Raw genomic sequence first — 68276 nt, forward strand, 5'->3', positions numbered from 1 at the left:
GCGCCGCGGGCTGGTCCTCCAGGGCGCGGGCCCGCTGTCCACCCTCCTTGCCAGGCCTGTAGGTTTCGTTGAGAGGACTTCCCAGGTGGGTGCGGGGTCTCCAGCAAAGAACCCGCAGCGGATGCGGTTGCCGTTCCCGGGATTCGAGGGCCGTGGGGGCCGGCTGCACGCCGTGGGCCGGGGGCACCCCGGTGAGTCCACGCTGGGAAGTCTCGGGCCCCAAACCCGAGGGAGGCCGCAGGCTGGGGGCGGGAGGAGAGGAGAGGCAGCATTTCCTTTCCACTTCTCAAATTTTTTTTAGGAGGTACAGGAGATGGAACCTGGGACCTCGTACGTGGGAAGCAGGCGCTCAAACGCGGAGCTGACATCCGCACCTCCCCCCCATTTTTGGGGAAAAAAATTTGTTAGCCATATGCCCCCAAAATTCCAGGAGACGCCCCTGTGTCTGCTTTGGGGAAGGTTGTAGACTTTGTGCCATTTTGTGCCACATTTTAAAATACAAATATGTTGTTTTCTTCAATTTAAAAAAAACATTTTGTGTAATCTATGTATTTAAGAAAATAGACAATTAAAAAAATCAGTTAAAAAAAAAATGAGAGTAAGCAGCGGTGGGGGGGTGGGAGGGGCGAAGGTCGGCCAGGCCAGCCCCGCCCCGCCCCGGGGTCCAGGGTGGCCCCGGGAAGCCCCAGGCCCCCGCCCCACAGGCGGCCTCCGGGGCTCTCCACTAACGTCCACGCTCGGAGCGGCCCCGCACGGCGAGCCGGCCAGCGTGCGGCGTGTCGCCATCTCACTGTCCTCGCCGGCGCGGGGCGGGCCTGGCTCCCCACCCCGGGCGAGGCCCGCGCGGTCCGGGGGGGCAGGAGCTCCTGGCCTCGCCTCGGCTGCCGGCGCCGCCTGCACGCGGGTCAGGCCGCGTGGCTGTGGCCGTGGCCCCGCCTGCCGGTCTGCTCTCCACGCGCGCTTCCCACGGGGAGACGTGGGCCAAGTTTCCGTCCTGCGCCCAAGCTTGGGTTCCTGCACTTCTTTCGGGGTGCCCTCGTCCAGGGGTTCCCACGTCAGCTGCCGGCAGGCACGGCGGGGGCATCGCGGGCTGGGTGGGTCGAGGCGCTCGATGTCGACGCCGCAGCTGCCCCTCCCCGGTGGTGACTGCTGCAGGTGTCCCCAGTGCTGGGGACGAGAGCCGGGCCACGGACCTGGCCACGGCCCACCCCACACCACAGCTGCGCCTCGCCTCGCCTCCCCCAAGAAACCCCCTTCCTAGACTGAGCGGCCCCGGGGGCAGCCCCTCCGCTGGCTTTTTAATTCTGTGATTCGCTCGTCTGTGCTTGGTGGGGCTCACGGAACCCTCTGGAATTAACTGCACCCCCGCGGAGGTCAGCCCTTCACCTGTGAGCTGTGGGGGCACCTACGGGTGGCTGCGGGGCGGGCGACGACCCTCTCGCCTGGCCCTGCCTGCTGGTGATGGGGGCCACGAAGATGGGCCAGGGACCCCGGGGCGCGTGGCATCGACTGAGCGCCTTCCACGCCCACGGCAGAACCTACGCCCACGCGGTCGGCGCCCCGGGGCTGGGCCCCATGAGGCCACGGGCCCCGGGGCTCGCCTGGGCCTGGGAGCCCCTTCCCCGACCCCTGCCTGGCGGGGCCGAGAATCCTCTGCGAGTGCAGAGCCCGATGGGACCCCCAACAGCCACGTGACCTCGCCTGGGCTCCCACCCGAGCAGCGGGGTGGCCCGGGCCCAGAGCCACGCCCCCACCCTCCCGACCACGCAGGGCCCGGGCCCTGGCGACCCTGCCCCAGGGGTGCCGTCACACCTGTCGCTGCCACCAGTGTGATTCTGAGCTGCTCGGCTCGCGGGGGCCTGGGGCTCAGGGCAGGGCGGGCAGCACAGAGCCAGCGCCAAGGTCACAACGTCTGTTTATTCCCCACACGGTACACTCTGTCCTCGGGCGCTCGCTGGACCCGGGGCGGCCCTGCTCCCGCCCGTCCCATCGCACTCGTCTCCCAGGACGCACGCGGGCGATCGTCTGCCTCACAGCCCCGAGGGCCTCCTGGACCACGTTCCTCGCAGGGGCCGCACGGCTGGTGGCTCAGGGGGAAGCGGGGGCTGCCGGGGTGCCCGAGGCGCCCGGGCGCGTGGGTGGGCTGCCCCAGCCCGTGCTTCCGCCTCGGGGCTGGGGGCCCCTGGCACGTCCCGGGGGCATGGGGGCTGCTGTCCCTGCCGAGGGCGGGCGGTGGAGCAGGGCCGGCTCGGGCGTGGGGTGCCCACCGGGGGTTCCGGGCGGAGGACGGGGGCGCCCTGTGTCTCCCAGGGCTCAGCTGAGGTCTCCGGGCTGGGCCCGCCGTGGGGGGCCCGTGTGGCGCAGCGGCTTCTGGGTTCTGCAGCTCACGGAGTCGTCATGCAGAGCCCGAGGGGCGTGGGCAAGGCGGGTGCCCCACTGGGGCTGGCAGTGAACTCGGGGGCGGGCCCGGGGGGCGACTGGGAGAGCGGATCCGGACCCAGACAGGAAAGTCCCGGAGGACGGGCGGGGAGGGGGCGGGCGGGGGCTGCCGCAGGTCCCCGCCTCCCGGGAGCCGGGAGGTGGCCCAGCAGGAAGGTTCCAGAGACCCCCAGCGTGGGAGACGCTGGTGGGCGGGGGAGGCAGGGGCTGGCTTGCTCGGGCGGCTTGCTGGCTTTTTTTGGGAGGTTTGGGGTGGGGAGGGGCAGGGGGCTCCATCTTAACATGCAAATCCAAGTGGCCTTGGACTTCCGCCCCCCTCATTCTCTCTTGGGCGGTCCAACCCGAGGAAACCGCAAAAGACGAGGAGGCTTCCGGTCTGCGGAGGGAGGACGCGGGCGCGGTCGTTGCTGGGACAGCTGGGGAGAGAGGACACGCGCCGTGAGGGCCGGGGCGCCGCCTGCGGGCCGCCGTTCAAACGCCCGGCCACCCCTGGCCCCCCACCCCCGGGCTCCCCGGCCGTGTTCCCAGCACGGTGGGCACACCCCGGGGCCCGCCGGTCAGCGCTGCCGTCCCCGCCGCGGTGCCGGTGGAGGGACACCCGCCCCGGCCAAGCCTGAGGAGTGAGGGGCTGTGGGGCTCCGTGCCCCCCACGGACGCCCGGAACGACTGGCCGAACCAGCAGGAACATCCTTCCCCAGGCTCCAGGAAACGGTTCAAGGGCCGTGGGCACGGGCGAGTGCCCGGACAGGAAAAGGGCCGCCTGGAAGTGGAGGCGTCTCCCGGCGCCCTGGCTGGCCCCTCCTCCTCGCTGGCTCGCGCTCCCACAGGGGATCCCTGGTCCCGGTTCTGGAGGGGCACAGTGGCCCTCATGGGCACACTGGAGCCTGTGTGTCCGGCCCCCTCTGGCTGGTGGTGGCCTGAGGGACTCGCCGCCCCAGAACTTGCCCTGCGTGGAGAAGGCGGCTCGCCGAGCCTCCCAGAGGACGCCGTGGGTGAGCGGACAGGTCGTGCCACCCGGGGAAGGGGGTGGCGGGCTGTGAAACCCCTGCACAGTGGCCGGGACCACAAGGAAACGGCCTCCTAAGGAAGGGGGTGGGATTTGTACCCGTGCAAGCGGGGGACTTCCGAGGGCCTCGGTGCGGGCCGAGACAAGGGAGGCCCCTCGGCGTTGGCCTGGAGCCGTTCTCTGAACTCATTGTAGGAGGAGCCCCCAGGAGCACGCGCGCCCAGCTCAACCCGCAGAGACTGAGAGGGTGTGGTCTTTTCTAACCTTTCTTTTTTAAAAATTAGTTCCTGGGATTCAAGGAAAACTCAGAGCACCAGCTGGAAACAAACTTAAGGAACAAGAACGTATTAAAATAACAAAATGTGCAGGTTTGAAAAAAGTTCACACAGCATATGAAGGAAGAGGAGGCTGTGGCCCAGGCCAAGGAGGAGATGAGCTGCACAGCAGCAGTGAGGAAGATCAGACCCGGGAGATGCCAGACAACGGCTTAAAAAATATGACCCTATACATGCCCAGGGAGCTCGAGGAAAACCTGGGCGAAGAATTCAAGGACAGCAGGAAAACAACAGAGGAACACAAAGAGGGTACCGAGCGATGGGGGTTAAGACAAGGAACCAAACAGCTGGCGACCAGTGATGGAAACTGAAAATCCCCCCGAGGGGTGCAACAGCAGACTGGAGCTAGTAGAAGAGAGAATCCGTAAACCTGAAGATGAGACCATCTTAATCACCCAGCCTGGGGAGCGGGACGAGGGAAGAATGAAGCGAACCGAGCCTGAAAGGCATGTGGGCACCGTCCAGCGTGACGATGTGCCCCTTGTGGGAGCCCCAGGAGAGGAGGCAGGAGGCTACTCAGAGGAAGAGCGGCTGAACATGTCCTAAATGAAAGACACGAACATGCACATCCAAGACGCAGAGCGAACGCCCAACGGGATCAACCCAGACAGACCTGTGCTGCAGCTTATTACGATCAGACCGTTGAGCACCAAAATTCCAACAGCTGCAAGAGAGAAGCCACGTGTCCCATACACAAGAGCCTCGGGAAGGTTAAGTGCTGATTTCTCTTCAGAAACCACGGGGGGAAAAGACGGGGGAAGATGTATTTAAAGCGTTAAAAGCAATAATTTGCCAACCAAGAACTCTATACCCGGCAAAACTGTCTTTCAAAAATGAGGGAGAGGTGAAGGCGGTCCCAGACGAGCAGAAGCTGGGGGCTCGCCAGCGGAAGCCGCGTCCTGCGGAGCTGCCCGGGGCAGTTCTGTGGGCTGAAAGCGAAGGGGGCCGGGCGGCAGAGCGAGGCCCGAGAGGAAAGGAAGATGGCCGGTGAGGGCAAGGAGGTGAAAGGTGTCAAGGCCAGTGCAGTTGTGTTTTAGGTTTGTTAACTCCAGTTTTGAATCCTTAAGGATATGAAAGGCAAATGCCCAAAACTTAATAAGAAACTGGTGCTTTTGGACTCATGCCGTATACATATGCAATGTGACAAGAACCACGCAAAGGTGGGGGACGGAAGGGACACGGCGTGTGTAAACTATCCAAGTCAGGCTGGTATCAGAGCAAAGGAGGTTGTTACAGATTCAGGCTAAGCCCCGTGGTAACTACAAAGCAACTACTGCAGAACAGGAAAGCGCGTACGTGGCACTTAGGGTGCCAGGGGTGGGAAGAAGTGGGAATGGGGAGTCACTGCGAAATGGGTGCAGGGTCCCCGAGGAGATGAGAGTTCTAGTGATGGATGGTGGCGAACGCACCGCCACGTCGTGAAGGGGACGAGTCCAGGGACCGGCATGCCTGGGAGGGGCTGAGATGGGGAAGTTTGCACCGCGTACTGTTCCTTCCACAAAAGGAAGGCGCGAAGGAAGAGACGGTGACGATTCCATGTATCGTGTGACCCCAAATGGGGTCCAGCAGAGGAGAGAAGGCTCAAAGGGACACGGCTGGGGCATTTGGGAAGCTGAAATAGAGACGGTGCGCTTGAGGGTGGCGTGAGGTTTCCCGAGTAACTGCGCTGACGGTGGCCAAGGCAACGTGCGCCTCGTTCTTGGGCAACGCACACGGCCACACAGGGCATTCGAGAGTGTGACGTGGGCGACCTACGCCGACAGCTCAGCAAATAGGCATAAGGATGGGGAGAACGGTCCGGCAAACGGGGCAAAATGTGAACCGTGGTGCCTCCGGGCGGGGCACGTCGGGGCTCTCACGGGTTTCGCGTTATTTTGGTAACTGCCTCGTCAGTATGAGGTTTCTTGGGAACGAGCAGTGCCGCTTGCCGTCTGCTTGGTTTGTTCTGTAGAGGGGCTCCTGGCCCCCCGCCTGGGGCTCACCGGTGCCGGTCACTCCTGCTGGTCATCGTTGCTGGCGCTGGGCGTCCGGCTCCGCATCTGACTCCTGAGCTGCTCGATGAACTCTGGGTTCTGCTGCTGCATCTGCTGCGCGAACTGCTGGCCCCTGCGCAGGGGGCGGGGCGGAGCGGGCTCAGCCGGGGGGCGTGAGGGGCCGGCCGCCTCCCCACCTCGCCCAGCAAGAGCTCCCTGGGCCCCGCGCGTCGCCCCTCGAGGCTGCGGCCCGGACCCCTCCTCACCGGGGGCGGGGCGCACGTCCCTGCACCTCCCGCCCCGCCCTCGGCAGGCGCGCCGACTCACGCCTGGATGAGGCTGGCCAGGTCGTTCTGGGAGGAGCTGGAGCCAGGCGTCCCCAGGGGGTTGTGGCTGCCCGAGATCATTCCGGACATGCTGAGGGGAGAGGCCGCCGCGTGGCCGCTCAGCTCCAGCCCGCCCCGGCGGCCCCGTGGAGGCGGCCGGCCCGGGAGGGCAGGGTCCCGGGCGCCCCCCGCTTCCAGGCCCGCCCCAGCCTGCCCTTCCCCGACCCGCGCCCCGTGAGTCTCATCAGCTTTCCAGGAACGTCCTGTTCTGGCTTAGAGATGGGGTCTCGCCCAGGGGACACTGGGGACGGCGGAGGTGGTCACCACGGGGAGGGGGGCCTGGGGACGCTGCTGACACCCCGCGCGCCGGGTCGGCCCCCACCCTGGCCCGTGGGGAGGTGGGAAGGGGACGGGCCCCCCACTTACAGCTGCTGGACCTGGGGGTTGTTCATGAGGTTCGATGCCTGAGGGAGAGAAGAGACCGTCAGAGAAGAGAAAGCGGCCTGTACAGCCGTCCTGGGCGCGATCGTTTCAGAACACAAACCAAGAGGAGAAAAGGAAGAGAGCGTCTCCCGCCGGGCGGCTTCTCGTGAGGTTGTTTCCATTCTCGGCCCTGTGGTCCAAGGACGCCCTGCCCCAGAACCGTCCCCCCCCCCCCCCCCCGCGCCCTGCTGTCCGAGGGGGCGCCCCGGGCCAGGCTATCGGCCGAACACCGGAGGCGGGCGTGGCCGTGACCGACGTCGTGAGAGACCTGGGCTGGGGGGTCCTCCCGCCTCCGGGCCATTCCGTGGGGAAAGGCAGGAGGGGCCTGTCCTTGGGCTCACCCGCCGGTCTCGCCCCTGGCGCTTCTGTCCCGGGGTACACGGGGTGGGCTGGGAGCGTTTTACTTGCCGTGCAAACCAGTTGTGGGGGGTGAGGCTGGCTACTGGTGCTGAGTGGGGCGCCCAGGAAGCGCTCCCCACCCCTCAGGGCATGGGCCGGCCCACCCCAGAGAAGGACACGGCCCCGGGTATGAGCAGGGCCAAGGTGGGAAGCCCCGTGTTGAGTGTGGGCCCGCTCCCGCTCCCACGGTACCCCAAAGTCAACTTCCGGTGGTAGGGACGATGTAACAGGGCGACCCCCGGCTTCGGGGGTTCTCGGTTTGTGCGTGTGAACGTGTGCGGCCTCCTGGGATGCCGGCAGGCCAGATGATTACGGGATGCAGGGTCTCTGGGGGACAGTGGGAGCCCCGAGCCCAGGGGCTCTCGAGCAGGGTGACGCCCCTCTCCAGGGACGCGTGGGAGCGGTGACATCTGTGCTCGTCCTGCTCCGCTGGCTGGGGCTGGGTGCTCCCGGCGTCACATGGGCGCCCAGGAAGGCCCCCGCCCCGCAGGGCCGGGTATGGGGGGAGCCAGGACGTGGGGGGCTGCTGGGGCGGGCGGGGGCTTACCATGCTCATGAAGCTGGGGTTGTTCAGCAGGCCGGCGATGTCGAAGCTGCCCATGCCTCCCGTCTGCGGGCCCAAGACGGCAGGTCAGCCCCCGCCGCGCCCCCCGCCTGCCCCCCCCGGCCCCGTCCGGCCCCCGCCATGCCCCCGCCCGGCCCCCGCCGCACTCACGGGGCTCGGGGCCTCCCGCAACTTCAGCTCGGCGATCTTGAGGTTCGACTTGTACGTCTCGTTGTCGGGGTCCAGCTCCAGCGCCTTCCTGTAGTAGGCCACGGCCTCCGTGTGTTTGTTCAAACTGGACAGCGCCAGCCTGCAGTCGGGGACACGCCGAGCGGGGCTCCTGAGACGCGGGGGCCAGCCTGGGGGTCTGCTCGCCCCGGCCCGGGGACCCCGGTGACGACCGGGGCAGCTGGGGGTTCCCATGAGTCGGAGCCCAGCTGGGCAGGGCGGGTGAGGGGGCCGGAGTCAAGCGCAGGCCCTCGTGGGGGGCCCAGAGAGCGAGGCCTCCACCCTCAGGTCGGGGGGGTCTCACCCAGGGGCCCTTCTGTACCCAGGGGACCCTGGGTGGCATTGGGGGACATTTGTGGCTGTCACAGCTGGGGAGGGGGCTGCTGGTGCTGGGGGGGGAGAGCCCAGGGAGGCAGCGCCACACCCCACAAGGTGACCAGGCCCAAATGGCCGTCGTGCCGCGGTGGGACCCCTGTGACAGGGGTGGGAGGGTTGCTGGAGGTGGAGGACACGAGCGGCCTCCCAGGGGGCCACATGCTGGAACGGCGGGGGAGGCAGGGAGGCCACGGCTCCTGGCTGGCCTCGCAGGGACAGCGTGCCCTGGTGCGTGGCTCAGCCATAAGGAGCCTTCGCGTCCTCTACGCCAAGGCGGGGGCCGCGCAGGGCAGGGGGCCCTGAGGACGCGCCCCACACCCGGGGGTGGGCTCCACCCTGGGCCGGCCCGAACCTCCCTCTGGCCTGCCCCGGTCTTCCCAGGATTGTTCGGGAAGCTGAGGAGGGGGAAGGGAAAGCCCTGGCACCGCGCCTGGCACCGGGGGCTCTGGACACGGAACCCTCCTCTCCTTCCTGACACAGCGAGGCTGAGGACTCAGGAAACCTCTAGAACACGGCGCTGGGAACAGGGCCACGTCCTCGAAAGGCCTCCGGGTGCTCGGGGTCGGGCCTGGGGGCGCCACCCGCCCCCAGGGCGCCCGAGGACGCACCCCATCCTGCCGTAGGCCTTGCTGTAGGACGGGTCGATGCAGATGGCACGCTCGCAGTCCCGCACGGCCCCCGCGTAGTTCCCGAGCTTGCTGTAGGCCGCAGCTCTGGGGGGACAGAGACGGGGGGTGTGGGGGCGGGCAGCCTGGAGTGGGGTGTTCACGTTGCTGGGCTTCTCAGCAGCTGCCCAAGGAGAGCCAGGGTGTGTGTGGGCCTCGCTTCCCCACCCGTAAAATGGAGTGGGTAGCAGGCGGCCACGAGGCACGGTGGATGAGCCGGGAGGGGTGGGCGCTGGCTGCGACAATGGTTTCCGCCTGTCGAGTCCCTGTGCTGTGTGCCACCGGGAGGACATGGCTTTTGGGGCCCTGTCCTTGCTTTACCAGTGGGGAAACTAAGGACCGAGGAGGTGAGGCGGGTGGCTCCACACCGCAGAGCTCATGGGCAAAGGGGCCGGGACGGGAAGGCAGACCAGCGAACGCCCCGAAAGAAACCAGACCAGAGCCCCACGTCCCTCAGACCAGGGCCACGGACCCCCGGGGCCACCCATGGCCTGGCCTCTGCCCACTGGCTCCCCTGCCGTCCGCAGTGCCTTCCGTGCTGCGAGAGAGCCCGAGTGGGCCCGGAGCCGAATGCTGGCTACCGCGGCTGACCCCATTCCGGAGAGCGCCAGCCAAACCCCCCGCCAGGGGGCCTGTGTGTTGACCGCTGTGGTGCCTGGCGACCGCAGAGGCGGCCCGGAGACGGGTCTTGGGACACGGCTTGGCAGCTCCGCCACGTCCCAACTGGGCCTCAGTCTCCCCGGCTGCCCGCCAGAGGTAGGAGAACCGAGCCCTCCCTGGGGCCCGGGGATGGAGTCACGTGGGGTTTGTCACGGCAGCCCTGGCCGACCCTGGAGGACGCCTGGCTGGGCCGGGGCCTCGTGCTGGGCTGTGGGCCTCCTGGGCGGTCCCTGCCACAGCCGCCCCGGCAGGCCGGCACAGCGAGGCCTGGCCGTGAGATTTGTCTCGGGAGACCACGCGCCTGGAGCCTGTGCCCTGCCCCGTGCCCTGCTCTGCGTCCTGACAGGTGGGGCGGTGCCAGGCGCCGGGGCAGCGCCCTGGCCGAGCACCCCACGCCCGTGAGGCTGGTGGCAGGCTGGTTTGGGCAAGGCACCAGGGGCCGCTTGGGCAGAATCCTGACCCTGAGACTGACCTGAGCTGCCAGGCGTCGGGTTTGACAGCTGTGCCGGGGCAGTGAGAGTAACGAATTCTGAAGTTGCCAAATCGCTGGTTAGTCAAAAAAACTGCGCTCCTGCGCAAGGCCACCGTCAGAACCCTGTGCCTGCTGCTGGCGGTGATGGTTTTCACGCTGTTTCAGGTTGTGTGTTACACATGAGGTTCTTTGGTGCTTGTTTTTAATATTTCAAAATATAGGAACGTGTGAGATAGAGAAAACATACAGAAAAAGCAGCTCGACCAGGCGAGGGGCAGATGGGAATGCCCTGGACTAGCTTTTCAACCTCTCTGGAAACCTAAAATCCTCCCAAATACAAGAGCTGGAAAGCCCCAGAGGAGCCCTGCTGAGGGGAGGGGCGCGGACAGCACCAGGCCTGCGTCTCCCGGTCCGTTCTGGACGCTTCCTGCGGGCTCAGCCGCACACTGGAGATGCTGTTTGTATCCGACTCTCACCCGGCACCCCTCTCGCTAAAGACCCTTCAGCAGGTATCCCGTGTCGTGTGGCCAGAGGACAGCCGACCTTGGTTCCCCGTGAAAAGCTGAGGGCAGACGCAGCTTTCACTACTGCCAACGCTAACACTTCCGTGAACAAATGCACAGACTGCCAGCCGAGACCAGAAGCGGTTTCTCGGTCTGAAGTGTGGCTGTGAGGGTCAAGTTCCTGCGTCAACTTGGCCAGGCAAGGGTGCCCAGTTGTTTGGTCAAGGAACACTGCCCTGATGGTTGCTGTGAGGTTCTTTCAGGGATTTCACGGAATTAACGGAATCTACAGCCAATTGCATCTACCATTAACGGACGAGATTGTCCCTAGTAACAAGAAGAGTCTCCTCCAATCAGGTGAAGGCCTTAAAGGGAGAACTGAGGATTTTGGCACCAGAAAGGAGCATTTCCAGCTCTACTCCAGCCAGCCAGCTTCTCCTGGGACTTCATCGAAACCTTCCTCGGCCTGGCCCTGGGAATCTGGATGTGCCCATCGCCATGGTCACGAGCCCATTCCTACAATGACTGTTAGTATTTGCACTCACACACACACACACCCCCCCCCCGTGTCAGCTTGCTTCCCTGGAGAAGGCTAACCCGGCGCGGTGGAGAATGGCGGCACTCATTTTATGGTGGGCGCACTGTACTGTTGCTGGCTGCCTGATACCCGACAGCTCCCTGGGACCACAGCTGAACCAACGCTAGATGGACATGCGAGCACGGCTCCTGCTCTGGGTCCTTCCAGAGCGCCCGTGACCCCCGGGGGACGCCTGCCCGAGCCCCACGCTGGTACCTGTTACAGAAATAGACAGCATTGGCTGGGTTGAGCTCGATGGCTTTTCCGTAGAAATGCACAGCAGCTTCGAAGTTTTCTACTTTCATCTGCTCGTTTCCTGAAAGGAAAGAAGATCATTCCTCGCTGGTTGTTTATGTCGGAGCCGAGTCGCCAGAGGAACCCCACCGCTGCCGGTTCTCGGGGCTTGTATTTTAGGGTGGGAGAAGCTGTCTGGGGGCGGGACGCGCTCAGGGCCAGGCCCAGCGGCTACGCGTGGGTGCCCCCTGGTCAAGCTCTTGCTTTGGCATCTGCCAAGCGAGTGGGGTGGGAGCCAGAGAGTGGGTTCCACATCGAGGCCCAGTGGGGCGGCTCGTGCTGCCTGGCTCGGAGGAACCCCGAATCTTAACCGTCAGCCCTGGGGACCATTACTGCTGCAGTTTCTCCTTCAGGAGGATTCTAGAATCTTCCCTTTAACCAGGCTCATGGCACCTCGCCTCGCTTTGAGGGGCGGTGGCTCTTCTCTCCGGCACTGGCTGCCCCTGTTGGCGGGACGCTGAAGCCAGAACCACTGGGAGCTGGGAAGAACCAGCTTGCTGCCCCCCACCCCAGCCAAGATGCTAACCTGGGGGGTGGCGGGGAGGGCTGTGCGTGTTTTTAAGCAGTTTTCATCAGATGTAACAATTCACAGACCGTAAAACGCACCCGTCCGTGAAGCACACACTCCGGCAGCTGAGTATATTTGCGGGGCCATCTGACTACCGCTGCTAATTCTAGAATATTCTCACTGCCCGTTACCCGTCGCCCCGGATCTCCCTTCTGTCTCTGTGGGTTGTAAGCTCTGAGTACTTCCTAGAGCGTTTCTCTCTTGGCGCCCAGCTCCCCTCGGCGACCGCCATGTTTCCAAGGCCCTTCCTGGGGCAGCAGGTATTGGGGCTTCATTCCTTCTTAGGCCAAATGTCCCACTGCCCGGCTGGCCCCTTTTGCCCCTCAGCCACCTGCTGATGGACACCGAGGCTGGGGCCACCTCGGGGCTCCTGGGAACTGGGGACACGTTTCTGTGGGGACCTAAGCTTTCCATGCTCTCGGGCAGGGCCTCAGGAGCAGACCTGCTGGTGAGAAGCTAAGTCGAGGCTGGACCTCGAGAAGGGGCCGGGCCTGCCTCCGCGGCGCCCGTTCACCCCCCAAGTAGCGCGCCAGGTGGCGAGCCCGCCGCCTCCTTGCTCCCGTGACGCCAACGCCCCATGGCCACCGGAGCCGGGGCCGGATGGGGCGCTCCTGGGGTGGGGGGCGGGCGGCTCTCACCTTCGGTCTTGAGGCGTTCGGCCTCCGCCGAGTCCTCCTCGGAGGGCGGCGTCTGCTCGGGGCTCTTTGGGTCCCGCGGCGTCTCCTGGCGCGTGCGGCAAGGAGGCTTTGAGGGGCGGCGGGCCCCAGCCCGTCCCAGCAGCTCTGCGGCCTCCCCGCTCAGGGCGCACGGGGTGGCGGGGCCCGGAGGCGAGTCTGCTGGGACGTGGCCGCGCCTGGCGGCGCCTGAGGGGCACTCCAGCTCCCGTACCTGGCGCCCCTGGAGGGCGGCCGCAGCTCTGCCAGGCGAGGAGGACGCGGCCGTCCCTGCAGCCCCCCACGCCCCGCCAAGGCGGCCGGCTGCCCAGGGTCCTCGGGAGACGCCGGCGACGGCCACGGCTCTTACCACGGAGGCTCACCTTGCCGGCAACGGCCGCGTCAAAGATTTCCGGAAGGGTCTGCGGGAGGGCGAGGTCGCTGTCTTCCACCGACACCCCGAACGCGGTCTCCAGGCACTGGATGGCAACTGGGAGGGCGGGCAGAGGGGACGCCGTGCTCGGGGACCCGCCTGGGTGGGGGGCAGCGCGCGCCCCCTGCATGCCCCTGCAGGGCCCGTTCACCGCCCCTCCGGCCGCCAGCCCCGGGGAAGCGGGAGCCGAGGTGGCGTCGCCAAGGGCGCCCGGCGGGCCTCCGAGGGGATCCCGCGGGGTCCCAAGCTGAACGCCAGCCCCACCACGCGCCTCTGTGGGCGGGAATGGGAAGTGCCTGGAGACCGCGGGGTCTGCCCGTGGCCCCTGCCCGGACTCGCCCGCTCAGCCACCCTCGTCCAGAAGCCCCTCAAGGGGTCACCTGTCGGGGCCACCCGCCCACCCCAGTGCTCCCTGATGCCTGGCAGGCGTGGGGGCGGCAGCTGCACCACGCGCCCCACCCCAGGACTCCCCACGGAGCCCTCCCTGCTGCCCCCGCTGGAGGACCTTCTAGACCAGCCAGGGAGACATGACGGGCTGGGCCGACGCCGAGGGGGCTCGGTGCGGGTGGCCGGACCCCCGGGCGAGCTGTGGGCAGGACCCTGAGGCCTCTGAGCGCCGGGCCTGGGCCCCCGACCCCGCCCTCCGGCCACTTCTGGGCACAGGGGCTGCCGTGCACCCTCCTCGACCAGGGGGTACAGCTACGCGCACACCGGGGACTGGAAAGTCCCAGAACTGCAGGGCAGATGGGGAGACTGGGTGGCGCTGCAGGGGGGCCCTGCTCCCCAACATGCAGAGCAGATGGGGAGACTGGGTGGCGCTGCAGGGGGGCCCTCCTCCCCGACATGCAGAGCAGCGGGAAGGGGGCTGGGCCCGGCAGGAGGGGGGGGGCTCTACGCCGCCGAGGCCGCCGGGGGCTGCACCCACCTTCCAAGCTCTCCTGGGCGTCAGACGACAGCCCGCCGTGCCGCAGCTGCTCGTGCAGGAACTGGACGATGGCGTAGGCGAGGCGCTTCCTGTTGTCCATCGCGACGGGCTGAGACCACCCTGCGGGTTCCGATCTGCAGGCGGAGCTGGGCATCAGAGGGTGCCGGGCGGGCGGCAGGCACCTGGCTCCTAGGGTGAGGGGCTGCTTCCCCTCCGCAGGCCGCGCCGCCGGGGCCCCCCACCCCGTTCCCGACCCCCACACCACCCGCTGCCCCGCACGCCCGCGGCCTTCAAGTGAGTCGCTGCCCAGCCTGCCAGCTCCTCCTGTCCAACCTTGGCTCCCAAGCCGCTGCCTCCGGGAAGCCCCCAGCCTCCCGCCGCCTCCAAGAAGCCCTAGCCTCCTGCCACCTCCAGGAAGCCCCCAGCCTCCAGGCCTTGCTCATCATGCTTTCCTCGCTGGACAGGGCGCGGTAGAGAGAGGGGCCTGGGGACGGGGGGCCCGGGGCTGGGCTGGGGCGTTTGCCTATTTTATGAACCATGGAGGTATCGGCTGAGCCTAAAAAGGAGGGAATAGCCGGCATTCATGTCCCCAGCACGCGAGGGGCCCGGGGAGGGCTGGGGGGCCCGAGGAGCCCCGAGCCCCGATACCCGCCCGTCCCCGGGGGTCGCCTGAGGCCAGGCTGCTGCCCCCAGGGCCGGGCGGTTCTGTCCCCAGGGGAGACATCTGGAGATGCTTCCGGGCGTCGTGCCAGGGTGCTCCTGGCCTCGCGGGGCGGGGGCTAGAGATGCCGCCCAACGCCGCGCCTCCCCTACAGGGCCACAGGCCGCCACGCGGGGGTGGGCTCCCGGCCTCAGAAGTCCAGGGCCCCCCGGGTTTGGAGGCCCCAAGGCCAACGCCAGGCTCCCCCCAGGCCGGGCTTTCCCTGGACCCGGGGCGGGCTGCCGAGCACGGACACGTGCTTCCCGCTGGCAGCTCCCTCCGTCACGCGCTTCGCCGTCGGCCTCATCTAAAGGGGTCTTCTGAGACCCCACCCCCTTACCAGCAGCGCACTCAGGGCCCTATTTTTGCAGAGGTCCAGGCCCGCAGAAGAGGGTTAAGCCCTGAACGCCTCTTTATGGGGAGCGATTTGATCCCCAAGTCACAGTAGCCAAAAGGTGGAAGCAACCCCAAGCATCCACCAGCAGACGAAGGATAAACAAAACGGGGTCCGGGAAGTGGATGTGGCTCGAGCAATTGAGGTCCCGCCTCCCACGTGGGAGGTCCTGGGTTTGGTTCCTGATGCCTCCTAAAGAAGATGAGCAGGGGCAGGGAGCTGACGCGACAGGCAGGCGTGGTGAGCTGACATAACGAGATGATGCAACCAGAGACACAAGGAGGGAAACATAATGAGACACACAACAAAGCGGGGAGAGGATGTGGCTCAAGCAATTAGGTGCCCCCCCCCCACATGGGGGGGTCCCAGGTTCGGGGGTCCGCCCAGACATAAAAAGGAATGGGGTGCTGATACCAGCGGCAGCATGGGTGGACCTCAAGGACGAACCACTCGCAAAGGGACAGATACTGTTGGATTTCGCTGATGTGAAGCGCCCAGAGTAAGCAAATCAGAGACACAGGCGAGGCGAGGTTGGTGGGGTGGGGGGGGGCCGGGGAGGCAGGGCTTCAGGGGCTCTGTGTGGGGGATGGAGCAGTTTTGGAACTAGATGGCAGTGATGGTGGCACATCGCTGCGCAGTATTTAACGCCACTGAACTGTACAAGTAAAAACAGGCTAAAATGCCCAAACAGCAATAATAGTAAAACAAAGGTGGAAAAGAGAACGGTTGGTTGGTGACTCATCGGCTCCCCGGCTGGAACGAGACCAGCAGGAGCAGGGCTGTGCATTTTTACTTTCCTCCCGGGAGCCCAGCCCAGGGGCCCACGGTGCTTCCGAGACCCCCTTCTGAGGCTGTGTCCTGCCCCCAGGACGCCCGGGCTCAGAAGGCCGGGGTGATTCTGACAGAGGATTCCACCAAAGCCGAGAGCTGGTGCCGCCAGCGCAACCTCGGGAATGGCCTCTGGAGATGGATGAAGCAGGGGCTGGCCAGGCAGGGCCAGGCGGAGAGTCCCACGAGCCAGGAGTGCTCAATAAATGTTTGTGGAGCGAGGGGGAAAAAAACCCGGGCTTGCATGAATGTCAAATATTCTGCTTGCTCCAGCTGCTTGACAATAACTCGTTATTCTGCTACGCTACATGCCCTTCTCTAATTTTCAAAATCCGCTGAAACAACACGAATGCGTGTTTAGAAACTGACCGAGTTAGGGAGCCAGTGTTGTTCTCCCTGCCCACCCCCCCCCCGCCCCTGGAGGTACCGGGGATTGAACCCGGGACCTTGTACGTGTGAGGCAGGTGCTCAACCACTGAGCTACACCTGCTCAGTCCAATGTTCTCCTTTGGAGAGGGAAAGTGGCACAAAACCGCAGCACTGCGGGATCTCAGCCGCCAAGGCTGACATCGGCCCAGCGGCAGCCCCAGTGGGGCCAGCGAGGGGTGTCTGCCGCATGCCTGCTGCCGCCACGCGGCCAGGGGCCAGCTCTAGCCCCGCAGCGGCCCCCTCTCCAGATGCGCCAACGCCGGCACGGAGGGGCTTGAAGACCCGCCTGGGGTCCCGCAGCTCGCGGGGAAGCACCGCGGGACGGAGGAGCGGGCGGAGCCGGGAGGGGCGCGTTCTTCCAGAAAAGGAAGCGTCCCCCTTCTCCACACACGCGTCCGTTGCAACTGCCCAGACGTCTAATGGCGAGAGACAAAAAGGTTCCAACAGACAGAGTCAAACGCGGCACAATGGTGGATCCGGGGCCTGGGTGGGCCAGGGGCTTGGGCTCCGTTGGAGGCCCCCGTGTGGGGTCTGCACGATCTGGGAGACCCTCCTGGACGTTTGAAGTATTTCAGAATCAAAACGTTAGGACCACCCTCGGTCACACACCCCTGGAGGAAATCAGACCCTGCGAGTAAAATCACACGCCCACGCACGAGCTGGGGGACTTGCCGCACGCCCCCTGCCCCCGCCAGCCCTGCCACCCCCGTGGGGCCTCCGGCGGCACAGGCTGGATTCCGGGGGACGGGCTGCCCTCCCTGGCCAGCCTCTGTGCTATCCGTGCCCGCGCTGCTTGTCCCACGGGCCCCGGTGCCCATCACGAGGAAGCCGCGCGCCCCTCGCGACGCGCACGCCACCCTGTGTGTTCCTTGACCACAGGGCACCCCCGCCCCACGTCCCCGCGAGGACGATGTCATTTTGAGCTCCGGTTCGGGCTTGTGGAGCCCTGGTAGGTCCCTGCTCTGGGCCCTGCTGGGCTCCTACGTCGGCAGGCCCGCCGGGGCCCCTCTGCCCCCTCCACCGGCCCCTGGGGCGCTGTCTGGAGACAGCCTGCGTCGCCATGGGGAGGGGTGCTGCTGGCGTCGAGTGGGGGGAGCCTGGGGACGCTGCTCGAAGGTGGCCGGGACGCCCCTGCCCCAGAATGAGGCGGTGAGAGCTCCCGGGCGCGCGTGGCCCTCGGCGGCCCGTGGCGTCCTGCCCCCGTGACCGACAGCCGCACCTCAGCGAGGATTCGGGCGCGGGCAGCGCAGCTTCTTGCTTCTGGCCCGCGCGCCCCCGAGAGCCGAGCCCGGCTGCCCATGGGAGGTGCCTCAGTCTCCCTGAAATGCCTCGTGGAGGCAAGCAGCCTCCCACGTCACAAGGAGCGGGCACAGGGCCGCCGGCAGCCTGGGCTCGCCCTCCTCGAGCAGGGGCGGAGAGGACGGGCACTGGGCACCCTCGCCGGCTTTCCCGTTGGTCTACTGGGGAACTACACCTGGCAGCGATGGTTTCGGGGGAAATAAAATGAGAGCCAGGCGCCAAGGGCCACGCGCTGTATGAGCCCATTGACACGAAACGTCAAGGGGGAGCAGACGGCAGGTGACTGCGAGGGGGACGGGGGGCGATGGGTGGGGGGTGAGGGGCGTTTTATAAATGCTAAGGGGGAGAGTTTTATGGTGAGCGAGTTCCGTCTCAAGGAAAGAAAGGGGCTGTGGGGGAAACAGCTGTTTCGTGTGGCCGGTTAGGGGGTAAAAGGGAACCCCGGAGGCCGCTGTGGTGGTGTCATGGGGAGAAGTGTGTCCCTCCCAAGTCACGTTCGAGCCCTGCCCCAGCTCCCTGAAACGTGACCTTATTTGGAGCTAAGAGGAGGTCCCACCAGAGCAGTGTGGGCCCTAAAGCCAGGGCTTGGGGGCCGCAGGACAGACACAGACAGATGAGGCAGGAGACAGACACACCTGGAGAAGCAGCCCGTGAGGAACGGGCCGGCCGCCAAGGTGCGGCCGCAAGCCAGGGGCTGCCGGGGGCCGTCAGAGGCTGCAGGAGGCCAGGAAGGGCTCTTTTCTTTTAAGATTTATTTATTCACTTCCCCTCACGCCTCGTTGTTTGCGCTCACTGTCTGCTCTCTGTGTCCATTCGCTGCGTGTTCTCTGTGTCTGCTTGTCTTCTCTCCAGGAGGCACCGGGAACTGAGTCTGGGACCTCCCATGTGGGAGGGAGGCGCTGAATCGCTTGAGCTACCTCCATGCTATGCTTTGTTGAGTTTCTCATTGTCTTTCCTCTTCATGTCTCCTTGTTGCGTCACCTTGCTGTGTCCACTCACAGCACCTGCTCGTCACACCAGCTGGCTGTTTTGCTTCATATTCTCCAGGAGACACCAGGAACTGAAGCTGGGCCCTCCTGGGTGGCAGGCAGATGCTCAGTTGCTTGAGCCACATCTGCTTCCCAAGAAGGGTCCTGACGTCGACTTCTCACCTCCACTTCTGGGTACGAGGGAGGATCGCCCCGGGGGCCCCCAACAGCTGGGAGACCTGAATGGGGAGCGGGCCAGTCAGCCAGTTCTGGACAAAGGCTCGTAGAAACCGAACAGAAGGGCCTGCCAGGGATCGGCCGCGGCCGCCCTTTGTTCATTCTGAAGAACGCAAACCCCGAAAGGTGACGCCACCTTCCCCAGCTGACAGCGTTCAGAAGTGGACAGAGTCAGGCCCGCTGGCCCCAGAGCTAAGGGAAACAAACACGTGCTATCCGAAATGCTGTGACGCGCCTGCTTCCAAACCCCGGTCCTCTCCTTAGGACGAAACCTCTGCCCCCCAGACCAAGATCCACAGTATCCTCTGCTGTACATCGGGAGCCAAGGGCCACACCTGGCCGGCCGCCTGCTTTTTTTTTTTTTTTTTTTAAATGGCCTACAAGCTAAGAATGGCCATTTTCTGGCGGTTAGGTTTTTTTTTCTTTTTAAAGATTATTTATCTTTCCCACCCCTCACCCCTGTTGTCTGCTCTCTGTGTCCCTTTGCTGTGTGTTCTCCTGTGCCTGTTTGCCTTCTCTTTAGGCAGCACCAGGCACCAATCCCAGGACCTTCTGGAGTGGGAGAGAGGCGCTCAATCTCCTGCACCGCCTCAGCTCCCTGGCTGCTGCGTCTCTTCTTGTCTCTTTATTGCGTCATCTTGCTGCGTCAGCTCTCCGCTTGGGCCAGTTCACCACATGAGCCCGCTCGCCTTCACCAGGAGGCCCCAGGAATCAAACCCTAGACCTCCCGTATGGTGGACGGGAGCCCAGGCGCTGAGCCACAGCCACCTCCCGGTGGCCACCTTTTGAATGGTTACTCCGTCTCTGCCTAATGGTCCCGAGTCTGCCCCTGGGCCATGAAGCCCACATCTTGGGGTCCTGGAAAGTGCTGACTGCTGGCGGGAGTCACGGCCGGCCAAGAGCTGGACAGACCCCGGGCTGCGTGCACGGCCATGCCCGGCTCACTGTCCGGTTTCCTGGGGTTGCTGTGACAAAGTGCCCTATGCCAGGGGTGGGGGCTCAGGACCATGGACCCTCATTCCTTCAGGCCCCAGAAGGCCTCCGGAACCTGCGGGAGACGCCTTCCCGGCCCCCGCCTGCAGCTGCGGCACGTCAAGCTCTGCCCCCATCGTCCGTGTGTCCTTCCTCACGAGCCCCTCCGCTGCTGGGCTTGGGGTCCACCCCCTCCAGGACCTCACCTGAACGCCGCTCCACCTGCAGAGACCCGGCTTCCAGGAAGGCCTCACGGCGGGGTGGGCGAGGGTTTTGAGGCGGGGGACGCGCTTCACCTGTTCGGGAGGCAGCACGAGGAGTCAGACACAGGACCTCGCCTGGTTCTCCCACCACCCTGTGAGCGCTGGAGCCAGCCCCAGCTGCCCGGGACCCGCGCCACGCTTTGTGGGGGGAGGGGCTCCCCTTCCCTCCCGGCTCCTGACACGGGGCCCGGCGGCCGTGGGTTTCGGGCCGGGAGTGGGATGAAGAAACCTGATTCGCAGAGGGACCACTGCCTCCCCTCCGAGCTGAGCTCTAAGGCCTGGAGAGGGGCCCCCCAGGGGCTCAGAATACCCCAAAAGGAAGTCTCGCTGGACCCGGCTTGCTTCAGGCACCCCAGGGCCCCGCACGTGCTCGCTCTGAGGCTGCTCCTGCCGAGAGCTCACCGCGCCCCCCGCGGGCGTCCTGCGTTTGTTGATGGCGTCGCCCTCCTGCCCCCGCGTGCCACGGTTCTGTCCTGCTCTGTTCACTCCAGGCCCGCCTAGGCCAGGGGCTGGCATATGTTCTGTGACCCTGAACACGGCACCGGGCAGCGAGCAGCACATCCTTCTGCGCGGAGGAGACCCTCGGGCTCCGGGGTGACGGGCCGAAAGCCCGAGTTCCAGGGCAAGGGCGCGCAGCCGCGGAAGAGCTGAGTGGCTGCGGCACGTGCCGCCCGGCCCGCACAGCAGAGGTGTTTTCCCTGGCCGAGCCTGCTGTGGGGACGCGCACCCCGATTCCATGCCACCTGCCGGCAGGGCCCACCCCCCAGCACGGAGGCTGGGCAACCCGGCTGCCTGACGGACGCTACACGCCAAGCCGGGCGCGGTGGAGCCCCCACCTGACATATGGACGAAGGGCCAGGGAGGGCAAGAGCCTGGAGTCGTGAGCCCGCCGCCAGTGCCCACGGCTGGCTGCGCCGGGACATGCCCCGGGGACGCCCCGCACGATGGGTGCTAACGCACCCTGCAGGCCTGCTGTGAGGACCCAGAGCCCAGTCGTGACAACCCAAAATAACCCCAGACATCACCAAGTGTCCCCAGGGCACAGAACCACCTCCAGGTGAGAACCCCTCAACTAGAGGATTCCACTGCCCCCAAGAGACCCGGCGCCCCGTAATCACCCGACCTACGGATGTCCTGGAATGCTGCGCACATTTAAACACACACGCTGAGGAAGCGGATGCGCCTCAACCAGCTGGGCTCCCGTCGACCATACGGGAGGTCCAGGGATCGATGGCCAGGGCCTCCTGGGGAGGGCAAGTAGCCCTCGGGGCAAGCCGGCCCATGCGGAGCGCTGGCCCACGCTGGAATGCCCCCCTGCACAGGAGTGCCCCCCTGCGTGGGAACGCCGCCCCGCATGGGAAAGCTGCCCCGTGCAGGAGTGCCGGCCGACTCGGAGAGCTGGCGCAGCAAGATGACACAACAAGGGACAGAGAGGAGAGAAAATGAGAAGATGTAGCAGCACAGGGCGTCGAGGTGGTGGCACAAGAGAGTAATTGCCTCTCTCCCACTCCCCAGGATCAGTTCCCAGAGCCGCCTAATGAGAATACAAGCAGACACAGAAGAACACACAGTGAACAGACACGGAGAGTAGACAACTGCGGGGGGCATAAATAAAATAAATCTTTTAAAAATATACACAAGCTGAGTGGGGGCAAGAGAAGAGGAGACTCCCAGAGGCCGGGGGGTCACCCTGGCTTACACCATTTGACTCATGGGAATTTACTCTGGTGTCGAGTGGGAGCCAGGCGTGGAACCCAAATGGTTTTGCAAATACTTAACACAGGGTCTGCTGCCTCGCTCATTCGCCGCCGTGGGGCGTCCTGGGCACTGCGGGGTACTGAGCGGCGTCCCTGGCCTCCAACCACTAGAGGACATCCTCAGGACCTACAGCTGGAGATTTTGCGGTTTGGGCTTGAACGGAAGCACGGCGGACCAAGACGCGCGTCCCCCCAACGCTCTTTCCCTACTGAGACAAGAACTGCCCGGTCCCACCAGGTTCCACTCATCCTGGGCGAGGATAAGCATGTAGCCGCCTTAGGAGGGATTTAATGTCGTCTTCTAGTGCTCTGGTGGCTTGGTACCTGCCACACTTTTCTACCAAGTCCTTTTCCCTGGCCTGTCCCCCAAAACGCGAACACCCAAGCAGCAGCGTCTTGGCTTAACAACTACGTCCTGGACACAGCAAGGTGCCCTGAGAGCACATGCCGTCAGCAGCAGCATATGAGCAAATACTGAATATGAAAATGTCAGGAGATAATTACTTTATTTGCAGAAGATAAAACACACACACACACACATACAGTTGTGACAACCAAAAATGTCCCCAGTCACCCTCAGCTGAAAGTCACTGATAAACGCTGAGTGGGGAAAAAAGAGAAGCTCTAATTCCTTGTGGGTCAGGTTTTCGGGTCAAATGATTCTGCAGCCAGCTTAAGGGAAATCTGCTGGCGGAGGAGCGGGGATTTCATAACTGCATAGAACAGACCAGAGATCCGCGGCTGCGGCCCGCTGGCCTGACTTTGTGTGATGGACCCGGCACAGTGTTTGTCAAAGGGGGTCCGCGAACAGCGTTGCTGTGCCCCCCTCCCCACCGAGATGGGGGCAAGGGGGCGAGAAGAGCAGGCCACAGCCCTCGCTTTCACACCCAGCTCGGAAGACCAACACGTTTTTTGCTCTTCAGGAAGCCGCAGCCACAACACGAGGACCGCGCTCTCAGCCGACCGCTACCGGGCGCCTGGCCTCTCCCGGGCCGTCGAGCCTTGTAGGGCTTTGGGCTGCCGGTCCAAGTTCCCAACGAGGGCCGACTCTTTCTCCAAACAGTGGGCCCTTCCAGAACTCTCAAGAGACCACCAAGCCCAAGGCCCTGGAGTAAAAGGCGAGGGGTGCAAGAGCCAGGCTGCCAGCCAGGTGAGCTGGAGGGACACTGGCCGGGGCGCCTGGCTGGGAGGCTCCCGGGGGCTGGTCGGTCTCTAGCTCCACACCCCGTCTTCTCACCTTCTCATTAAAATAAAACCAGCCTCGATTTTTTTCACTTTCCTTAGGCCGGAGCTGATGGTCGAAAGGAAATGGTGGCGCCCCCTCCTAAAATGAATGCCCCCCTCCCCAGACCCCCAGCAAGGAGAGACACCCCCCCTTCTGCTCCAGGCGGGCCCCCCCGGGGTCCGCCCTCCTTTAGAGGCTGGGTCCCACCTCCCTCCTGAATCCTTCGCAGCTGCTTTTTTCAACCGCAAGTTGAGGAGAGGTGCTGGGGCCTGGGACTCGGGCTGAGACCCCCACGCCGCAGCCTGTTTTCTCCCAAGACGCCCCCGGGCCACCACTGCGCATGTCAAGACCCCACCAGCTCCCTGAAATGCCGGGGCGCGCAGCGGAGGCCCCTTACCAGCTGGGAGTCACGGGCCACCCCTACTCCAAACTCTTCCTGCTCCGCTCAAACGCGACCCACCTGTCCTCCCACACACCTGGGGGACTCCTGTTCCAATACAACGCTTCAAGGGCACCTCCTCAGACACAGCTGGATGCCCTGTTGATCCTGCAAGCCCAGGCTCCTCGTCCTACCTGGAGCCGAGCATCTCTTACAAGGCGTGATTCTTAGGGGCCCGGGTGCCCCACCGGGCTGAGAGCTCCTGGGGAGATCGTCTCCCGTTGAGCTCCCAGCACCGAGCAGCACCTCATCCATTCAGACACAAGAAAATGCCAGATCCTGGTTAAATTCAGAGCGGTGGGATCAAGCACCTGGGGGAAGACATTTCTCTTTGGGGCTGGGCAAATTGGTAACGGACCTTGTCTTGCCTATCAAGGAACAATCCCCTTCATTCCTTCAGCCCTTCCTGACCATATCCTACCAGAGCCAGGGGCGGATCTTGGGGGGGGGGGGGGGGGGGAATAGACTTGAGTAAGATTCCCGCTCTCAGGGATTCCCAGGCACTCAGCCTTCTAGGAAGATTTCCTACTAAGCCTGGGCAAACATCCGTGGCTTAGGAGTTCCCAGGCACCAAGCTAAGTGCTTTACAGGCAACAGCTCATTCGCAGGATTAGCATTTTCTGAGATGGGCCAGAGTAAACAGTTCGCAGCTTTGCACACCATTTCAGGGGTGTCCACGCTGGCGAAGAACCACCGGCTCGAGGACAAGATTTCTTAACTTGGACACTGCTGACATTTAGGGCCAGGGCATTCTCGGCAGCGGGGGCCGTCCTGGGCACTGGAGGGGGCCGAGATGCCTCCTTGGGCTCCACCCACTCGATGCCAGCTGCACCCCCTGAGTCGTGACAACCAAAAATGTCCCTAGACAACGCCAAGTAGTGCCAAACTGCACCCCCAGTTGAGAATTACTGGGTGAGGGAGAGGAAAAACAGGCCAAACCAACCATCGGAGCTAGAAACAAAGGAAACCGGGAAAAATCATTTAGCCTAAGGTACCGCATGAATAATTTCTGGGTGACCAGTAACAAAATACAGCCATTCTCTAGGAAGCCCAAGGGCCAGCCGTCTGATTAAAAATCGCCTTAGGGTACTTGAAGTATATAGATGGCATATACTTTACGATTCTTATTTCAGAGATCAGAAAGTGACTGGCCCAAGTTCACACGACAGGCGTGCGGTGGTGGAACTCGTTCTCAATGCCAGATGCCCCCCAATTCTCAGCACAACATGCAAAGACCCTAGACGTGAAATAAAGACCAACAACCGCAAACCCTTTTGAGCTTACGCCTGGCTGCCCAGGAACCCCCCCGGCGCAGGGACTACGACAACGCCCGTTCTACAGAAGGGAACACTGAGGCTCCGCGAAGCCAAGAGGCCGACCAAGGTCACGCTGCCAAAGAGCGGTGGGGCTGGGATCCGTGTCCCCACAAACGGGGGATCCCCGAGTCGAAAGGACCGTGTTTCCGGCAGTTAATAGGAAGGAGGACGGCAGCCGACACCCAGCGAGCGCTCACGACGTACGAGGCGCTTTTACCTTCGGTCGTCCCCGCCACGGACCCGCGTAGCACCATTTCCAGGGCCCGGGGGCGGGAGACGATGGCGAACGAGGGCCTCCGCGACGCCGCCCGGCCTCAGTTTCCCCTCAGCGCCGCCCACTCACAGGATCCCGCGGGGGGCGGCGACCCTGGCCCCAGATGGCCCTTGACAGACCTCGGAGCCGCGGGGGCCCCGGGAACCCCGAACCGAAGACCCCAGGCCCGGCCAGTTCAGCGCGTAGCCCACCACTCACCTCTCAGGCGGCCGAGCCCCGACCCTCCGACGGCTGCGCCTGCGCACCGTGGCCCCGCCCCTCGGGCCCGACGCCTGCGCGGAAGGAGGTGGCTCTCGTTTACTTTCATTCTGCGCAGGCGCCGCAATGATCGAGGGGGCGTAGACGGAAGTGACGTATTCGGAGGCGGGGACAAACTGGTCGTTAGGGCAACTGGCCTCCCGCCCGCATGGGGGTAGGAAATGAGGACTTGCCCTCTAGGGCTGGGGCGGAGCAGTGCATGATGGGATGCTGGAGGACTCCAGCGGGAGGGCCGAGCAGACCACGTGGTGCAGGCGCGTTGGACGCTTAAAACCCAAGACAGGCAGGCGCACACTTTTTTGTATCTGTGCATCCACCCGAGCAAAGAATGCAAAGATGCATTCTTTGATCCATCCCATCCTCTTAGAGATGATTCCATACAGCAGGTGCCTAGCATTTATTGCAAACTTAACTATAAAGTCCAATTGTCTGCTCTTTTTACCTGATTTTGGGGGGGTAGGACTATAGTGAACTAGTACATACATACTTTTTAAAAAAGTTGTTTCAGTGCAAGTGCTAAGAATCAAAAATGGGGTGAAGTGATGTAATTGGGGAAGCTTGGTTGGCTAGGATCGTTTAGATGTACATTTGTTGGGAAACCACCAAGACCCAGATAAGATTAAGTGATAAACTCGAGAGAAAAACAGAAAACAAAGAAAGTCTTAGTGGCCAGACTGGAGTGGGATGAGTGAGAGGGCCAGTGATGGGAAATTCTCTGCCAACTGAGAACTGACCACCATGTATTAAAGTTGCCAGAGTAGGGAAGTGGACTTGGCCCAATGGATAGGGCATCCGCCTACCATATGGGAGGTCCACGGTTCAAACCCCCGGCCTCCTTAACCCGTGTGGGGCTGGCCCATGCTCAATGCTGATGGGTGCAAGGAGTGCCCTGCCATGCAGGGGTGTCCCCCGCGTAGGGGAGTGCGCCCTGTAAGGAGAGCCGCCCAGCACGAAAGAATGCACAGCCTGCCCAAGAATTGATGCCACACACATGGAGAGCTGACACAACAAGATGAGGCAACAAAAAGAAACACAGATTCCCGGTGCCACTGATAAGGATAGAAGCCGTCACAGAAGAACACACAGTGAATGGACACAGAGCAGACAACTGGGGGGGGAGGGCAGGGGGAGGAAGGGGAGAAAAATAAATAAAAATAAATAAAACCTAAATAAATAAAGTTGCCAAAATAGTTCTCCCAATTTATTTATTTTTTACATTTAAACCCGTCAACGGATGAATGGTGACCATCAACAGATGAAAGGGTAAACAAACCGGTCTATTCACACAATGGACTATTATGCAGCTGTAAGAAGAAATGAAGTTGTAAAGCGTATGGGACAACATGGATGAACCTGGAGGATATTATGTTGAGCGAAGCAAGCCAGACACAAAAGGACAAATACTGTATGACTGTATTACCAGAAACCAAATATATTGCATAACATATTGTATGATTCAAAAAATAAATTTATATGTATCTAGTACACTAAATTGAGAAATGGAGGTTTTTATTCAACCGGTTTTCTTTATATTTCTCAATTGTTTATATTTCCGATTATTAAATATACCAAAAAAGAAATAACAGACAAAAAATAAATCGCATAATAATAAACACCCTGGAATTTTAAAATTTCTGTTGCAGGAAGAAACTTTTGTTGTTTGCGTTTGTTTGTTTTGCCAGTTTAAGTCTAGTTATGTCTTTGTGGGTACTTCAGAAGAATGACTTTGTCTTCAAAGCTGACAACACAGGATGTAGATAAACGATTGCGCTGTTCCAGAACACCTGTTATTTGAAAGCGTGGATCCGTTTTCTGAAGCTTTTTTGCTTACTTTTCCGGATTTTTGAAGATGTGGTTCATTAAATTGATTTCGTTGGCAAAGGAGGGTGCCAGGTGCTGGGGAGGATGCTGGTGGGAACTCGAGAGCCTCAATAACGTGAGGTCCTCTCCTGAGGGTTCAGACTTGAGGGTCGACCTCAACACACAACCGTAAACCAGAAGGGAGGCAAGTGCAAATTGACCCGGGAGTCTCAAGTCCAGGCTCTGGGGAAGCACTGCCGCGAAGAGGCGGAAACGCCGGGGTTCCTACACCCCCGCCGCCAACGGTTTCCATGGAAACGCCACTGGCCGGCCTCGCGGGGGTGGAGCCCGAGGCCCCGCCCTCCAGCCTGCGAGAGCCAATGACGGGCCGGGAGGGCAGCGGGGCGGGAGCGGTCGCCTCGAGGGGTGGGCGGAGCCTCGCCGCGCGAGCGCCCCGCCCTCCCCGCACACGCGCTCTCCCGGCATGCCCCGGGCGGACCGCGGGCGTCTCAGTCTTGGCACGGCGGCGGCGGCGACGCCGGGGAGACTGAGGCAGCCGCGGCGGCCGGACGCAGACGAGGTGGAGGGAGGGGGCCCCCGGCGCAGATCCGCCCGCCATGAAGCCCCCCGCAGGTACCGGCCGCCGCTCTGCGCGCTTCCCGCTCGCCGGACCCCGGCGTTCCCTGGACCCTCGGGCCTCGGTCCGGAGCCGGGTGGCCCTCGGCCGGGGTGGGGGTGGCGAGCGACCGGGCCCCCCTCCCCGCGTCTTCGGGATGAGTGAACCCATTCCCCCGGCGCGTCATTCATTCTGCGAAGTGGGTGCGCGCCCGCGAGGATGCTCCAGGCCGCGGGGTGAACTCGGGTGGATCCAGGGGAGCCTTAGAGCGGGGAGGCAGGGGGCAAAAGCTAGCAGGCAGGCAACGAGCATTTTACACGGAGGTCGGTGCGGGGCAGCAGATAATCAGCCGACGGGGTGATCTCACGGAGACCGACGGGACCGGTGGGGCCGCTTTGCGAGAGGCGGGTCCTGGAAGGCTCCTCGGAGGAGGCATTGGAGCCTACCTAGACTTGAATAGAGGAGAAGGAGCCCTGCCAGGCCGTGGGAGTGTTCCAGGTGGTGTTAACTGCTAGGGGGTAAGGCTGCAAGGCAGGGCCACGTGTTTGGACAACAGGAAGTCAGTTTGGCTAAAAGTTGAGCTGGGGGAGCCTTTCATTTGCAGGGTAAGTGGGAGCTACGGAAGCACTCTCAGGAGGGGAGTGATGGGATCTGGTTTCTCTTGGAAGATCACCCAGGTTGCCCCGTCACGTGTCCTTGGTCAGTCGCCCTGCATTTTCTCAGGCCCTCCTGTCCTCTCCCCTGGTTGTGATAACGATGACCATCATCACGATCGCTAGGGCCAAGTTGAGGCTTCTGGAAGGTGGGGATGTCGTACGCCTTGTTCCCTGCTGGATCTTTAGCTCTGAGATGGCGCACGGGTGCAGTCGCGGAACAAAGGCCAGTGCTCAGGTGTTTCAAATCCCACCTCCTCCGAGAGCTCTTTCTGCGGCTCACACCGGCGTCCCTCTTTCCCGAGCCCCTTCGGCCCTAATGGACTACAGAAGTTAGGGTAGATTCCACAGTCCCTTTGCTGCAGTTCTGAAATCCAAAGCACTCTGCAAGCGGAAAGATTTTCCCCGAGTTCGCAGCGAGGTCTTTGGGCTGCAAAACCTGCACTGATGAAGAGCCTTTCTGTTTCCTACTTTGTGAGGCTCGCCTGGTTTCCCCCTGGGGCCATCGTGCCTCCCAGGGGACCTTTGGCGACGGCTGGAGGCCTTTTGGGTTGTCAGGACTGTGTGTGTGTTTGTGTGGAGGGGTGCTACTGGCTTATAGAGGCTAGAGGTGAGAGGTGCTGCTTAGCACCCCGTGCTGCCCATGAAAATCCCACAGCAAGGCTCAAATGTTGCTAGTTCCGAGGTGGGGAAGCCTTGCTCTATGTATCTCTGCGTTTCACTGCAGAAAAAGTAATTTGTTTGATTTTAGAGTGCTAACACAGACCCTCCTGGATGTTATGTAATGAAGGACATACGTGCCGTAATACTTCGCTGAAGTAGGGAAAACCCCAGGTCCAAGGGTTTTTGGATAAGAGGCTGAAGTCTGTACTAACAGCTGTACTGGAAAATTTCCTTGTGGCATTCAGGGTGCCACATGGTTTTCTCGCTTTCCCGCATTGAGTTGTTAGGACAGTTCTGGCTGCCCCCATTTTACAGGCGGAAATGCTGAGATTTGGAGGGTTGGAAGTCTTGCTGTAGCAGGTGCAGAGGCGGGGTTCAAACCCAGGCAGTTCACTTCAGCTTCTGCCCTCCAGCCTCATCTGTGGGGCTTGCCCCCTTCCCTGTAAAAACGTGAGCCTGGCCCGGTAAGGCCTTCCCCTCCCCGCTCCAGGGCCCTACCTTGTGCTCCGGAGTAAAGTTCCAGCCCTTCGCCATCGTCTACACCAGCGAGTAGCAGACTACAGCTTTTCTGTTTTGGGGGTGCAGCCCAGGAGCTAAGAACGGTTTTTCGACGGTTACAGAGACCCGTTGGGGGTACGCCAGGCCTCAGCTGCGTGGCCCTCTCCTGTCCCCTGTCTGCCCTGTCCCACGTGGTCTAGTTTGGCCGGCTTCCCTGCCTAGCCCTGTTGCCTTTCTCAAAGAAGTCTCCCTCCCGGACCCTCGCACGGGTCGTCTCCCTTCCCGCCACGGTTGCGCCGTGGAGTAAGCATCCCTTTCTCAGAGGCCGGCAGCAGCCGAGCCCCTAAGTACACACTCACGGTGTCTGGAAAGCCCACCCCTCGCCCTGCGTCCCCTGCTGAATTAGCGGCTAGCGGCGGGCGTGGACTAGGGAATGACCAGGCAGAAGGGAGTCAGCGAGCGCCCGTGAGGCCCGGGCAAGCTGAGCCGCCGCCTCTGGGCTCCTCCATCCTGTAAGCGGCGGCGGGCTCCGTAGGGTGCAGCTGACCAGGACCCGCGCCTGGCGCCTCGTGGCAGGGTTCATGGGCGTCGGGGCTGGATCCCTCTCCGGGGTGGGGGCGTCCTGGGCACTGGGGGCGTCGAGCAGCAGCCCCGGCCTCTACCCACCAGATGCCAGGAGCAGCCCCCCTCCAGTGGTGACGGCCACAGGTGCCTCCAGACGTGGCCCTGGGTGAGACCCCTGCCCTGGAGGACCAGTCCCGTCCCCTGGTGGGGAAGTGGCAACCCTGGCCTCCCCTTCTCTCGCTTGTTACCGTGGACTCGAAGCAGGCATGATTGGGGGTTTGTGTTCTCTCTGCCTAGCCTGCGCAGGCGACGCCCTGGACGTGTCCCCACCGTGCGCCGTGGTGAACCACCTGCGGTGGGACCTGACTGCCCAGCAGATAGAAGCGCTCACCAGGGAGCTCATCGAGAAGACCAAGCTTGTGTACGACCAGGTGGGCGCCCAGACGTTTGAGGAGGTGTCCTACGAGAGCACCCTCAAGGCCCTGGCCGACGTGGAGGTGTCTTACACAGGTAACTGCAGGGCAGGGCCCCGGCGCGCGCTGGCGGGGGCGGGGGGGGAGGGGCGGCACGGTGCGCAGGGCTCGGGCTCTGGAGCTGGATGGAGCCGGGGCAGCGCCGATTCCAGCCCCGGGACCCTGCCTGGGGGCGCCCGGGCTGCCCGCCCTGAGGAAACGAACGTAACGCCGCGGCCCTGCAGGTCGTGTTTGTGCCAAATAACTGAGACGAGGGGTAGCGGCCCCTGGCGGGTGCCGGCCCCTGGGAGGCGTCCAGGCCGTGCCGGGTCCCCTCCTGTGCCCTGCTCCACGTTGCCGCCTCGCCCGCACTGGTCCGGCCAGGTTGCGTCATCGGCAGCCTGGGACAGGAGGTTCTGCCCGGGCTGGCCACCTGCCTGAGCCGCCTCCGCTCGCGCCTGGAGGCCTGGGTCCTTGGGGGCCTCGTGCCGTGTCCCAGGGTGTATTTGCTTTCTCCCTCAGCTACACAACTCGCCAGCTTCTGTTTTCCGCTCTCCCCCGCCCTTCGCTTGGGCTCACCTCTGGCATCGGGTGTCCCCGCCGCCACCCAGCCAGCGCCTCCTCCTATTGCACGATCTTCTCCTCCACCCCCGAGCCAGGGGAAGCCCGGGCACGGGAGAGAGGGCGGCGGCTCAGGGAGCCCCTGCGCGGAGGCTGGCGGTGCATGCGGGACAGCCGGGAGAAGTCTCAGGAGAGGCCTCGGGGACGTCCCTCTGCTTCTGGGTCCCCAGCTGAACTGCTTCGCCCGGGGAGCTGGCGCGCATCTGGGATTCAAGTGGAGGGCTCCTTGCCGGTCCCTGGTGCTCATGGGGCAGACTCTGCGCAGGGCTCGTCTGCTGAGAAGGGAGCGGGGGCCGCAGTCCAGGGGGCGGCCCGGGGCCCGGCTCTGCGGCTTCAGGCAGGCGCCTCGTCCCCCCACTCGGGCCCGTCTCCGCCTCCCCGACAGGTGGCGGAGCCTCTCCTTTCCCGCGTCGTCCGCTGGGCTGGCGCGGGGTCGCACCGTCCTCCCCACCTGTCGCAGACGTGCTCCGGTCTCACCCACTCCCACCTTGTACTCTCGTGGCTTTCAGCTCCCTTTCTGCGTAGCAGTCAGTAACTGAAGAGAAACAAAACGGCCGTGTCCCTGCCCTCCCCCTCACTGCCTCCCTGGCCTTGGCGTGGAGACCAGAGCCCTCGGCGTCCCCTCCCCGCCCCTGGGCTGCCCGGGCCCGGCCCTCCGCTCCCTGCAGGCCCGCGGTGCAGCGCGCTCGCCGCGTCAGGGCCTTGGCGCCCAGCCTGGGCCACCGCCCGCCTGGCTGGGCTACCAGGGAAGTTGACCTCCCGCCCTCCCCTCTCCACGCCCGCTCCCTTGGCTAACCCGCCCTGCGCGCTTCTGGGTCACCCTCGGTGCGCTTGTGACTGCCTGTTTAACGGCCTGCAAGTCTCGGCAGGGCAAGGGCCGTTTTCTGTCCTTCCCCGTGTTTCCTTCAGCTCCCGGCCTGAGGCCTGACGCGCGGCCTCGCTGGGCTCGGTGAAAGTTGACCAAGTGGGTGAAGCCTCTGTGCCCCCCTGTGACAGTCAGACATTCTGAGGCCGGGAGACTTCTTCTTTGGCTCCAAATCATGGAAACGACCAAACGTCAATTTGAATTAGATCTCTCCGACGCAAAGCTGATGCTTTTTTCCCCCCGATTTTGTTTTGGCAGAAGCTTTACCAAGATCTAACTCTACACCCACTTAAGGGGACAAGTGGTTTTAGTGTATCACCAGAGCTGTATACCCATCACCACAGCCAGTTGTGCGATGTCCTCACCTCCCAGCAGGAACCCTCTACTCCTTTCTGCCTCTGAATCTTTTCATTCTGGACTTTTCTTATCAGTGGGTTCGTGCAGTCTTTCTCCTTTCACGCCTGGCTTCTCTGAGCACCACGTTTTGTGTTTTGTCCCTGCTGTAGCCTACTCCAGAGCTCCCTTCCTCGTCTGGATGGAGCACATCTTGTTCCTCCGGTCGCCCGCTGATGCGCAGGGGTTGTTGGCTCTCGGGAATCCTGCGCGCTGAATATGGGGGCAGGCTTACCCGTGCACGTGTGTTTTCGTTTCTCTCGGGCAGATGCCAGGGAGGGGGATAGCTGGGTCGCGTTGCGCCTCCTGAAGTCGCTGCCTTCCCAGCCAGCTCCACCACGCCCAGTAAACGGGGCACGCGCATGCCGTGTGCCATCGGGTCGTTCATGGGCTTGGCATGGTCTCCAGCCAAGGCTCTCCCCTGGAGCTGAGCTCTGTGGCCTCTCATCTCATCCTGCCCGGTGGTCTCAGTCTGTCTGGGGTGGGCTACCGAGACTTGAATTGGAGTTTCCGTTTGGACTGGGTGCTCCTTGGGAACGTGGGCTCCAGCTGTTGGTTTCTTTATCCCGGTGCCCGGCACGGGCCTGGCACGGAGCAGTAGACGAGCCCCGGGTGAGCTCTGTGCCTTGGGGGCTGGCCACCGCCTGCCGGCTCCCCCCAGGGGCCCGCTTTCATGCCTGTCTCCGTTTCCTCCCGATTCAGTTCAGAGGAACAGCCTCGATTTCCCCCAGCACGTTTCTCCATCCAAAGACATCCGGGCCGCCAGCACGGAGGCCGACAAAAAGCTCTCCGAGTTTGACGTGGAGATGAGCATGCGGCAGGATGTGTACCAGAGGATCGTCTGGCTCCAGGTGAGAGCGGGGCACGGGGCCCGCCAGGCTGGCAGGACCAGAAACGCCAAGGGGGCCCTGCTGGAAACGCCGAGGGGGCCCCGGCCCGTAGAGACCACGCTGGAACCCGATGATTCTGCTCTCTCGGGTCTTAAAACAGTTGAAACCCCCAGGGCTTTCGGGGCTTCCACCGTCCACCGCCCGCCTCGTTTCCAGGAGCGCCCTGGGCACTCCTTACAGGCCGTCCCCCTGCCCGAAGAGGGCCAAGCGCTCTTCCCGGGCCGGGGCCTCTCGTCCCGGCTTCCACCGTTGGTGTCAGAGAGACAGGCAAGCAGACGTGCTCGCGCTGCTGGTGACCCCTCCTGGGCGCGCGCCCCGTGCGCAGGCACGTCTCCCGGCAGCAGCAGAATGGTTCTGTTGAATCCTGGAGGGACCTTTAGAAGCAGGAATGGTGATTGTTTTAAACTGAGGTAGTCGTAGATTCACCTGCGGTTGTAGGAAATAATACAGAGAGGGCCCGCTTTCCCCGTGGCATCGTCTGACAGCACCGTGGCCGCGTCTCAGCGCCTCGGTCTCGGGCCTCTGTAAGCGCTGGCCAGCGCGGGGCCGCTGGCCTGGCCCCAGCCTCGGGCTCCTCTGGGTAAACCTGCCGTGAGCACCAGCACAGGCTTCCCCGTGGACGTGTCCCTGGGATGGGTGCCAGGGGCAACGGCTGGGCCAGGTGGTAGCCATGCGGTCATTTCTGTGTCTCGTTTCTTAAGAAACCGCCTGTCTTGCACAGCGGCTGCCCCGTGTTACCTTCCCACCGGCGCTGGGCCGGCCATCCACGCTCTCCACGTCCTTGCCCGTGTCTGGCGTTGACGCTGGGTTGCACACGAACGGCTTTTGGATGTTCTCGCTCTAGGAGAAAGTCCAGAAGGACTCGCTGAGGCCCGAGGCCGCGCGGTACCTGGAGCGGCTCATCAAGCTGGGCCGGCGGAACGGGCTCCACCTCCCCGAGGAAACCCAGGAGGTGAGTTCTCGGGGTCCGGCGTTGTGGGGGGCTCCCCGGGGCCCCGCACCCGCCTCCGGCCGGTGGGCGCCCTCCAGTCCAAGCCCGCGCCTGGCCCGAGGCCAGCTTCCCGCCGAGGCCCGCCCCCGCGCAGACAGCCCTCCCCTTGCGCCTTTCTCCTTGCACCCTTCTTGCCGCGCTCCCGGGCCCAAGGGCGCGAGGCTCCCTCGGCTCCCAGGGCAGAGCAGGGCAGACGCGGCCTTGCCCTTGGGCGCGCCCTCTCGCTGAATCCTCCCCGAGGTCTGTGATGTCCCCGTTTTCTAGCCAGGAAGTGGGGCTGGGGGAAAGTATTCAGACCCGCGGCCCCATGCCCGGTGGCCCCCGAAGCCCCCGAAGGGCCAGTTCCCCTGGCTCGTCACGTCCCTCCGCCCCTCCTGGGCAGCTCTGCTCTGTGGTTGCTGCCTCGCAGAGGCGGCAGGTCGCCCGCTTGGGCCAGCGCATCCCTTCCTGTCCATGGCGCTCTACCCTGCCCAGCCCAAGGAGGCTCCTCCCGGAGCTCCTCCTGGAGCAGGTGCCAGCCGCACCCAGGCCTGTCTGCGCCATGTGGAGGCAGTTGGTGCTGTGGGGCCCAAGGCCCTCGGCACAGCGGAGGAGCCGCAAGTCCCCGCGCAGTGAGGACCTGCGCCCCCGGCCTCCCCTCCCCTCCCCCTGCTGTGGGTCTGGGAAGCAGGATCCCGCCCACTGGGCCAGGTCCCGCCCCCGATCTAGCAAGAGAGGCTCCTGGTGGCACCCCGGGTGGGCGACAGTACCTGGCTCCACTCCAGAGGCAGCACCATGATTGGAGGAGGGGGCCGGGCCGCCTCCTGCCAGGTGCCCACCGTGCGCCCGACGTGCTGTCTCGTTCCTGGAGGGGAGGGCGTGGGCGGTGGGGCCCGTCTGGCTCCAGCACCAGGCAGCCTGTGATGGGGCGAGTCTCCCGGCCCTTGCCCTCCGTCTCCTCGTCCCAGGTGTGGACAGCTCGAACGCCCGCACGGGGCCGTCACTCCAGCTAAAGGCAGGAGTTGGTGTAAAGCACCTGGAGCAGCCGAGTGTGGAGCGAGCGCCGGGGCCGGGGCCTCGCCCCGCTCAGTCTGCCCCTGCTCGCGCTCAGTCTGCCCCTGCTCGCGGGGGCGACTCCACCTCGTGGGTCCGGGGCCTCGCCCCGCTCCGTCTGCCCCTGCTCACGGAGACGACTCCACCTCGCGGGGCCGGGGCCTCGCCCCGCTCAGTCTGCCCCTGCTCGCGGAGACGGCTCCACCTCGCGGGGCCGGGGCCTCGCCCCGCTCAGTCTGCCCCTGCTCGCGGGGGCGACTCCACCTCGTGGGGCCGGGGCCTCGCCCCGCTCAGTCTGCCCCCTGCTGGCAGAGGCGACTCCACCTCGCGGGGCCTGAACCGACTGGGAGGCGCAGCCCGTTGGTGGACAAAGCCGGCCACGGTGAAACCAGGGCTGGAACCGCGAGTGTCTGAGCTCGGCGGTCCTCAGAGTCCCCGGTGTCCTCGTGGACCGCTCACTCTCTTGGAAGGCCAGCGTCCGTGATCACATCGCCACTCTCGGCGACCGTCACGCACATTGGCCCTCGAGAACCGCCGAGTGCGGAAGGCGCGGCGGGAATCCACGTGGCTGCCCTGCGTCCAGGCTGACGCATGGGCCCGGGGTGGCAGAGCGCTCCTGCCTTCCCCGAGGGCACGGCCCGCTCCCGTAGGGCCCCTCAGCCACCGTCCATGCGGCTGGGTCTGCGCTTAGGGAGCTCAGCCCGGGCGCCGGCTGGCGCCTCCCAGAATCTGTCGTCCGGGCCCTCTTTGTTTTTGGGGTTCGCTTTGCCTCCCTCCCCGTCCGCCATCCTCCCGTCGGCGTTTTCCACCCTGGCCTCGCGGACTGGCCTCGGGAGGAGAGGGTGCGCTGCCTGGGCGCCGGGCCCAGGTCCTCCCGGGCATGGGACAGGTGGGCACCGCCACTCCATGTCCTTCCCCCTGGCACCGCCTGCCGTCCTCGCTGCCTCTTGGAAGGTTCTGGCAGAAGCGTGGCCCTGCTGCTTGCGCCTCAGGCGCCCTTGACCGTGATTGTCAGAGGGCAGTCACCTCCCTGCAGCCTCAGGGCTGGTGTGGGGCCACGTGACAGTCGCCTCCTTACGGTCACCCCACCTTGTCCCTTTACCCGGGGGCAGCTCCGTCTTCAGTGGCTTCTGGAAACAATTTGCCCCGAGGGGATCAAAGTCCACCTCCGGGAGAGTGTCCTAAAGCTCACGCGCCAGACCAGGAAGAGCCGGGAGGCTCCTGCCCAGGACCCCCCTTCTCAAGGCCACCACGTGCCCGGAGTGCCCGCGACGGCCGGTTTGCTCCGTGCAGACTGTCTCGGACATGCTTCGTCCTCTCTGTCTCCCGGTCCTTCCTGCGCCGCCTCTCCCTGCTGCCGGGGCCTTAAGAAAACTTCCTGACCCCGGTGGACTCATAGCAACGGGGTCCCGCCCTCGCCTCCCGCCGTGCCCCCGCGGGCCACCCCCACCTCATCGCCGTCTCCTCCTCAGAAAATCAAAGATATCAAGAAGAAGCTGAGCCTCCTGTGCATCGACTTCAACAAGAACCTGAATGAGGACACGACCTTCCTGCCGTTCACGCGGGAGCAGCTAGGTACGGGCGGCGGGTGGGGAGGGAGCCACGGCTGGGCCCAGCTGTCGGGGCACCCACGCTGCCGGCCGGAGCCCCCGGAGGCCGCTGCTCCCTGGGCCAGAGGCCCAGGCCTTTACGCCCGGCCGCCCTGGTGGGTGCGTTGCTTCACGCAGGGTGCTTGCAGCATTTCAGAACCCAAGGTTCTAGATCCTTCCTAGGGGAGGGCCGGGGTCTGTCCGGCAGAAGGCAGCCCCGGGTGGTGGCCCGAGCCCCCAGCAGGGGACTGGGAGTGGCGGGGGCCATCCCAGCTCTGCTTCTCGATTGGCCGGGCCCCCGCAGGCTCCGCCCCGCCTCGCGGTTACCCCGTCATTTTCATCTCACGGGGCGAAAGGCCTAGGCCGGACCGGTGGTTCCCAGGCCTGAGAATGCTAGGAAAGTTGAAGAGTGGGAGCCTCGCTGTGCTGCTTTCTCCTCTTCTCCTTAGTCCCACCCCCCCACTGAACCACTCTAACTGTAGGGAAGCTGGGAGAAGAGCGCGATGGAAACCCCGGCCCTCGCTAGCGGCCCCCCTGTGGCCCCCCCTGCCCCGCCTTCCTCGGTGCGGATGCCCACGTGTGTTTCTCTCCTGACCGTGTGTGTTGGCTGCAGGTGCCACGACACTCCCCGAGAAGCAGGGCTCGGCAGAGCTCCCTAGCGCGGTTGTCCCAGCGGGGTCCCGGCACTGCTGCTCTCCCCCGTCCGGGACGCAGTCAGGACCCACCAGCCCACTGAGGCCCTTTCCTGGGGAACAGTTCCTCAGACCCCTTCTTGAATCTTTTTTGACGTGAGCACTTGTGAAGGTCGGGGCAGCCATCTCGCCAATTTCACCGGCTTTGACAGCCCCACGGGGGGCTGGGCTCTGATGACGCCCAAAGAGCCACAGCCCCCCCGGTGGCTGCCTCTCAACGGCGATAGCGGGAGGCCTCCGTGGAAAGGCTGGCAGGAGCCTGGTGGCCGCGGGGCCCCGACAGGAGTGCGCAGGTCCACGGCTGCTGCGCTCGGCCGCCCTGAGCCACGCTCTGTTCTCTCTCCGCTGGCCTCCTCAGGAGGCAAGTCCACGCCTCGGGCCGATAGCCACAGAGCGACGGCGGCCGGGCCTGGCTTTAGAGCTGTGCCGGCCAGGGCCGCGGGCACTCCCGTTCCTGGCACTGGGCCGCATTTGCTCGCCACGCCCGCTGTGCGGTCCCGGCCTTGCCCACACCACAGGGCCTCCCGCCAGCCTGTCCGCCTGCGTGGACAGAGCCCCGGCCGGCCATGCTCTGCTAAGGGCTGGTCCTTGGGCACCCTGCCCCCTGGGCGCGGGCCGCAGCCAGGACGCATCTGCCCAGCCCACCCGGCAGGAGCGTGGCGTCTGCTGGCTTCTCGCAAAAGCGAGGCTTGGTCGCTCTAAGGAAATGAGGGCACAGAGCAGCACGGGCACGCAGGAGCAGGGGTCCTCAGCCACCGTTCCAGAGGAGGCCACCGGAGCTGGGGCCTCCTGCACCCTGGAGGCCCCCCACCCACAGGGTTCTGGGGCTGCTCTTCTTTTCTTTTTTTTTAAAGATTTGTTTTTATTTATTCCTCCCCTCGTTTTCAGCTCATTGTCTTTTTTTAGGAGGCACCGGGAACTGAGCCCAGGGCCTCCCACAGGGGCGGGAGGCTCCCCACTCACTTGACGCCCCCTGCTCCCCCACTTTCCTGTTGACGTCAGGAGATGAGCAGTGCCCTGTTACTAAACACTTCCGAGATGTGACTTACTGAGGCCAGGTGACGTTTTGTTAAGTGGACACCCTGGCGTCTAGACCCTTCCCGTCATAGGCTGTTGATGGGGTTTCCAAGTTTATAATGTTCTAAAGCAAGAGCAGTGAACGGGCCAGGTAAACTTGCCCTGATTTCTGAACAATTCCTCTTTCTCCAACTCAATTTTAAAAATGTTTTTGTGTCGAGAGAAACTCTGCCCACAAAGCGGGAACTCTCCCCTCCCCTCCCCCAGCCCCTGGCACCCTGGAATCTGTCTGTCTCTGAATTGGCTCATTCTAGACTTTTCACCTGCACAGAGTCGTGTAGCGTGTCCTTCTGGCCGCTCTCGTGCGCCCGTCCCGTGTCACCCCTGCACCTACTCGAGGGCCCCCTCACGCCCCCACCACGCTCGCCATGTCACAGCGTGGGGGACAGGCTCAGGACGGCCAGGGACACGGGAGACTCCAGCTCCCTGGGAGGGTTCCGAGGCAGGCGAGCCCTGCTGGAAGGCGCTGGAAGCTTCCGGCCTGTCCCGAGGTTGCCCCTCGGGGCCCCAACGGGGACGTGGCTTGACCGTGGAGGGCTTCGGGGCAGCCAGGCCTGGGCCCCACGGCTGCGAGCCTGCCCGGCGCTCGGAGCCGCCGCGCCGCTGGCTCCTGCGCCGCCTGCCGGCCTTCGGGGCCCGTGGAAACCCGCCCTGGCTTCCTCCCGCAGGCGGGCTCCCCGAGGACTTCCTGAACTCCCTGGAGAAGACGGAGGACAGCAAGTTGAAGGTCACCCTCAAGTACCCGCACTACTTCCCGCTGCTGAAGAAGTGCCACGTGCCCGAGACCAGGAGGGCGGTGGAGGAGGCGTTCAACTGCCGCTGCAAGCAGGTGAGCCCGCGGCGGGGAGGCTGCCCTCGGGCTGGGTCCCGCCCGCGAGCCGCGCCCACGCCAGCCTGGCCTCCCTCTTCTCCCCGCTGGCCCTGTCGCGCCTCGGCCCCAGCCCGCTCCCTCCTAATGGAGCATGGGTCTGCAGGCGCCCCCGCCCCGCTCCCCCACAGCCAGGCCTTCTGGCTGTCGCCCTGAAACGGACTCTGCGCACTGACATCCGCCCCGCGCAGGTGGCAGGGGCTCGTGTTGGCACCTGGGACGGCCCCTCTGTAGGTCAGTCGCGTTCAACCTGGACATGACTTCTCGTGTCCACGAGGCCAGAGTCCCAGGGCACCCCACAGCCCCTGGAGTCAGGTCCCGGGGCACCCCACAGCCCCTGGAGTCAGGTCCCGGGGCACCCCACAGCCCTCTGGAGTCAGGTCCCGGGGCACCCCACAGCCCCTGGAGTCAGGTCCCGGGGCACCCCACAGCCCCTGGAGTCAGGTCCCGGGCACCCCAGAGCCCTCTGGAGTCAGGTCCCAGGGCACCCCAGAGCCCCTGGAGTCAGGTCCCGGGCACCCCAGAGCCCTCTGGAGTCAGGTCCCAGGGCACCCCAGAGCCCCTGGAGTCAGGTCCCGGGGCACCCCAGAGCCCTCTGGAGTCAGGTCCCAGGGCACCCCAGAGCCCCTGGAGTCAGGTCCCGGGCACCCCAGAGCCCTCTGGAGTCAGGTCCCAGGGCACCCCAGAGCCCCTGGAGTCAGGTCCCGGGGCACCCCAGAGCCCTCTGGAGTCAGGTCCCGGGGCACCCCACAGCCGCTGGAGTCAGGTCCCGGGGCACCCCAGAGCCTCTGGAGTCAGGTCCCGGGGCACCCCACAGCCCTCTGGAGTCAGGTCCCGGGCACCCCACAGCCTTCTGGAGTCAGGTTCCGGGCACCCCACAGCCCTCTGGAGTCAGGTCCCGGGGCACCCCACAGCCGCTGGAGTCAGGTCCCGGGGCACCCCACAGCCCTCTGGAGTCAGGTCCCTGGGGCCTCTCTGCCACACTCCAGCCCCACTGGCCTCAGACAACCTTGTTTTGTTTTAGTTTTCAACTGCTACTTTTATAATACACGATAAAAGGACTTTATTCTGAAAAGGAAATTTCAAAAGACTTGAGAAATACAAGCTCTGAGGTTTTTTTATTAGCCCCGACAGGTAGGAAGTAGCTGTCAGGTTGCTATTAAAAGTCCTCAGCGCTTGCGCTCAGAAGCTGTGCCTGCCTCGCTGTGGACTGAGCTGTGGGCCGGCTGACCAGCCCGTCTGCCCGGGCTTCGAGCCTCCCACCTGCCCTTGTGCCCGCGCCCGCCTCCCAGGGCCTGCCTTTCCTGACCCCCCGAGGCCAGCAGGTGCTCTTTACCCGCCGTGCCCCCCGCCTTCATGTGGATTTCAGGAGAAAGAGCTGCTGCAGCCAGGGCGGCCCTGGCCAGCCCTGAGCAGCTGCCCTGTTGGAACCTGCGGCTCCCTCTGCCTTCTGGCCTGGAGGAGGTAGGGAAGCCACTTGGCACGTAGGGACGGAGAGTCCACTGGCTGGGAGCGCGTCGGCTCGCCCTGGCTAGACCCCCGAGCTCCTGAGGCAGGCTGGGAAGGAGAGACGGGCGGGCTAAAGGGGCGCGTCACAGGAGCAGAGGCTCGTGTGGGCTGCCCCTGGCCCGGTTCCAGGGGTCTCCCGCGGCTGCTGTTCCAGATGCTGCGCACCTCGTGGCCCCCCCAGGCTGCACATGCTCAGCCTTTGGCAGCGCTGGGCGTGAGTCCCTGCAGCTGGGGTGTTGAGGGTTGGCTCCTCCAGGTGTCCTGGGGAGAAGCAGAGCCCGACCTCTCCCAGCCTCTCAGGGCACCACCTTCCTGGGCTCACAGCTCCTCTCTCCATCTCGGCTGGCAGCGCGGCATCTCCGTCCTTACAGTTGCGTTGCGGCCCAGAGGGGGTTTCTACTTTCAGGACCCCTGAGGTTGCAGGGTCCCACCCAGACCACCCAGGATGCTCTCCCTGTCTCAGAAACCCCTGGGCACTGGGCCGAGAGGACGGGTGAGCTTCCCATTCCCGCCGTGCCCCGGCTCTAGTGCGGCCTCCCCTGGACTCCCTGCTGCAGGGCGCATGCTGTTCCTCACTGGCTCCTGTTGGGAACAGGCTGCCGCTGCCCCTCACGCCCTGGCCAGCCTCATGCCGGGGGGTGGGCTCCCCTGAGAGGGGCCACCTGGTGTCCACCTGGGGGCTGGGGACGAGGAGGCTCTAGTAGTCAGCCAAAGGGGTGCTGATGCGAAATTCCAGAAATGGGTTGGCTTTTATAAAGGGTGTTCATTTGGGGTAGGAGCTTATAGACACCAGGCCATAAAGCATAAGTTACTTCCCTCACCAAAGTCTATTTCCAAAGTCTATTCCAGGATGGCTGCCGACATCTGCCAGGGCTCAGGCTTCCTGGGCTCCTCCCTTCCAGGGTCTTGCGTCTCTCTGGATTCAGGGTTCCTCTCTTCCTGGGGCTGGCTTCTCTTTCCCCTGTGAGCTTCCCAGGGCTCCAGCTTACGACTTCAGCATCAAACTCCAACATCAGAACTCCAGCATCAAGGGAAGCAGATGTGGCTCAACCAGCTGGGCTCCCGCCTACCATACAGGAGGTCCAGGGTTCGATGCCCAGGGCCTCCTGGTGAGGGTGAGCTGGCCCTCGGAGCAAGTTGGCCCACACGAATGCTGGCCCACGTGGGAATGCAGCCCTGCACGGGAGTGCCCCCTGCTTGGGAACGCCGCTCTGTGTGGGAGAGGTGCCCACACAGGAGTGCCAGCGGACATGGAAAGCTGGTGCAGCAAGATGACACAACAGGAGACACAGGAGAGAAAACAGGAAGATGTAGCAGAATAGGGAGTTGAGGCGGCGCAAGAGAGTAATCGCCTCTCTCCCACTCTGGAAGTTCCCACTATTGGTTCTTAGAGCCGCCTAATGAGAAGACAAGCAGACACAGAAGAGCACACAGCAAGTGGACACAGAGGGCAGACGGCGGGGGGAATAAGGGATGGGGGGAAATAAAATAAATCTTAAAAAAAAACACAAAAACTATCATCAAAAGCCCTCAACCCCTGTGCCATGCCTTTTATCTGTGAGTCCCTGCCCACCAAGGGACGGGGACACAACGCTCTACTGACCTGGCCCACTTGAAGCCCTGGTTGTAATTTAATCATGCCCAGGTACAGACCAGATTACAAGCAATCCAGTATCTGTTCTGAGAGTTCATAACTATGTCCACCTGCTCCACAAGCTGTCCTGGTGACCCCCCCCCCCCCCGCAGCCGCTCTCAGCGCACGCCCTCTCTGGGCCGAGAGAAATGCACGTGGGGTCGCGATCGTAACTAGAATCCAGTGCTCAGGGGAGCAAGGCAGGGGCAGCGGGTGGGGCACGGGGTGCCCGCAGGCCAAGGCGCGCCGGCCGGGCCGTGGGGCTCCTGGGACGGAGGGGGCAGGGCCCCCTCACCAACCGGGCGGCCACGTGTCGCCTGCAGGAGAACTGCGCGATCCTCAAGGAGCTGGTGAGCCTGCGGGCCCAGAAGTCCCGCCTCCTGGGCTTCCCCACGCACGCCGACTACGTTCTGGAGATGAACATGGCCAAGACCAGCCAGGTGGTGGCCACCTTCCTAGGTACAGCCGGGCCCAGACCCCAGGCGGGCCCCGCCGGCGACGGGCGCGGGGGTGGAGGGGGGCCGGCGCCGGCCTCCCCTGTGGGCTCCGAGGGCCTTGCGTCGCGGCCCCCTCCCTGGCCCCAGGCGGCCCCGGTGGGCGCGAGGCGGCGCGGTAGCCTGGCCCTCTCCCCGCAGACGAGCTGGCGCAGAAGCTGAAGCCGCTGGGGCAGCAGGAGCGCGCCGTGATCCTGGAGCTGAAGCAGGCCGAGTGCGCGCGGCGCGGCCTGGCCTTCGACGGGCGCATCAACGCCTGGGACATGCGCTACTACATGAACCAGGTGGAGGAGACGCGCTACAGCGTGGACCAGAACCTGCTCAAGGAGTACTTCCCCATGCAGGTGGTCACGCAGGGGCTGCTGGCCATCTACCAGGACCTGCTGGGGCTGGCCTTCGAGCCGGAGGAGGGTGCCGCCGCCTGGCACGAGGACGTGCGGCTCTACGCCGCCAGGGACACGGCCTCGGGCACCGTCATCGGCAAGTTCTACCTGGACCTCTACCCACGGTGGGTGTGCGCCGGGCGGGGGGAGGAGCCGGGTGGGGGCGGGCTGGGGCCCGGCGCGCGGTGGGTGCTCAACAGATGACGGCCACGGCGGGCATGCCGTGCCACTTGGCCACACAGAGCAAAGCCACGCCACCGAGGCCAGGCCGGAACCCCAGGGACGTGTGTCCCGGGGTGGTGTGGGGGCTGGGGTGCGCGGGGGTCCGCTGGGTGGGGCTGCCCGGCCTGACGCCACCTCCCCGCGCAGGGAAGGCAAGTACGGGCACGCGGCCTGCTTCGGCCTGCAGCCCGGCTGCCTGCGGCCCGACGGGAGCCGCCAGATGGCCGTCGCCGCCATGGTGGCCAACTTCACCAAGCCCACGCCCGACGTGCCGTCCCTGCTGCAGCACGACGAGGTGGAGACCTACTTCCACGAGTTCGGGCATGTGATGCACCAGCTCTGCTCGCAGGTGGGCGGCGGGGGCCGCGGGGCGGGCGGCAGGCCGGGTGGGGAGGCGGGTGGGGGTGGCGTACGGGATTCGCAGGGTGTGGGCCTAGTGAACCGTCAGCGGCGCGAACCGGCGCCAAGCAGGCCCTTGGCCAGCCCGCAAGGGCAGGAGCCATCCTGCTGGGGGCCAGGCACCGCCCCAGGGTTTCGGGGCGCAGGCCCGGTGCCGGCTCCTGGGGCCCTCCTGCCCCTTCGCCCACGCTCACGCCACCCTCCTGGTCCTGAGGGCGTTCCCGGGGGCCCGGCCGAGCACGCGGCAGAGCAGGCGGCCCCGACCTCAGGACGCGGGCGCCAGGGGCCCGGCGGGCGAGCATCCTAGCTCTCACGAGCTCCCGCTCCGTGCTCCACCCGCGTACGCGCGCCTCGCCTGCGTCCCTGCGGCCTTCCGCGCCTTTGATCACAGCGTGTGGTGCATGTTCGACGCAGGAGCCAGCGCGAGCGCCCGCTGTTTCGCCCACCCTTGGGGTCAGCAGCCAAGGCCGGCAGCGCCCCGGCTGGGGTGACCGCGGCTCCTTTCACGGGCCTCCGCCGGGCTGAGCCGCTGCGCGTCCTTGGGCGTGTGCCCGAGCGTCTGCGCAGCCCAGGCCCTCTGGGGGTCGGGCCGTTTGCTTGGCGCTGGGCTCCCAGAGCCCCTGGGGGTCCTCAGTGCCCGCCTCTACCGGTGGACGGTGGGCGAGCGGTTCCCGCCTGCCGTGGCCTGCGGGTTGGTCGTCTCAGCAGCCTCTTCCTTCTTACACCGGCTCATTGAGGCGTTCACATGCCTTACGTTCACCCAGCCCAAGCATCTGTTCAGCGGTTTGCGGTGTTGACGGAGCTGCGCAGCAGCCCGCGGGCCCTTAGCGCAGTCCCTCGCCCCAGGAGCCGCTCAGCACCCCAGCAACCACCCTCGCCCGTGTCCCTGGCCTCTGCCTCGTGCCCCCCGTCGTTCACGTCCCTGGACTCAGCCGCCTTCCCCCGAGGTCCCCCGTGGTGGCGTGGGCCAGACTCCGCCCCTTCCTGCGGCTAAGCGAGTCTCCCAGGGGCTGGGCCTCCCAGCAGAGTGACCGTGACGAAGCCTGGCCTCGTTTTCACGTCAAGCTCGTGGGTCTGTGTCTTCTCCCAGACGTCGTTTCCCAGCCCGAGGCGCCAGCGTTTCCATCTGAGGTTTTCTCCAGACGTCTTAAGGCTTCAGCTCCTTCTGGTCTGCCCTCTGCTGTGACTTAAATGTCACCTGTGGTGTGGGGCAAGGGTCAGGTGATCAGATCTGCCTCCACTTGCTCAGCAGGGCCTCGTCCAGATCGTCGGGGGCAGGCCTGAGGCCAAAGGGCCCGGCGGGGGCTGAGAGCGGCGCGGCGGTGACGAGGCAACTGGGCTGGGGTGGCAGGAGGGGTCGCAGCTCCTCGCCCCGGGAGCCGGCAGGCCTGGCGCTCCTCCTCCGCCCCCGACGTGCGCTCTGTGTCCATGGGGAGCTGGCAGGCCCGGCGCTCCTCCTCCGCCCCCGATGCGCGCTCCGTGTCCATGGGGAGCCGGCAGGCCTGGCGCTCGTCCTCCACCCCCGATGCGCGCTCCGTGTCCATGGGGAGCCGGCAGGCCCGGCGCTCGTCCTCCACCCCCGACGCGCGCTCTGTGTCCATGGGGAGCTGGCAGGCCCGGTGCTCCTCCTCCGCCCCCGACGCGCGCTCTGTGTCCATGGGGAGCTGGCAGGCCCGGCGCTCGTCCTCCACCCCTGATGCGCGCTCCGTGTCCATGGGGAGCTGGCAGGCCCGGCGCTCGTCCTCCACCCCCGATGTGCACTCCGTGTCCGTCGGGAGCTGGCAGGCCTGGCGCTCATCCTCCGCCCCCTGATGCGCGTTCTGTGTCCGTCGGTCATCGCCCACTCCCACCCCCCGCTGCGGCCTCTGCTCTCCTTTCTGTCTCCGGACCCACCATTTCTATTTATAGACGTCTCTCGTAGGCGGCCCCTTGTGCTGGCTTCTTTCCCTGCTTCCAGGGTCTGCGCGTGTTGTGTCGTGAGCCAGGGTGCCGTTCCCTTTTATCGCCGAGTATAACACCCTGTCGTCTAGAGAGACCCCGTCTTCTCTGTCCGCGCGCCGATGGCCCCTGGCAGTTTCCCCTCCGCGTGCTCGCTGTTCATCAGTCACGCTGCGGCAGAGGTCGTGCGGGTGCCCGTGGGCCCCCCTGCTTTTCTCCTTGCTCGATACTGGGGCGCGGGGACGCCTGGTCCCATGGGGTGCCAGGCCGTCTCCCATGGAGGCTGCCCCGCCCCACCTCCCACGCTAGTCCCCGCGTTCTCCCCGACGCGTGCTCCTGTCCGTGTTTCTGACGGTGGCCCTCCCCGTGGGCGCAAAGCGGTATCGTGGGGTTTTGAGGACTCGATTTGAGGATCGAGGAGGAGGGACGGGGAAGCCGAGGGAAGGTGCCGTGTGCTTTGAGGGACGGCGGGGGGAGAGCATGGCCGTTGGCGCAGAGCAGGGCTCCGGGGCCTGCGGGGGGCGGGCGGCATTTTGGGAGGTGCGGCCCTGTTTGCATGCGGCATGGAGAGACGGGCTGCAGAACGGGCCCGCGACGGGAGGCGGGCGTGTCTGCAGGCCCCGCGGACGACGCCGGGGTCATCGCCGCTGTCAGAGTGGGCGAGAGCCCCGGAACGAGGGGGCAGCCTGAGGAGGGGTGCCCCAGGACGCGGCCCGGAAGGGGCTGGGAGCGTTGGGACAGGGAGCCCGTGGAGGGGCCTAGCCCGGCGGATGGCGTCAGCCTCTGAGAGGGTCATGCCTTACCCCTCTGGGGCCTCCCCCACGGCTCCACGCCGCTGGCCAGGGGGCACCTTTGACCCACGAGCCCAGGCCTCCCGTGCCCAGGAGCTCCGCCCCGACACTCACGGCGCCTCGACTTCCCTCGTGGCTCCTGCCAGTGCGGCCCCCAGAACCTCCACTGCAGCCGCCTCCTGGCTGCCCGCCCCCACCTCACTCCAGCCAGGCGCTCCCGACGTGCTCGTCAGCACAGGGTCTCCCTCTCCTTGGTCCCCGGCTGCCCCCGCCGCCTCTGGCCCCCTCCCAGCTGCCCCTGCTGCCTGGCTCCCCGCCCCCACTGTCCCCACCGCCTCAGTTCTCGTGCTCACCCCACCAGCCCTAGCTGCCCGATGCACCTCTTCTAGGGACCCCCACTTGCTCTCAGCATCTGGAACCTTCCGCCAGCTGCCCTTGGCTGTTCCTCTCCCGGTTCCTTCAAGTCTTTGCTGTTTCCTGGTCGCTGCTCTCCAGCCCCCTTTTCCCAGCCCTGCTCTCTCCTTAGCAGTTAACGTCAGCACACACGCGCACACACACGTGCACAATGAGAGTGTGCTGCCCCTCACGGCCCCCAGAACAGCGCCTGGCCCACCCCTCGGCGAGTGTAGGTGGAGCGGAGTTGGGGGCGGCTGTTCAGTCCTGGGAGCAGGCCTTCTGCCCACAGAAGGCTTTCCCGGTGCGCCCCGCAGGACACGCGGCCGCCCCACTGCCAGGCTTGGGCCGCGGGGACGGAGTGCGGTTTTGACTTGTGGGAAGTTTCCCACGCGCAGGCACAGAGCAAGGCGGTGTGACGGGCCTCCGGCCGTCCCTCATGCCTCCTGGGATTCTCCGGGACCCACCCTCACTGGTTCCTCTCTCCCTGGGGTCCAGCGTTCTTTGTGCGTCAGCTGTGTCGTCGGGGGTGGGGCGGGGACGGCAGCAGGGACGGGGCGTCCTCGGGGGTCCTCGCCCCTGGTGACTGACCAGGCTTCGCCGCCCGGGTGGGAGGGACCGTGCCCGCCCCCTGCCCGCCGCGGGTGTCGTGCCAGGGGTCACCGCCCTCCGTGCCCACCCAGGCCGAGTTCGCCATGTTCAGCGGGACCCACGTGGAGCGCGACTTCGTGGAGGCGCCGTCGCAGATGCTGGAGAACTGGGTGTGGGAGAAGGAGCCGCTGCTGCGGATGTCGCGGCACTACCAGACGGGCGACGCCATCCCCCCGGAGCTGCTCGACAGGCTGCTCAAGTCCCGGCAGGCCAACACAGGTCCGCGCGGCCCCCGCCCCCGCTCGGTCCCCCCCCTCAGCGGGGCTGGTGCGGCGGCTCGGAGCGCGGCGAGCAGGCGCCCTGCGGCTCCCGGCCTCCCCACCTGACGCCCACGCCACCCAGCGAGGCTCCTGGAGGGCCCCTGGGCTCGGCGTGAGGGCTGGGGGGCCCAGGGGCCGGGTGGCGCCGCCCCAACCTCCCCCCCGCCCTCCCCACAGGCCTCTTTAACCTGCGCCAGATCGTGCTCGCCAAGGTGGACCAGGCCCTGCACACGCAGACGGACGCCGACCCTGCCGGCGAGTACGAGCGGCTCTGCCGGGAGATCCTCGGCGTCCCGGCCACGCCAGGTAGCTGCGCACAGGTGCCCCCTCCAGCCTGAGGCCCTCGGGCAGCTCCCCCACCCTCCATGCTCCTGCTCCCTGGGGCTCGCGGACCGCTTCCACTTTGCATCTGCTCGGCTGTGGAGACCAGCTCAGCTCACTGGCGTGGCTTCGTTGCTGCCGTGGTAGCTGCTGTCTGCACCAATATACTGTTTTCACCTCCCGTAGCCCCTCAGCTAAGTCACCTGGATCCTGGCCAAGTGACCTGGATCCCAAGTTGTCTGGATCCTGGCCAAGTGGCCTGGATCCTGGCTAAGGTACCTACATCCCAGCTAAGTGACCTGCATTCTGGCTGAGTTGCCTGGATCCTAGTTAAGTGACCTGGTTCCTGGCTAAGTTACTTAGATCCTGGCTAAGTTACCTGCATCCTACCTAAGTGACCTGGATCCTGGCTAAGTTACTTAGATCCTGGCTAAGTTGCCTCGATCCTGGCTAAGTTACTTAGATCCTGATTAAGTTACCTGCATCCTGGCTAAGAGACCTGGATCCTGGCTAAGTTACTTAGATCCTGGCTAAGTGGCCCAGAACCTGGCTAAGTGCCAAGAATGTGGGGGTGGGGCAGGGGCACAAGGGCCTCCTGGGAAGGCGGTGATTCTCCTGAACTTTGCTTTGAGTAACTGAATGAATCTAGGCTCCCCAATTCCAGAGCACTAAATGCTCTGCACGAACCCCGAAGGACACAGTGGCCCGCTGACCTCGTGCCCTGGTGCTCGCCCACTGCCGGCGTTCTGCCGTGTCTCCTCTGAGCATGTGTGCACGTGGGCCCACGTACCTGTACACAGCTGGCTGGGCGCGCCTGCACGATGGTAGCTGGGGTTCGACCACGTGATGGCGTCGGCTCAGTACCTCACCGGCTCCTAGAGGAGCTTCGAGCGCCCATTGGGGGGTGCGTCGTGGTCCGGTCGGGCCTCTGGCCTTGAACCTTGGGCCGTGCTGGGCAGAGGCTCTTGTCCTGGCCCCTGGTGGCGGAGCCCCCTGCCCGCCTCCCCACCGCCAGGAGCCCGGCCCTCTCCGCCAGGGCGGGGGCTCCGACGGCGGCCTCTGCGTCCTCTCTGCTGGGTAGAAACGGTGAGGGAGGGTGGAGTGGGGGCACGGCGGGGGCTGACGCGGGCGCCTGTTTCTCCCAGGCACCAACATGCCCGCCACCTTCGGCCACCTAGCGGGGGGCTACGACGCTCAGTACTACGGCTACCTATGGAGCGAGGTCTACTCCATGGACATGTTCCACACGCGCTTCAAGGAGGAGGGCGTGCTCAACGGCCAGGTGAGGGCCGGCCTGGGGCCTGCAGCAGCGGGGGCGGGGCTGGGCGGCCAGGGGCCGGGGTGGGCACTGCCCTCGGGTCCGTGGGAGCGTCCCCTCGACCCTTCAGGGCTCGTTCCCCCTGCAAGTCCTTCCTGGTGGATGGCACAGGCGGGGCTCCTCCAGGGACACCTGCCGCGGCTGCCCTGCTCTCGGCTGTTCTCGTGGTCCCCCGCGGCCTCCGCCTCTCTGGCCCTCGGGTTCCTCACCTCTAAACTGGGGGCGCTAACCCCCAGCCAGGAGCGTGCTCCCCGCTGCCCTGGGACCCTGCCCCGCACAGGGACAGCTCTCCAGCCTGTGGGACAGGGGTGAGCGCCGGGCTGTGGGCACCGAGGGGGTGTCGTCCTAGTACACGGGCTTTGCAGCCGCGCCCTCAGGCGTCAGGAGCCCTGGAGAGGCCGGCGCAGGAGGGGACCCTGGGATGGCTTGTCCCACGGCCCAGGACATGAAGGCCGCCCCTCGCTTGCCGGGCGCTCGGCTCCGGGCGGCAGTCCTCAGGGACGCCTTGAGCCAGGAGGGGAGGGGAGCCCTCGGCGGGGGCCGGGGCCGCGGCCGCTCCTCACACTGCCCCGGTGGCAGGTGCAGCCGGGCCTCAGTGTCCCCCGCAGGCCCGAGCTGGCCAGCAACTCCGGCCCTGGTGCTCTGTTGTGGCTCGGCCGCCTCCCAGGCCGGCCGGTGGTTCTGGCACACGCGTGTGTCAGCGCAGACCCAGGGACCCACACACACGTGCCCCCTCGCACGCCGAGGGCCTCTTCAGAGGCCTGCGCCTCCCACGGGCTCCTCCACGGCGGCAGCGCGGGCCGTGGAGCCTTCCGTGCGGCAGGAGGGCGTGGGGAGCCTGGCGGGCACTGCCCTGGGACCCGCCCCTCCCCGCCGTCCGCAGCTCTGTGTCCCCGCAGGTCGGCATGGCCTACAGGAGCTGCATCCTGAGGCCCGGCGGCTCCCAGGACGCCAGCGCCATGTTGAAGCTCTTCCTGGGCCGCGAGCCCAAGCAGGACGCCTTCCTCCTGAGCAAGGGGCTGCTGGTGCCGGGCGGCGAGCCGGCGGCCTGCTGACGGCCTCCCGGGCCCCGGACCCCCGCACAGCCTGCCTCGGGCCGCCGCCCAGTCCCCGTGCCTTAGCCCCCAGCCCCGGCACGGGGTGGGGGGGAGCGACAGGCGGCCTCTCCTCGGGCTCCACGCCAAGCTCCCGGTCCCCGTCAGCGACGTGGACACGTGTGGCACGCCTCTTGAGACCCTGGCTCTGGCACCAGCCTCCGCCCCCAGGGGCTCTCCTGGTCTCGAGGCGGCTCCGCCTGAAAGGCACCCTTCCAGAAGCGCCTGCTCTTGTTCTCCGCCCTCCCGCCCCGGGCCGCGCCACCTGGGGCCGGGGTCTGGTTGTGGGGTTTCCATTAAACCTCCTTTGGACGCAGCCCATCCTCAGTCGCCTGCTTGCCGCACCCGCTCCATGCGCGCGCCCTCGCGTGGGGGCCCTGAACCCGGCATGTCGGCGCTGCAGGGAGACCAGCTCTCCAAGCCTGCGGCACCGGTGGGTCCTGGAGCCTCGGGAGGGGCCGCCTTCCCTGGGGGGCTGGGCAGGGGCCCCGGGGTTGCCGACCGAGAGTCTGTGATGTGCTCGCTCCAGCCCTCGTGCAACTGAGAGCGTTCCCCGCCCCGTCCAGCTCCCGCCGCTCTGGGACCCGGCTCAGCGCTGGAGGGCACCCGGGGGCTGAGAGGCCCACTGGGACCCGCAGCGGCCACCCCCTCACGCCGGGGCGGGAGTGTTTCCTCCCGAGTGTCTTGGCCACGGGGGACCCGTCTCCCTCGGGTTTTGTGGCCAGCGCCATGGGGGCTCTGATTGGACATGAGCTCGTTTTCCATTCGCGGCGGCGCTGGCGGAGGCTCTGCCCTCGGCCCTTCTCACCTGCGTGACCTCGAAGACGCGAAGCCACGTGTAGCCCAGAGGTGTGTGCCCCTGCGTGGCGCCCGGCTCCTCGCGGACTCGAGACGAGGCGGTGCCTTGTGCTCGTGCAGGCAGGCCCGCCCCGTCCTCGTGACTTGGGAAAGGGCTCGGTGGCGTTGCTCCCCGGAGGGTTTGGGATGGCGCGCCTCCCCGTGGTGCGGGACGAGAGGCCGCTGTCCTCCCTGGGTCTCCTCGAGCCCATGTTTCCTCCGGGGGCTTCGAGCCCCCTGGGTGACCAGAATCACCGCCCCCCCTCCGTCCTCAGCCCCCTGCAGAGGGGACTGGTTGGTGGCACTAGTGGCTGTGGCACCCGTCCTGGCTCCCGTCCCCCACCCGGGCTTGCCCCCCGGCCAGTTGGGCCCTGGGCTGTGGGCGGGGCCGGAGTCCGCTTTGCCCTTTGCAGAGCCGGCTGCACGTTTGGGACACGGGGGTGAGTTGCCTCCCAGCTGGTCGCTTCCCCATGGCCGGCGGGCACCCACCATGGCCACCCGCCGTGGCCACCAGGGTTATGCTAAGAGGGTGGAGATCGGCATCAGGATTCTAAGCCAGCGCGGTGTGTGCTTAAACACCTGGGGCTCATTCAGCAAACGGAAAACCAGCTGCGGCGCGGGCGTGCTGCGGCCGCCCCGCCTGCCCTGCCTGCCCCGGGCCGTGTCTCGGTAAGTCTAGGGGGGCCCAGAGCCTCTGTGGGCTGGCCGGGGCGTGGGGAGGGGGCCTGGGCAGACGGGGCTCAGGTTGCAGGCACCCGAAACGCCCAGGTCAGGAAGAGGGGATGAGGCTTCCGCCAGGCCCACTGTTCCTCTGCAGCCCGGGGCTGGACGGAGTGCTGGCTGGGGGCCGGATGCCCCGCCACCCCGGTTTTAGCCACCCCTAGCCCAGCAGGGCTTGGTGCTCAGTCCTGGTGCTCTGTCCCCTGCTTGTCTGGATACCGAGGGACTTGGAAGTAGAGCCACAAGGGACCTGCACCCCCCAGAAGCTGTCCTCTCCAGACCCCCAAGAAGGCAGGAAGGGCCACAGCCCAGAAGAGCAGGTGGAGAGGTGGGGCTGGCACCCTCGCAGCTGCAGCGGAGCGAGATTGGGCCGCAAACGAGGTTTCTGCTCGCTTTCCTCCCCTCACCAAAAGGCCCCGCATGGTGGGACGGCCACGCTTTCCCAGCCGTGCCAGGACCCATGAACAGCTGGTCCCTGAGTCCAGACGGAAGGCTCAGAGCCCAGGGACACGGCCTCAGGCCTGGGGCAGCAGGGCCAGCAGTGCGGTGGTCTCCTCGCGCTTCCAGAAGCCACGGTGCTGCCATTGCCCGGTATGGTGGGGCATGGGCGCCAGGGCTGGGAAACCTCTGGAAGCTTCTGCGGCCCAGTTAGATCCTGTGCTCCCATCCCTGTCCAGGATTCTGATGGTGGACTTGGAGGACAGTCAACTCTTAGGGATCCCCTCCAGTCCTGGTTCCTATTCCCAGCTCCCCACCCCTCACCTTATACCCCAGAGAGGAGAAAGAAAATTAAATTGAAAAGAAACTTCTGGAAAGATGGAGGATTAGAGAAAAGCAGGACTCACTCCTCTCCCAGAAAAACAGCTAAAGGACAGGAGGAAACTGCCTGGAAAGATGTTCGAAGACTTAGGACACCAGGGGAAAGGACACCACCCAGAAGAGAGGGGCAAAGAAACAGACTGGATGGGAAAAGTCTGAGTAAAACCTGCAGCTGCCTGTGCCCTTCCCGCACCCTCAGGGCAGACAGCTTTGAGTCCTCTGGCCTCTGGCAGGCAGCTATGGACAAGGGGCCTTAGGAGTCCACCTCCCCAGGAAAGGGGAGAGAGAGACGCAGCCTAAGGCGGATTCAGCTTTTGGCCAGCAGATCTGGTCTGTGTCCCACGAGCCCTTCCACTCCATTGTCTACCCTGGGAGCCGGCAAGGACTAAATCTCCCTGCCTGCTGACCAGGAGTGGTGGTTGAGAACGCAGAGGGGAGTGGAGTTTCCTACCTGAGAAAAGGGAGGGGTCACCTGCCAAGAGAGGTAAACAGCTTCTGGGAAAGTTTGATTTGTGAGGCTCCTGCCCTGAGGCAGGAATCTCTGTCATTTTGCTCCATTTGGGGTTACAGTGAACACTTTCCCACCAGGGTTTTAGCTGAGAGGTGCGCTGAAGCTAGCCATCTGCTGGCAGACCAAGGAAGCACATACAGGGAAAACGAAGGTAAATAAGGAAAAGAGGCTTTTTTTGTGCTTTCTCAACCTCTCTCCCCAAGGCCTTTGGAAGCTGGTCTGCTACCCATTACTGGGCCCTTGGCCCAGGTATGAGCAACTAACCAGAGCCAGTTCCAAAGAGTGAGAACAGGTGGAACCAAGAATAAAAGAACAGCAGTAACCTGTAGCCTCCCAACACTAAATCCCTACGCAAGAGTGGGAAAGTGCGCATCAGAGTAAACTCACCATTGTAATCGGGCCTAGATGTCAGCAAAAAATTACAAGCCAGAAGAAGAAAAAGGAAGATATGGCTCAGCCAAAGGAATGTATCAAAGCCCTGGATGACACACAGGATTTGAGACAACTCATCAGTGAGGTTCATACAAATCTCCTAAATCAAATCAATGAGTTGAAAGACAATATGGCTAAAGAGATAAAGGACATCAAGAATACGCTGGGCGAGCACAAAGAAGAATAGAAAAATAACAGCTTATGCGAATGAAAGATAAATGGTGAAATGAATGCACTAGATGCATACAACAGCAGATTCAAAAACAAGAATAAGTGATGTAGAAGACAGAACAGTTGAAAAGAGATGAACAGAAAGAAAAGAATGGGAAAATTTGAGCAGGGGTCGGGGAGTTGAATGATAATACAAATGACAACAACATACATGTCATGTGATTTCCAGAAGAAGAGAAGGGAAAAGGAACAATGAAAGTATTGGAGGAAATAGTGACTGAAAATTTTCCAACTCTCATGAAAGAAATGAATTTACAGTCCAAGAAGCACAGCATACTCCAATCAGAATAAATCCAAATAGACCTATTAGAAGACACATAGTATTCAAAATATCAGGTAAATTCTGAAAGCAAGGGAAAAGCAAACCATCACACACAAGGGACACCCAGTAAAACTTAGTGCGGATCTCTTGTCAACAACCATGGAGGCGAGAAGACAATGGTATGATATAAATAGGATACTGAAAGAGAAAATTTGCCAACCAAATTGTTCTTCATATATGAAGGCAAGTTTAAAACATTCACAAACAGAAACTTAAGAGAACTCATAAAAAGGAATCTGGCTCTGCAGGAAGCATTGAAGGGAGCCCTACAGTCTGGAAGGAAAAGACAGGAGAGAGAGGATTGGAGGAGAGTGTAGAAGGGAAGACTATCAGAAAGGATATCAAAAAGGTTAAAATGACAGAAGAATATGGCATATGAAAACCAAAGAATAAAATGGTGAAAGTAAATCATGCATTTACAGTAATATTGACTGTAAATGGATTAACTCCCCATTCAAAACATATAGGCAGTAGGACTGGATGTGGCTCAGTCGGTTGAGTGCCTGCTTCCCATGTATGAGGTCCTGGGTTCATTCCCCAGTACCTCCTAAAAAAATAAAAAAGATATAGGCTGACAATGAATTTTAAAAATCACAAACCATGAACCATCCATATACTGTCCACTAGAGACCAGGGATATAAATAGGCTGAAAGTGAAAGGTTGGAAAAGGATATTCCATGCAAACTAATAAAAAATGGGCAGGGTTAACTATACTAATACCAGACAAAAAGACTAAATACCAAAAAGTTATAAGAGATGGAGAAGACCGTTATATATTAATAAAAGGAACAATCCACCATGAAGGAGTAATAGTCATGAATATCTACGCACCTATCCAGGGTGCCCCAAAATACATGAGGCAAACTGGCAAAACTGAAGGGAGAATTAGACAGCCCTACAATGATAGTTGGAGACTTCAACATACCACTCATATCAATAGAACAACTAGACAGACGATCAGCAAAAAAACCCAGAGACCTTGAACAATATGATAAGCTAATCCCAATAGACATATACGGAACATTCCATCCCAAATCAGTGGATTCTGCATTCTTCCTAAGGGTTCATGGATCTTTTTCCAGGATAGAACACGTTAGGTCAGAAAGCAGGTCTCGATACAAATAAAACAATTGAAATTTCACAATTCATCTTCTCAAATCATAATGGAATGAAGCTGGAAATGAATAATAGGCAGGGAAAGGGAAAATTCACAAATGTGTGGAGGCTAAACAACACACTCCTAAATAATCACTGGGTCGAAGAAATTGTAAGAGAAAGTCAATTTTGGTTAAATTACCAAAGATGCAAAGGACCTGTACCCAGAAAATTACAAAACATTGCTAAAAGAAATCAAAGGAGACCTAAACAAATGGAAAGACATCCATGAACACAGATTGGAAGACTAAATATCATGAAGATGTCAGTCTTACCCAAACTGATTTATAGACTCAATGTAATACCAGTCAAAATTCCAACAGCCTACTCTGCAGAAATAGAAAAGGCAATTGCCAAATTTATTTGGAAAGGAAAGGGGAACTGCATAGCCAAAAACATCCTAAAAAAGAAGAGTGATATGAAAGGAATTTCACTCCCTGACCTTGAAACATTACAAAGTTGCAGTGGTCAAAACAGCATGGTCGGGAAGTGGACCTGGCCCAGCGGTTAGGGTGTCCGTCTACCACATGGGAGGTCCGCGGTTCAAACCCTGGGCCTCCTTGACCCGTGTGGAGCTGGCCCATGCACAGTGCTGATGCATGCAAGGAGTGCCCTGCCACGCAGGGGTGTCCTCCGTGTAGGGGAGCCCCACCCACAAGGAGTTCACCCCGTAAGGAGAGCCGCCCAGTGCGAAAGAAAGTGCAGCCTGCCCAGGGATGGCGCTGCACACACGGAGAGCTGACACAACAAGATGATGCAACAAAAAAAAACACAGATTCCCATGCCGCTGACAACAACAGAAGCAGACAAAGATGCAGCAAATAGACACAGAGAACAGACAAGTGGGGTGGGGGGGAAGGGGAGAGAAATAAATTAATTAATAAACCTTAAAAAAAAACACAGCATGGTCCTGGCATAAAGATAGACACATCAATAAGTGGAATAGAATTGAGAGTCCAGAAATAGACCCCACCTCTACACTCAACCGGTTTTCGACAACCCTACCAAGTTTGCTTTACTGGAACAAAATGGTCTCTTCAACAAATGATGCTGGGAAAACTGGATGTCCATAACCAAAAGAATGAAAGAGAACCCCTATCTCACCTCCTATACAAGAATTAACTCAAAATGGATCAAAGACCTAAATAAAAAAGCCAGGATCATAAAACTATCAGAAGATAATGTAGGGAAGCATCTTCAAGATCTTGTGGTAGGTGGAGGCCTCTCAAACCTTACAGTGAATAACACTGCTATGAACGTGGGTGTGCAGATGTCTGTCCATGTCACCGCTCTCAGTTCTTCTGGTATTACCCAGTAGAGGTATTGCAGGGTCACATGGCAAGTCTATATTCAGCTTCTTTAGAAACTGCCAAACAGTCCTCCACAGTGGCTGTAGCATTTTGCATTCCCACCAAAAGTAAGGAACTGTTCTTATCTCTGCACATCCTCTCCAACACTCGTAGTTCTTTTGTCTTTTCAATAGTGGCCATTCTGACAGGTGTGAAATGATATCTCATTGCAGTTTTGATTTGCACTTCCCTAATCATGAATGATGTTGAGCATTTCTTCATGTGTTTGTTTTTGTTTTGTGTTGGTTTTTTTTTCCCATTTGTATTTCTTTGGACAAATGTCTATCCAAGTCTTTTGCCCATTTTTTAATTGGGTCTTTGTCTTTTTATTGTTGAGTTGTAACAACTCTTTATGTATCCTGGATATTAAGCCTTTATTGGATATGTGATTTCCAAATATTTTCTCCCACTGAGTGGGCTGCATTTTCACCCTTTTGACAAAGTCCTAGCAGGTAAAAAAGTGTTGAATTTGAGGAAGTCCCATTTATCTATTTTTCCTTTTGTTGTATGTACTTTGGGTGTAAGGTCCAAGAAACCACCACCTACTACAAGGTTATCAGGTATTTTTGGATTCGGCCAAGGGCAGTGGTTAAAGTTAAAATTCTCAAGGGTGTTTAGTCTTGGAACAAGAAACTTTGTCCCTAGGTTCTCATCCTATCTAGCAGTAGAAAGGCAAAAGGAGCTGTTTTCAAACTTCAAGCAAAAAGAGATAGCTTGTGCAGAGATAAGCAAGGATAGAGCTGTTTTTACTCTGAAGCAAGAAGAGATGAGCTTTTATAAATCAATTAACCATGCCCTTGTTTAGATTGTGGCACTAATCCCCACAGTATTGCATTGAATCTCTAAGTCAGTTTGGGTAAGATTGACATTTCACGATTTTCTTCCAATCCATGAACACGAAATGCCTTTCCATTTGTTTAGGTCCTTTTCAATTTCGTTTAGCATTATTTTATAACTCTCTGCATATAAGTTGTGTACTTCTTTGATTAAATTAATTCCTAGGTATTTGAGTCTTTCTGCTGCTATTGAAAATGGAATTTCCCAGCGGCAGACTTGGCCCAGTGGTTAGGGCGTCCGTCTACCACATGGGAGGTCCGCGGTTCAAACCCCGGGCCTCCTTGACCCGTGTGGAGCTGGCCCATGCGCGGTGCTGATGCACGCAAGGAGTGCCCTGCCACACAGGGGTGTCCCCCGCGTAGGGGAGCCCCACACACAAGGGGTGCGCCCCATAAGGAGAGCCGCCCAGCACGAAAGAAAGTGCAGCCTGCCCAGGAACGGCGCCGCACACATGGAGAGCTGACACAACAAGATGATGCAACAAAAAGAAACACAGATTCCTGTGCCACTGACAACAACAGAAGCGGACAAAGAAGACGCAGCAAATAGACACAGAGAACAGACAACCAGGGTAGGGGGGCGAGGGGAGAGAAATAAATAAATAAATCTTTAAAAAAAAGAAAGTGGAATTTTCCCCCTGATTTCCTCCTCGGATTGTTCAATAGTAGTGCACAAGAACACTACAGATTTTTGTGTCTTGGTCTTGTATCCTGCTACTTTACTGAATTCATTTATTGGCTTAGGCAGCTTTGTCATGAATACTTCAGGATTTTCTAAGTACAGGATCATGTCATCTGCAAACAGTGAGAGTTTTACTTCCTCTTTTCCTCTTTGGATGCCTTTAATTTTTTTTTCTTGTCTAATTGCCCTAGCTAGGATTTCTAGGGCAATATTGAATAGCAATGGTGACAGCGGGCATCCTTGTCTTGTTCCCATCTTAGAGGGAAAGCCTTCAATCTCTCCCCATTGAGCACAATGTTGACTGTGGGATTTTCATATATGCCTTTTATCGCATTGAGGAATTTTCCTTCTATTCCTATCTTTTGAAGCATTTTTTATAAAAAAAAAAAAGGATGCTGGGTTTTGTTGAATGCCTTTTCTGCATCAATTGAAACCATCATGTGGGTTTTTTGCCTTCAATTTGTTAATGTGATGCATTTATGTTGAGTGATTTTCTGTTTTTTAAAAAATTATTATTATTATTGATTTTCTTATGTTGAACCAGCCTTGCATACCAGGAATAAATCCCACTTGGTATGATGTATAAAATAAGTCTTTTGATATGCTGTTGGATTCAATTTGCAAAGTATTTTGTTGAGAATTTTTTGCATCTGTTCATTAGATAGATTGGTCTGTAATTTTCTTTTCTTGTAGTATCTTTACCTGGCTTTGGTATTAGGGTGATGTTGATTTAATAAAAAGTGTTGGGTAATTTTCCCTCCTCTTCAGTTTTTAGGAAGAGTTTAAACAGGACTGGTATCAATTATTTTCTAAATGCTTGGTAGAATTCATTTGTGAAGCCATCTTTCTGGTCCTGGACTTTCACTGCTGGGAGATTTTTGATGGCGGATTCCATCTCTTTAAATGTGATTGGTTTGTTTTACTCTTTCATTTGTCCTTTCTGCTATTCTTTCTTCTATACTCTCCTCCAAACCTGTCTGTCCTGTCTTTTTCTTTCAGGTTCTAGGACTTCCTTTAATATTTCCTGCAAAGGTGGATACTTTTTTGCAAACTTTTTTTTTTTAAAGATTTATTTATTTATTTCTCTCCCCTCCCCCCTCCCATCCCGGTGGTCTGTTCTCTGTGTCTATTTGCTGCGTGTTCTTCTTTCTCCGCTTCTGTTGTTGTCAGCAGCACGGGAATCTGTGTTCTTTTATTGCATCATCTTGTTGTATCAGCTCTCTGCATGTGCAGCGCCATTCCTGGGCAGGCTGCACTTTCTTACGCCCTGGGCAGCTCTCCTTACGGGGCGCACTCCTTGAGCGTGGGGCTCCCCTACACGGGGGATACCCCTGCGTGGCACGGCACTCCTTGTGCGCATCAGCACTGCTCATGGGCCAGCTCCACATGGGTCAAGGAGGCCTGGGATTTGAACCACGAACCTCCCATGTGGTAGACGGACGCCCTAACCACTGGGCCAAGTCCTCCGCCTCCTCTTCTGTCATTTCAAGTCTGCTGTTGTATACCTCAAATGTGTTTTTGATCTCACCTATTGTGTCTTTCATTCCCATGAATTCTGTTACTTTTCTGTTCAGGATTTCAAATTCTTCTTTGTGCTTGCTCAATGTCTTCTTGTTGTCATTTATCTCTTTGAACATATTGTCTTTCAACTCATTAATTTGGTTTTGGAAATTTGTGTGCATCTCACTGATTAGTCCTCTCAAATTCTGTATCTATTCTGGGGCTTTGATATATTCCTTTTCTTGGGCCATGTCTTCTGTTTTCTTAGTGTGGCTCATAATTTTTTGCTGATCTCTAGGCATCTGATTAGGATGTGGTTTATGCAGATGCTAAATTTCTTTCTCTTTTGTAGGGATTTTGTGGCAGAAGGCTGTGTATTATCACTGCTTTTTGATTCTTGGCTTGACCTGGATTGTTAGGATTGTCTTGCTGGTTCCTCAAAACTGGGCACTGGACCCAGTAATTGGTCGTAGAGTCAGTTCCTAGAGCCTTGAAGAAGGAGGCTACAGAGGCTGGAAAAGCCTCTCCTACTTATTTTCACATTTCTTGTGTGCACTTCCTTGGTCTGCCAGCAGGTGGCGCTCTTTGGCAGCTCTCAGTTCAGTGCCTGGTGGGACTGTGTTTGTTGCAGCACAGACCCGATCAATGTGCTAGAGCTTCCTGCCTGGAGGTGGGAGCCTTGTCATTCAAACTGTCTCTGAGACAGTTCTCCAGCCTTCTCTGGCAGCCCCCTCCCTTTTCCCAGGTGGGAAATATTTCCACTCCCCTCTGAGTCCTCAGCAGTCAGTCAGTCCGTTTGTGCAGGAGATTGGGAGGGTCGTATATCTTTAGTGCCTTGCTGGCTCCAAGACAAACAGTGGCGTGGTCCCACCTGGCCTGGAGGGCTCCTGGGACCCAGCAGACCAAACTGGGTCAGGAGCTGCCCGCTTCCGCTGTGTCCCTCTCTCTCCCCTTTCCTGGGTGGTGGATCCCTGGAGCCCCCTTGGTCTGTAGCCGCAGGCCCAGAGGCCTGAGAATTCTGAAGTGTCTTTCGTGTGTGTGTGTGGGGGGGGATGCCAGCAGCAGCCGCCACTGGTTTCAACTCACCATTGTGTCATCGTCTCTGGGCGATGTCCACCTTCGCCTGGTGTCCTAAACCCTAGAAGATCTTTTTCTAGGCTGTTTCAGCCTGTCCTCTGGCTATTTTTCTGGAGGAGAAGAGAGTCCCTTATTTTCTAGTTCTCCATCTCCCCAGAAGAGTGCTACGTGTTGGCATACAGCTCGGAAACCATCGACACAATCAAGATACTGGGCATGTTCTTTGCCCCTGGTCTCCTCCTGTCTTCTTAATCCCCTCCCCACCTCCTCTCTCTCTACAGGTGACCACTGATCTGCTTTCTTTCTCTTACCATAGTTCAGTCTGCATTTTCTAGAGTCACATGTAAATGAGACCTCACCATATGCACTCTACTTTTATTTCCTTATGATAGACTGGTTTCTTCCATCAAGAATAATTATTTGGGGATTCATCCAAGTCGATTGCTTTTTTTAAGCTTTTTAAAAATTGAAGTTTATCATTCATACATGAACATACATAAACAATAAGTGTATGGTAAAAGCTGTGAACTTACAAAACAAACATGCGCATCATCATACAGGGCTCCCATACATCACCCCACCACCAACACCTTGCATTGCTGTGAAACATTTGTTACAAACTATGAAAAAGCATCGTCAAAATATTACTACTAACTATAGCCATTATCTTACATTTGGTGTATTTTCCTCCCAAACCACCTGGCTATTAACTCCATGTTTGAGTATATGTTTGTTATAATTCGTGAGAGAATGTTCTCATATTCTTTTTTTTGTTTTTTTTTTTCAAAGATTTATTTTTATTTATTTAATTCCCCTCCCCTCCCCCGGTTGTCTGTTTTCTGTGTCTTTTTGCTGCGTCTTGTTTCTTTGTCTGCTTCTGTTGTCGTCAGGGGCGCGGGAAGTGTGGGTGGCGCCATTCGTCGGCAGGCTGCACTTTCTTTCGTGCTGGGCGGCTCTCCTTATGGGGCGCACTCCTTGCGCGTGGGGCTCCCCTATGCGGGGGACACCCCTGCGTGGCATGGCACTCCTTGCGCGCATCAGCACTGCGCATGGGCCAACTCCACACAGGTCAGGAGGCCCGGGGTTTGAACCGCGGACCTCCCATGTGGTAGACGGATACCCTAACCACTGGGCCAAAGTCCGTTACCCTGTTCTCATATTCTGTTAACCACAATCCATCTTAGGTCGATTCCTTTTTACAGACAAGAGGTATTCCATTCTATTGGCATACATTTGCTTGTCCACCCATCTGTTTTGTGGACATTTGGGTTGTCTCCGGGTTTTTAGCTATTGCTAATGAAGCCGTGGTGGACTTTTTCTTTTCTTTTGTTTTGTTTTTGCTGTGGTAGACTTTTTTTAAACCCCCCCCCCCTTGCGGCTTGCTTGCTGTCTATTCTCTGTGTCCATTCACTGTGCATTCTTGTGCGTGTCTGTATTTGTATTTATCCCCCGCCTTGTGCTTGCTTATTGTCTGCTCTCTGTGTTCATTCACTGCATGCTCTTCTGTGTTTCTCTTACTTGTCTCCCTTTTTGTTGCATCACCTTGCTGAGTCGGCGGCACTATGTGGCATGTGGGCGAGCCTGCATCACAAGGATGCCCCAGGATGCAAATCCAGGGCCTCCCGTACGGTAGACGGGAGCCCACTGATTGGGCCACAGCCTCTTCCCTGCTGTGGTGGCCTTTTGTGCACAGGTCTTTAGGTGGACTTATGCCTTCATTTTCTCGCATTCTAGTCATTCTAACAGTGTGAAGAAGTACCTCCTTGTGGTTGTAATTTGCTTTTCCTTAATGACTAATGATGTTGAGTATATTTCCACGTGCTTATTTACCGTCCATGTACGTTTGATGAAGCGTCTGTTCATATCTCTTCCTCTGTATACCAGCAATACACACTGGAAAAAGAAATGGTTAAATGTTTAAAAGGTATGCTTCAATATCGGCTTGTCAACTGTAAGGGATGTACCACACTAATCTAAGTGTCAACATTAGGGATGACTGTGTGTGCATGTGTATAGGTCATATGGGAATTCCCTATACTTTTGGTGTAATTTTTCTGTACTTCTAAAACTTCTTTAAAAATAAAGTTTGTATTAAAAAAATAACCAAGGAAAGCAGATGTGACTCATCTGATAGAGCATCCGCCCACCATGTGGAAGGTCCAGGGTTCGATCCCCAGGGCCTCCTGACCCATGTGGTAAAGCTGGCCCACGCACAGTGCTGCTGTGCGTCATGAGTGCCGTGCCACACAGGGGTGCCCCCTTGTAGGAGAGCCCCACGCGCAAGGAGTGCACCCCATAAGGAGAGCCACCCATGTGAAAAAATTGCAGCCTGCCCAGGAGTGATGGCACACACACGGAGAGCTGACCCAGCAAGAAGATGCAATAAAAAGAGACACAGATTCCTGGTGCCACCAAGAATGCAAGCAAATGCAGAAGAACACGCAGTGAATGGACACAGAGAGCAGACACTGGGCAGGGGGGAAGGGGAGAGAAATAAAGAACCATGAATTTAAAGGACATACACTGTTAGAATCAAGACTTCTTATAAAGCTACAGTAATGAAGAAAGTGAGGTATTGGCACCAGGATAGACCCAGGGACTGATAGAGTCCAGAAACATTCACACCTGCAAGATCGCTTGGTTTGCAATGAAGGTGCCACTGCAAATTAGTGGGAAAGAGTTGTCTTTTCTGCAAACTGTCTTGATATGGAAAGTACTGAACATTGATCCCTGCCTCACACCATACACAAAAATTAGATTTAAATGGATCATAAACCTACATGAGGAAGCTTTTAAAAATACTGAACACTTTTAGGAAAAAAATGTAAGTGAATATCTTTAAGACCATGGCAGTTGGAAAAGATACTTTAAATAGGGACCAAAAAGAACTAAACATTAAGAAAAGATTGTCAAACTGGACTTCATAAAAATTAAGAACTTATTCATTGAAAGATACCATTAAGAAAGAGAAAAGGCAAGCCACAGAGTGAGTGGAGATATTTGAAATAGGTATACCAGCCAAGGGCTCCTGTCTTTGACAAGGAGAATGGAGACATGCCAATAAGAAAAAGACAACCAGTGGGCAAAAGGCTTGATCAGGCACCACACCAACGAGTCCATCCAAATTGTCCATAATGATATAAAATCGGTACTCAACATCACTGGCCATTAGGTAAAAGCAATTAAAACCACAATGGAATATTGCACAACCACTAGAATGTCTAAATTTGAACATACAGTATTATGTACTAATGAGTATGGAACGATGATGCTTTCGTGGTAGGAGCATAAATTTGTACCACCACTTTGCAAATGCTATGGTTTGTTCTAGCAACACAACAGAAGACCACACAGCCATAAGTAAAGAACGAATATGCATAGCTGAGGTGCCAACATAAACGAATCTCACAGATGAAGATTTGTGAAAGAAGCTAGACCAGAAAGAGCACATGCTGTGTGCCGCCATTTATATGAAATTCAAGAACAGGCGATATTAATCTGTGCTGACAGAGGTCAGCAAGCGGTTGCCTTTCCAGGGGCATTGCGTGGGAAGAGCGAACCTCCCAAGCGCTGGCCGTGTTCTCCATCTGGATGGTGGTTACGGGCGCGCACGGATGGAACCATCTGGCAAGCTGCACGCTCAACTTGCCCACTCCCCTGGAGGTTGTGCACAATTAAAAAAGACTATCGCTTCCTGCTTAGCACGGAAGTAGTTTTTGTCTCAGTATTCTAGGCAATTTGGATTATTCATGGCCAGGTTCGTGAATTTTAATCCCGAAACAGGACTAAAAGCTTATATTAGAAATAAAGGTAGTTTCACCTCTGCCATGCACATGTTGAATTATACTTGTTTGCATGTATATATTTATATATATATACAAAATATATATACTTATTTATTAGAGAAATTGTGAGGTTACAAAACAATCATGCCTAATGTGCAGAATCCCCACAAAGCACCCCTCCGCCTACACCTTGCGATATTGTAGAGCACTTGTTACAGATTATAAAAGATCATCAGGCTGTTACCACTAACTATGGCCCATAGCCTACATCTGGTATTTTTTCTAAACACCTCCTGTTATTAACACCATGCATTAGCATTGTACGTTAGTTACAGTTCATGAGAGAACACTCTCGTATTTGTGCCGTCAGCCACAGTCTTCCACCACATGGTTCACTCTGTTGTACATTCCCATGCCTTGTACGATCCATCCTAAACGTGCACTCAGCGGCTCTGTTTCATCAGAGCTGTGCAGTCATTGCCCCAGTAAGCCTCTGAATGTTTCCCTTAGTCCAAAGAAAACCCCATACCCCCTCCATTATTGACCCTGAGTGTTGATTTAGTACCTTCTTTGACAATGATGCAAGGATATTATTATATTGCTGTGAACCATAGTCCATAAGCTACATTAATTGCATTTTCCCATGCATCACCATATTCTTACCACCTTGTAATAGTGGTGCACATTTGCTCTAGTTCCTAGAAGAGCATTCTTGTGTTTGTGCTATTAACCACAACGCTCACCCACCTCCGGGTTCCCTGCGTTATTCAGTCCTAGGTTATCCTCTAGCTTTCTTTCCACTGACATTTACATCCCTAGACCACCCCTTTCAGCCACAATCCCATCTATAAATAGCTTCATTAGTTACACTCACTATAATGTGTTACCATCAATCTATTTCCAACTTTTATAATCACGCTAATTAAACTTCATATTTAGTTCATCTTAGTGTGTACTTGGTTTTTTAGTATTCGATCTGTGGTTTTATTGCAGGAATCATTTTTCAAAAGATTTCTTTCTTTATTTCCCCCCTGTATTAGCCAAAGGGGTGCTGATGCAAAATACCAGAAATCGGTTGGTTTTTATAAAGGGTATTTATTTGGGGTAGGAGCTCACAGGCCATAAGCATAAGTTACTTCCCTCACCAAAGTCTATTTCCACGTGTTGGAGCAAGATGGCTGCTGACATCTGCAAGGGTTCAGGCTTCCTGGGTTCCTCCCTTCCAGGGTCTTGCTTCTTTCTGGGTTCAGGGTTCCTCGCTTCCCAGGGCTCCAGCTTCAGCATCAAACTCCAACATTAAGAGCCTCCAACTCTGTCCTTTGCCATGCCTGTTATCTGTGAGTCCCCACCCACCAAAGGGTGGGGACTCAATACCCTACTGGCACAAGAAGTTTACATGATTAATCAAGCAAACCTCTGAATCCCATATAATCTAATATGCCCAGAGGAAAAGATAACTTTACAAACATAATCCAGTATTTCTTTTTGGAATTCAATCAATAATATCAAACTGCTACCCCCCCCCCCCATTGTTTGTGCTCATGTCTGCTCTCTATGTCTTTTCCTTGTGTGCTCGTCTTCTTTTTAGGAGGCACCAGGAGCCGAACCCAGGACCTCCCATGTGGGAGGGAGGTGCCCAATCGCTGGAGCCACCTCCACTTCTGCTTGTTGTGTCTCTTCATTGCATCATCCTGTTTTGTCAGCTCACCATGCCAGCCCATTGCTTCAGCTCGCTGTCTTGCTCATCTTTTAGGAGGCACTTGAAACTGAATCTGAGACCTCCCTGTGGTAGGCAGGCATCCAACTGCTTGAGCCACATCTGCTTCCTTGTAGGACTATTTTAACATCATTTTGTGTCCTGAACTTAGAGAAAAATTTTAAACTATTTGACTTCTTAGACTTACAAAAATGTTCCCGGGTTGTTTCCTGTGGTTTGACAACAGGGTCCCAGGAAGGAACAAACCTGTCACCAATGTCAATCCTTCTTCCATGTCCCCTGTTGTCCATTGAAGTCCCTGCACAAGGACCCACGAGGAGACTAAAAATATTTCTACTTGCATTTGCTCCCAATCAAGCTAAAGAAGTATCCTAAACACCTAGAGGCGTTCTTTCATTGGCGCAGGAGTCCCTCGTGCACCTCGCCAGGGCTGGCCTGTGCTAGATGCCTCACCGTTTACCGGTCGTGTCTCACGCTCCTCCTCCTCACCTTCTTCATTCAGTGCCTGGAATCCTCTCCGGCATGAAGTTGGTACCCATCTGTAGAACCTCCGCGGTTAGTGGGATCCATCCTTCATGCTTATTTTAAGGAATGCAGTTTGGCAGTTACAATAAATAAGTGACCAGCTCTTCTCGATACTTCAGTTTCCTTACAACATTTGGGTGCTTGTTCATCTGCTGCTCCTCAGGCGATGTGACCGAGGCATGTGTTAAGGCTTGCACTGGATCGGGTCGTGAGCGTGAAGGAGCTTGCCGATCTGTAGTTTCTCATCTCTGTTCCTCGTCCTCCTCCAGCACCAGTGTTTCCTCTTTCCTTTTTATCCGGGTAAGGGCATGTTGGCTCAGCTTACTGCGCTTGTAACACCTAACCATGTCCCATGGATTTTCTCTCCTTTTGACTACTTCATCCGTGGTCTGCTAAATCAAATACACTAGTTTAGAACTTGCTTCTGTAACTCTGTCTGCTTACAATTAGAGGATAAACACCAACCTCTTTGTGCAAGACCATTTAAAAAATGAGCATCGAGTGCAGGATGTGTTTTTCTCTGCAAATAACATTACAGCCATAGAAAGAGGACTTACGTTAGATCATTTTATTCTTACTGAGAAGTGAAAGTAGTGATTCTCGTAGACGGACCCGGCGAGCAGCATCAGCTCCTCCTGGGGACTGCTGGAAATGGGAATTCTCAGGCCCCTCCCTGGAGCTTTTGAATCATAAAATCTGTTTTAACAAGCCCTCCTGGTGAGTCCCACGAACACTCAGTTTTAAGAGCCACTGGTCTGGAGTAAGGGGACAATTCCTTTTCTGCCCCCTTTATCCAGGTTCAATTTAATTAGCCCTGAAATGATCTGTTTTAAAGTTCAGTTTGGCTGAGTTATTTGCAAAACCATGTGGGCTTGTTGCTTTATTTGGGG

At 60.3% G+C, this 68276-nt stretch overlaps 2 protein-coding genes across 3 annotated transcripts; one reads left to right on the forward strand and one right to left on the reverse strand.

Moving 5' to 3' along the window:
- Window positions 1-1898: 1898 nt before the first annotated feature.
- Window positions 1899-25227, reverse strand: SGTA (small glutamine rich tetratricopeptide repeat co-chaperone alpha). Of its 2 annotated transcripts, XM_071210016.1 has the most exons (13): window positions 25158-25223; window positions 19892-19981; window positions 13859-13992; window positions 12884-12990; window positions 12486-12570; window positions 11202-11301; window positions 8717-8821; window positions 7677-7815; window positions 7509-7571; window positions 6506-6543; window positions 6081-6170; window positions 5763-5886; window positions 1899-2855 (listed from the first exon to the last, which is right to left on the reverse strand). In XM_071210016.1, exons 3-12 carry the CDS (start codon window positions 13956-13958, stop codon window positions 5772-5774), a joined length of 942 nt encoding a protein of 313 aa, XP_071066117.1. In that variant the 5' UTR covers window positions 13959-13992; window positions 19892-19981; window positions 25158-25223; the 3' UTR covers window positions 1899-2855; window positions 5763-5771. The 2 variants fall into 2 exon arrangements, with proteins under 2 accessions (XP_071066117.1, XP_058138232.1); XM_058282249.1 differs by lacking the exon at window positions 19892-19981 and having other exon boundaries at window positions 25158-25227.
- A 2261-nt stretch (window positions 25228-27488) lies between these two features.
- On the forward strand, window positions 27489-51203 carry THOP1 (thimet oligopeptidase 1). The gene is made up of 13 exons (XM_058282252.2): window positions 27489-27650; window positions 30309-30521; window positions 33045-33193; window positions 34077-34184; window positions 36728-36830; window positions 39282-39442; window positions 42947-43082; window positions 43259-43625; window positions 43870-44071; window positions 47927-48113; window positions 48332-48460; window positions 49621-49757; window positions 50693-51203. The coding sequence occupies exons 1-13, from the start codon at window positions 27635-27637 to the stop codon at window positions 50846-50848; spliced, it is 2064 nt and encodes a 687-aa protein (XP_058138235.1). The 5' UTR covers window positions 27489-27634; the 3' UTR covers window positions 50849-51203.
- The last annotated feature ends 17073 nt before the right edge of the window (window positions 51204-68276 follow it).

The sequence above is a fragment of the Dasypus novemcinctus genome, chromosome 19, assembly GCF_030445035.2.
Source record: "Dasypus novemcinctus isolate mDasNov1 chromosome 19, mDasNov1.1.hap2, whole genome shotgun sequence".
Taxonomy (NCBI): Eukaryota; Metazoa; Chordata; class Mammalia; order Cingulata; family Dasypodidae; genus Dasypus; species Dasypus novemcinctus.

Bases quoted from the DNA above. Each gene is read 5' to 3' on its own strand.
- THOP1 (XM_058282252.2), top strand. The intron at 30,522-33,044 runs GTAACTGCAGGG...CTCCCGATTCAG, and splicing joins CGTGGAGGTGTCTTACACAG to TTCAGAGGAACAGCCTCGAT. The intron at 36,831-39,281 runs GTACGGGCGGCG...TTCCTCCCGCAG, and splicing joins GTTCACGCGGGAGCAGCTAG to GCGGGCTCCCCGAGGACTTC.
- SGTA (XM_058282249.1), bottom strand. From the start codon at position 13,958: ATGGACAACAGGAAGCGCCTCGCCTACGCCATCGTCCAGTTCCTGCAC. The intron at 11,302-12,485 runs GTGAGAGCCGCC...CTTTCCTTTCAG, and splicing joins CGAACGCCTCAAGACCGAAG to GAAACGAGCAGATGAAAGTA. The intron at 7,816-8,716 runs GTGCGTCCTCGG...CCCCGACTGCAG, and splicing joins AAGGCCTACGGCAGGATGGG to GCTGGCGCTGTCCAGTTTGA.